We start from the raw sequence: 68544 nt of genomic DNA, 5'->3' as shown, positions 1-68544 counted from the left end.
CATACTCACCAGCAAACATCATTATGCTGCAACTGTTCTTCACTAAATGGTCCCAAATGAACTGTGTATGTGTTAGTTCCTGAACATGACGAGCCCAAGCTAATGGATGATATTGCTGTGAATGAGAGAAATGCTGATCCCTGCACCTCGTACGGCTGCCTCTGGCAGAAATACAGCGACGGCAAGATTTATGTGCCTTACGTCATCGCCAACCACTACTGTAAGTAACTAGCATTATGGTTTATGTTTTTACTTCTTACATTAAAAGGTAAGTAGGTAAAAATTTACTTACTTTGCTGAAGTAAGTACCTCGTGCATAGAATAGAGAATTTAATTAAAAGATTAACCTTTCCATAGCAAGCTCTGACCTTTGCCCTTTCATCCTCCCGTGAGCTGGAGATCATCAAGCGTGGTCTGGACTCTTTCTCTTACAGCACCTGCATCCACTTCTTCCCCCGCAGCAATGAGAGAGACTATATCAGCATTGAATCTCGCAGTGGGTACATAACGCAACCAAAAACTAAATCAGCCTCACAAACCAACACATATTTAGTTTCAAGACAATGGAAAAAATACCAAAGTTAACACATTTAAAAAATGAAATCAGAATGAAAGCTACATTCCAGATGTAACTTGTGATTAAAAGTTCATCTAGATAATGAAGAAATAAATATATCTAGAGATGGGTCAAAAATATGTATTTAAAATATCTGTCTTACAGATGCTACTCATACGTTGGTCGTCAGGGTTATGCCCAGACCGTGTCCCTGGACCGTAATGGTTGCGTTTACCACAACATTGTGCAGCATGAGCTTCTCCACGCTCTTGGTTTCAACCATGAACAGACCCGTAGCGACCGAGACAATCACATCCAAGTCGTCTGGGAGAACATCATCGATGGTACAGTGCATGTTAAATGAAGCATACGTAGTTATGTTAGGTCAGCTGATTTAGTTTGTAAGTGCAAAAATAGATATCTGCAATCACCAGTAAATGTTTTATTTGTTTATCAGACATGAAGTACAACTTCAACAAAATCGACACTCTAAACCAGGGAACTCCTTATGACTACAGCTCTGTGATGCAGTATGAGAGGTGAGTGAGCTTACGCTGTAAGCATCTCTTATACTGTAAGTCTTACGGTACAAAGAGATGCTGTTTCTCTGATGTAACGCTGTCATCTAACTGCATCTGTTACTCTGTCAGATATGCTTTCTCCAAGAATGGCCTTCCTACTATGATTCCCATTCCTGACAATAATGCTGCGCTGGGAACATCCACTGAGATGAGCCAGAATGACATCATCAGAATCAACAGGCTCTACCAGTGCTGTGAGTGTAGCATTTGATGTACGTTTGTTGAACATTTAGCACACTGAAACATTATAACAGTTTTCTCATTCATAGGAACAACAGAACATCAACAACTTCAACACCCAGACATATGTCTAAACTACAGGGAAAGTTGAGTCAAGTATCATGGTGTTCTATGCTTACTTGAATTGCCAATAAAAGTGAACATCCAAACCTTTTGTCAGTTGATTTTTCTCTGGCCTGACCAATTGACTTTTTCCTCAGAGAAAATGAATTATTCACACTGAATTTATACTATACATTTATAGTAATAGTCATCTTTTACTGAATTGAGGTGGGAACAAATAGTTTCCAAAAGTTAAGTAGGCCTACTATATATACCCTGAATCTAAAACACTGAATTACACTGTAGAGATGTTGGGTCAGATTTGTTAAGAAATGTCTTACATCATGTCTTACATCATGTCTGTAAACGCAGAAAGCGGTTAGTGTTGGTGTGTAAAATTAAAAAAACAAACTCTTCTCATTCTCAAACGTTCCTGCCATCTGTGCAATCACCCACCGTCAAAACTAAGAAACTTCAAACTAATGCTGTTGCACCAAACATCTTGCTTTCATATTCACACAACATGAATATACATATTCATACAATATTTTGAATACAACAGCTCAACAAACAATAAATTCATATTGAGTAATTAACTCCATTTCAAGTGCTCTTAAAAAATGAAAGCCAGTTGTAATTCTTGTAAAAGCAGTTGTACAAATATTATAGCTGTGAACAGAGATGAGGATTTGGGATAAATTGTGCTTACAAATGTCTTTTTTTCTATTTTAACCACATATTTAACTAAACATGTATGCTGCAACAGCCAAAGCAAATCTGTTAGTCATGGCATTTTATCTTCTGATGTTTAAGAAATGAATGAAGTATTTGCACAGTACTCAGTTCATCGTGAAGGACATACATTTATTTGTTGCACTGTGATTACATTTGGAACGTTGTGGTTCAATATAAACATAAAATAAAAAATATGAGGAACATTTTAGTGAAATAAACCTGAAATCTGGTAGTACTGTTGATGAAAACAAAACCTGTAATAGTAGACATGACTCAAGTCTTAATCTTATCACTTGAGATCTGACACTTCTTAAAAGCTAAGTGCAGAGATTGCTGAGAAAACACCTCAGTATGTCACTGTATGCTCTTATTCAGCACTCACAACAAGGAGTAGGCCAGACTCTGCTCTGTAGCTTGAGAGGGGCAGAACCTTCAGTTCGCTGCAAATATTTCTGTTGCAATTCATAGCCAGTGAGTAAAGCAATCATTAAATTCACAGCAACATCTGCCCTTTGCCCTTCCAGACTCCAATGAGCTGAACATTCTAGTGTTTAGATTCTTAAAAAAACAGCTCCTGCATCCATTTGGTAAGATGATTATAACTGCATCCAGTCCTGCGGTTTTCCACAGAACCTACAGCACATGAAAATCAGCAAGAATCACAACATAAATATTGGTTGAAATAATGGCAGATTAGATTTATGAAGAAAAAAGAAAAAGAAAACCTCCATAATAAATTATAAATGAAAGTTTTAATACAAAGGACAAACTGATATCTGGAATTAAGTTTCAATATATTTATTAACTTGCAGAATAACATTTATAGAAAATGATAATATTATATAATTCTGCACCAAGTGTTTACATGTTCATGCAAATAAAACTGATATGTTGCAGATATAACTCATAATGAAAGTAGCCTAACTTATGGGTGTTGTTGGGTGGTCCCTGCCGTTTAGTTGTTTATATCAAACACAGTGAAAATGTTCTGTGTGCCGTGTTCCTATGTGAAGCAACAAATAAGGGAATTCCACACCTGTTCTCTTTCAAACTATGTGTCAGCATGTTTGCTGCACTTCTGGCCAAAGGTATAAAACCCTCTTGTGGTCGTAGTGTTGCACTGGCTTTGGACATCTGCGGTAAGAGAACTGGCATGCTTCCTTCTCTCTGTTCAAAGAAATGTGTATTTTAACCAATCTGTAACATTGCTTAAGCATTAAAGGAAGAAAGGCATGTTTATAATAATGATTAACATTTGATTATAAAGTAGATCAAAATTGTATTGTATCCCGTTTTGTGTCCTGTATTATTGTAAACATACAAAATTCATTAAACTTCTTTGTTATGGTGACAAATTTAAAAATGAGCCCTTTGATGAACTGGTCACGTCTAAAGGGTATTTTCCTACCTTTGTCTAGTGACCATATACAGGGTACAAAATGGGTGATGTTATGATATTAGATGAAATATTAAGAAAAGAGCTGAAGTTGACCTTCATTTGAGGCATTCTGCCGAAACAGCTGTGCCCTTGTTCTTTCTGTAGGTCTTTGGACATCATGTTTGTGACCAAGGTGACTTTTGGCCTGTTGGCCCTGCTCCTTGTCTTCTCTGTTAGAGCTGAGGAGATGGTAAGACACACACACACTTATATCAGTAGGCTGTAAATAATGCATGCAAAACATTGCATTATGAATTATGCATGCACCTCTCTGATACTAATAATTGTTATAATTAAGAATGTAAATTTATGAGTTTGACTTGAGGTAATGTTTCTCATCCATGTGCATTTCGTGTGTGCTGTTCTGGCATAACTCACATTCAGCCCGGTAAGTCAAATACTCCAGCAGCCTGACAGTTTCTACATGATGAACTGATTGAAGTATTGGTTCATTAGTGAACATGTCGATGTGTTTTTATAATAGCTGTTGAGGACAAGTCTGCTCAGCTGTCTGTGTCTGAACTGCTGCACAGAGCCAACAGAGGCATCAGTATGTACTCGCCACATACTCACCAGCAAACATCATTATGCTGCAACTGTTCTTCACTAAATGGTCCCAAATGAACTGTGTATGTGTTAGTTCCTGAACATGACGAGCCCAAGCTAATGGATGATATTGCTGTGAATGAGAGAAATGCTGATCCCTGCACCTCCTACGGCTGCCTCTGGCAGAAATACAGCGACGGCAAGATTTATGTGCCTTACGTCATCGCCAACCACTACTGTAAGTAACTAGCATTATGACTTATGTTTTAATTCAAAGCCCAAAGAGTAGACAAAATAGGACAGACTCTCTACTGTTCCTGGTTTTAGGGTAGAGCCTAACAAAACAAAAAAAAAAAGTACAAATTTAAATAGCAAGCTCTGACCTTTGCCCTTTCAGCCTCTCGTGAGCTGGAGATCATCAAGCGTGGCCTGGACTCTTTCTCTTACAGCACCTGCATCCGCTTCTTCCCCCGCAGCAATGAGAGAGACTATATCAGCATTGAATCTCGCAGTGGGTATGTAACAGAAACATACTAGAGTAGATTATAGAGGATGTCAGAATTAACATTTCCCATCATTGTCAAGATAAGAATGACAGGTAAAAGCCTCACGATAAGCATTACACTTAAATTTTAAAATGATGACAATGAAAAGAATGCGTATCTGTGATAAAGAGATGGATTTTTTTGTCTTACAGATGCTACTCATACGTTGGTCGTCAGGGTTATGCCCAGACCGTGTCTCTGGCCCGTAATGGCTGCCTTTACCACAGCACTGTGCAGCATGAGCTTCTCCACGCTCTTGGTTTCAACCATGAACAGACCCGTAGCGACCGAGACAATCACATCCAAGTCGTCTGGGAGAACATCATCGATGGTACATTGTTAATAACAAACTCAATCTTGAAGAATACATACTACGATCAGTTCACTGCCGTAGTGCACATCTACAGACTAAATGTTTTATTTGTTTACCAGACATGAAGTACAACTTCAACAAAATTAACACTCTAAACCAGGGAACCCCTTATGACTACAGCTCTGTGATGCAGTACGGGAGGTGAGTGAGCTTACACTGTAAAAAGATGCAGTTTCTCTGATGTAACGCTGTCATCTAACTGCATCTATCACTTGCTGTCAGAACTGCTTTCTCGAAGAATGGCCTTCCTACTATGATTCCCATTCCCAACAATAATGCCGCCCTGGGCACATCCACCGAGATGAGCCAGAATGACATCATCAGAATCAACAGGCTCTACCAGTGCTGTGAGTGACAAACTACTATCTAGAAACTGAAACACCACTATTTAGTGCTGGATCTGGATGTATACGTGATTGATTGCATACATTCTCACTGCATTGCCTAGCACATCTGATACATCACACAAACATATGTGTAATGCGCACATTAACTTCACGAGTATTTATGAATGCCTTTTTACTTTACAAAAACAAGTAAGGGAACTTTTAAATTGACCTTTTGTGATTTCTCTATCCTTTAGGAGCATTCAGTTTCAAGACGTGCAGCGCAGAGGAAAAACTAAGGTCTAAAATGTCTTTTGGATGTTGTTGACTGCTGTGCTCCGATGTGTAAAGCAAAATAATACACAAATACATTTTTAAATCAAAAGAATTTGAGTGAGTTTCTGTGAAGAAATGCATCATTCATGCTGTTTTTTTTTTAAGTAAAAGTATATAATAATAAATGTAATCACCTAAATCAAATATAATTTTTTTTAATAATAACAAAAGAATTACATTTACACAAAAAGCATAATACCACACGGCATACATGCTATTTGGGTAACTGTTCCTGACCCAAGACCAGTGACTATAATGTTTAATAATTGATTTGGTATGAGATGTTTGCTTACAGAATGCATGATTTTACAGCAGAGACAATTTCATCGATCATTTCAATCAATCATTTTTATTTATATAGCACGTTTAACAACACAGGTTGCATCAAAGCACTGTACAGTATAAAGCAGAAAAATACAATGACACGAAGTAGTTAAAAAATATTATACTACTAATGCTTGAATCTGATTGGCTGACCAGCCAAAGTGTGCAATTATTTTCAGGGAGCCACACAGCAAACAGTACAGTTCCACATTACTCCACCAAATTATTGCTATTATTTCAAAGCACTTACAGCAAAATAACTAAAAACCACTGGCGAATAAATAAATATTTTAATCAATATAACGACAGCTCATTTCCATGTTTTGCTACAAAATTACGTATGGACAGGCACATACTCTATGTCTCTCCCGCTCTCTCTCCCTCAGAGAGGCACACACATTAAAATACTCGGTAAATCACATGCTCTCTGGCTCACTCACTGGCTCACACACACACACACACACACACACACACACACACACACACACACACACACACACACACACACACACACACAAATTAATTATTAACTGCATCATGGGCAGTTCATATATCGCGCCTAAAAGCGCGAGGAAAACGCTAGGGGCTTTGGCTCCTTTTCCCCCAAAGCGCTCGTGCGCTTGCTCTCAGAAAGCGTCTGGCGTTGCTAAGCAACAATGACCCGCGCTTTCCATGAAGACTCGGATGTTTCATCAAAGGATAAATGGATTTCCAGCACTAAAAAATCGCGTGCAGTACCTCTGCTAGTAAATTTACTTTAAAATGGATATCCCTGTACAGCTTTGACGAGCTATATTGCTTTATTTTGGCTGAACTTTCAACGTTGTTACGGAAAATGAAAAAGCTGATTGGATGATTCCTGTCACATGACCTGCGGTGAGCCTCTAAAATGTTGAAATGTTTTTATCAATGTTTTGACACCCTATGCATGAAATAATATTTTATGGCCATAAATAATACTAGAGGAAGTGTTCTATGAAGTTGATAGCAAAAAATATAATTTTATTCAAATATATTTAATTTACAATTTATTACAGTAAAACATCACTAATAAATTTGCACTGCAGTGAAATTAAATGATCAGTTGGATTTATATGTAATATTTTTTTTATTTATCACAACTAATGGTGTAATGACCCAACTATTCCATAAATGTAGCAGAAAAAAAACTGTAAAATGTAGGCTACATCTCAAAATGGGGATCCAGCATACCTAATATTTTATATGTAAGCAATAGAGGCCGTCACCAGAATATACTTCATACTGCCACGTGCTGTATCATGAATAAATCATGGCTGCAACCCCTTCAGATACAGCTTTGCCTCGAGTACATTATTGCTTCTATACCACACGCTAAAAATATTAAAAATATATTTATTGCGATGTAACTTTTTTTGAAGCAAGATCGTTAAATGCAGTCCTTCCGCTAAAATTGTCCCAGCAGTAAACGGCAAGAGAATGTTCTGAACATGCCTCTCATCTAAATGGAGCTTAAATAAAAACAGAGAATAGCTAATCACCCGCTGCATCATTTATTTTTTAACACCATATATGATGTTTTCTCACACACCTACATCTGCTTAGCATTACTCAGTTTTACGTCTTTTAGTTTTAAAACACAATGATTTTCGAGATCGCAAGCGTCCTCACAGTGTAAGCTGATGGACGTAAGGACCTATATAATCATACCTGAAACAAAAAATGAATAGCATGCACATCTCCGCATGAGAAGCTTTTATTAGACTGGAAGGGCGTGATCTCAAGATTAAAGATGAGATGAATGAATGTTGCTCAGTGATACTCAGGACCGTTGATTGAATTAAGCGGTTATAGCCGTGCTGTAGCGTGATTAAAACCAAGACTATAGAATACCTTAAAAAGACTAAATATATTTGATTTTACATTAGATGAATGTATAACTAAAATAAGAATTTTCACCATACATCGTCATCTAGTAAGAAACAAGTCAGTCACATTTTCTGATTACCTGAAGAAAAAGTACCATAAATCATGAAAACAATGGTGATTTATTTATTATTATTAGTGTTGTGCTTTAATGTTAACATCATTACGTGACTATGAGTATAGTCAAAGTCTCTTTAAGACAAGTCATGTCACTCGGTGGCCATATTTGAAGCGCCTCTCAGGCGTCCAAATGCAGCTCCTATCTCTTTGTATTTCTCCCAAAGCGATTGTGTTCACTAAGCGATTCAATTTGATAACAAATATGCAATAATTGTTGTTTCCTTTGCTCAAATAGTGTTATAAAAAGCTTATTTCAGAGATGCTCTGTCCTGGGCTCAGTTTCTATAGCAACTTGAACTTCTAAATGCAGATGAGGTGATGCGCTGACTTCACAGTGATTGGCTATTTTTTTAGAAGGCGGGGCTTCTGTGATTGATCGGCCATTTTAAGCGTTGCATTTTTCCCCATTCAAAACTATATGAGTGACAGGTCTTGGGTAATCTATAGTCTTCAGTATAGTGTAACATAGATTTAAATTTCTGTAGCCTAATCCAATTAGCATTCGAATTTCATATTAACAACTTCTTTTAGCGAATGATATTCCCTTCGAACCTGTTTTCTTTCAAATGCATAAACCAGATAAGACCAGAATATAATTTTATTCATTCACATTTGTTTCATGAACACATAATAAAAGCTGAAAACTATGCGCTCATGTGCCACAGTTGTCGAAAAGTTTTTGTAATGATGTCATTTTGCGAAATTCTCGCAAAAACAACAGTTTTTATAACACAAATTACTCAACTTATTGTTTCTTTTTATATATATTGGGGTTTGTACAATAGTAGTATATTTCACTAGGCAAGCATTTCTAATGCATTGTTTCATTTCGTGAACTTAAATTATTTTTATATATTCAGACAAGACAAGTAAATTTAACAATTGTGGTATTATGTGAAAATTGAAAGTAGGTGAGATATCTGGATTTGCTCTTTCCATCAGAGAGCATTTGACATTTATTCACCATTATTACATCCATTTTCTTGTGTTTACAAAAAAAAAACCCTTACTGACACTGATGCCTGTCCTTTTGATGACACCCTGTGGATTGGTTTGCCATTTTCCCAGCAAGATCATCTTAGTTTGATCTGACAGCTTTTTCATGTAGTCAACAAAAATATGCTCCAATACACAGCTTTCATATTCAAAATAATGAGCGATCCTGACACTACTTAGAAAGCTTGTGGAAAAAAAATGCAAAAAAAAAGATAAATATGCTTAAATTCACCATAGTATTTTGAGACATGTTTTGTTAATATTCACACACTATCTGACACAGGGTTCTGTGTTTAGATTGTGTTTGAGTGGTGTTTCATCTAATGAACAGACCCGTGTTTTACACTGTGTGTAAATTGGCTTAGTTATGAGGAAATGGAAGAAAATTACATTTCTAAATTATATGGAGGTCACTTAAGGGTCACCATGGACTGCTGAATAAAGCCCCTGTATCACAGTGTCTTAAGCAGAACCACTTAACGAGTAAACGTGGAGATAACAAATAAATATATAATGTAATTCAGATATTACATAAATGATTTTTTTCTTATTGTTTTGAAATTGGAGAATGAATTCAGCCTTTCCGAATTCATGCATGTAAGAGAATGTTTATATGTGAGAAATGAGAGCGGCATGATTTGACTGTAAGATGAGGTTCCGTGTGTGGTGCGAAAAGAAGGTACAGTTCCCTCTCTCCTGGCAGAGGGTGTGAAACAAACGCACGCGGGGGATGCATGAGGTGGTATGTGGCAGACTGCTGGTCTCTTAGCAACAGCACACGTACAGGAGAGATGAGAGATGAATTCTCTCTTCAAAGTGATATATCTTACATATACCGATGTGATGATATCATCTTTAAAAGGAGACATAATTCCGATAGTAAAGAGGGATTTCCTCGTCTAAACTCAGATCACTCGCATGTGCTAAACAGGTGACCTAACCTAACCCCAATATCATGAACAGCGACTGTGAAATTTTAATCAAAGACAAAAGATACTCCACATTTGAGTGATATTGTGGCACTGAACTTTCCTGATCCCCGTGTAGTGATGTTGTAAGAAGTGCAGTTCACACAAAAATGAAAATCCTGTCATCATTAGCTTGCCCTCATGTCGTTGCGGCCCTGTGTTACTTTTCTTTCATCTGTGAAACATAAAAGAAGTTATTTTGAAGAATAACTGTTTTGGTTACCACCGACTTCACTCTATGAAGACATCTCTCAAAATATCATCAATTATGTTCCACAGAAGAAAAGAAGTCGTACAGGTTTGGAATGGCATGATGAGTAAAACGATAACAAGACTTTTATTTTTGTGTGAGCTGAAGAGTGAAAGGAAGACGATGGAATCATCCACTAGGCTGAATTGCTATTCTACACATTTCATTTCATAATGACAGAATAATTATTCTTCCTATTAATCAGCGTGGTGAGACACTGAGAAACAGGATAATGTAGTTTTGATTTAATGCTTTGATTTTGCAAATGAGTAATGAACAAATTACCCACAAAAATAGGTCAGACGATAAAATGTGCGCGCGCAAAATTTCATGACCTATTTACTCTCACCTCCAGACAATTAAAGAACACTCTCTCTCTCTCTCACACACACACACACACACACACACACACATACACCACACATTTTTACATACAGAGAGCACATTCTTTCTTTTTCATTAGCTTCTCCTTAAATAGAGCAAATATCACAGAATGTCATTCGTGGTTCTCAATTATCCTCTGCAGTGTCTTCAGCAGCTCCTCCTAGACATTAGTGTGTTCCAGTTCATCCAATACTGTCCCTCTTCCTCCCCCATCTGCTCCTCAGGAGGTGAGAATGGGTTTGAGAAGTCCCCCTGGGGACTGGATAAGCTACCTCCCTCTCTCTCTGATCTTTTGCGCTCACTCGCTCTCCCTCTGTCTCTCACTTTGTGGCAGATGGCTGTTTATCAGTCAGAGCACCAGATCAAGACTCAAACAAATGCTCATAACAATCATCAGTCCCCCAAGTCTCCTTCTCTATTCATTCCATTTGGCTAGGAAGCTGTTGATTCAAATTTTTTGGAGGGCCTCCTTTTTTTAGTACTCCCCACGAACACATCAATGCAATTTCCTGGCCTAGTGGGAGGTGTGTCTTTGCTCTGATCTCTAACATCAGTAGTTGTGATTGTGAGATGTTAAGGATACACATTTTTGTGAGCAATTTAAATCACAATAAGCATAATGCAAATAATCTGTGTACCCAATTGTCTATTTTGAAAATTTAAGCAAAAAAAAATATTTTTTTTTTTACAAAGTTCTGAACATAATATATGAATATGTTTAACAGTAAGGGATAGTTCACCCAAAATTAAAGGTAATGTCATAATTTTCTAATTGACATGTTTTTTCTGACCTGTATCAGTTTAAGACTTCTTATGACTTATGAATATTTTGAAGAATGTTTGTGGACAAAAAACTATGGAAATATCTTCAGCACAAGAAAGAAACTCATCCAGATTTGAAACAACTTGATGGTTAGTAAATTATGAGAAAATGTTTTGTGCTTTGGTGTGAATTATCCGTTTAAGCAACAAATATTTTACCTTGTTACTGAACTTTATGATTTATTCCACTTTTAGCTTTACAACCCTATCAGTAGCATATACATATATTTGCTTTGGTTATTTCTAAAGGTGTATAAATATTGTGTAAAGATTAATATGAAATAATTATACTTTGTTATTAAAAAGAAAAGCTTTGCTTTATTAAATTGTGTATTATTAATATATTTTCTATATTGCCTATTTCTATTTTTTATATTCTGCAGCCTGCAATGTGCATAGTTTATTTGCAATTCATTTGGTTAAAGATGTAAAAATATCCATAAATTACCAAAAATAAATAAATCACAAAAACAACATTCCTCCTGAGTCCGGACAGACCAGGGATATTTCACAGAAACCATCCAACGAGACACAAACACTCAATAAGACACACAATCACCCTGCTTGAAGTGACAAACTGATGAGGTGAGAAAGAAAGAAAGAGGGATAAAGATTGCGTGAGGTGAGAGATTTGGTGGTCTGTAGATTAAGCCTGAGAATGTACATCTATTTATTCTATTGCTTTTTTGCTTGCTATCTCTGACGTTCCCTCTGTCTTTGAAGGAGTTATTTTGAGGAGATGGAGAGAAAATGAGCAGTGTCAGAGAGAGGATGGTGGGAAACTGGAGCTCAGGAAATTTGTTCCATCTAATCCCCGTAACTGGAGAGATCTGTCAAGGAAAATTCCCTCTCTGTCACTCACTCCCTTCTTGATACACACACACACAAACGCACAGACACATTTCTTGTCACGGATTGCTGCCATGAGGCATGAGGTTTGGCACCTCTCGTTCCAGAGCAGCTTGTCATGGTCTGAGCGTGAAATTGAAGGGATGTATTACTGATTTCATGTTGCTCAGTTAACTTCTTCTGGCTGCCATGCTCATGTAGCGCTGCTAGCAATGCTAATAAGCTAAACAACAGTTTGTGTTTGCCTTCTGACTAAACAGATTACAACTTGCTCTAGTAGTCACCCCATGACTCAAAAGGTATTTCAGAGCTCATTGTGAAGTTTTTTCCACTGAGAAATAGGAAGTTATAATATTTGTTTTTTTTTTACAAGTTTCAGCCTTAGCTCTATTATATGTATTTTAGAATTTAACAATATACTATTTAAAAAATTTTTATAGTGCATAATAATACAGTTCACCCAAAAATGTAGAAAGAAGAGAAAGAAAGAAAATAATTGAAATGAATTGTGTTTTGTGTTTTTGGGTGAACTGTCCCTTTAATTTGCAAATTATATTTATTAATAAATGTGAGCGTTTTTTATTTAGTTTATGCATTAGTCCCATGTGATAAAATTATATTATTAAATAATATATCTTAAATAGTATATTATTTTACTATTGCAATTTATTTTCTTAAAAGGATTCAAATGAAAATGCTCTTATCATTTACTCACCCTCATGCTGTCATGTATATGCATTTGACCAACCTATGAATTTGACCAAACGATTTTTACTGATATATGGTAATATGATGATTCATTATGACAGTCATAACATTATTGTCAGTGTAGTTCACATATCAAAATGGATCCGGGTGAATGAACTCTGAGTTTAACAGCTAGAATGATATCGCTGTATAAACACCTGCTCCAGTGGAATGGCTCAATTAAAAGCTCAGACCAGGCAGCCTCGATGTCTGAGGAGCTTTAAAGTGGCTGCGACTGAAGTTGAGAAAGGAGTCTTTCATCATAATAGCATTTCAGTCACCATGAGTTTAGTCTTCACGGCTGAGTCTGCTTGAGGAGGGGTTTGAGCAACCTGTTTTCTTCAGATGCTCATTTCAAGCAGCACTGAGTCACAGGAGGAGAGAGAGAAAGCTTGTCTCTCCACATGACCCATGTGAAAGTCATAGAGCAGCCTTTCGCACTTTAAAAGGGGCGATTCAATTTCACATCTGAACGAACACCTTCAAATCAATTACGCAAGAAGACCCAACTGTATAATAACTAAATATAGCTATTATTGTCCCAAATTCTCATCTTCCAGAGACTAGATACAGGCATTCATCGTGGCAAACAATGAGAGAGGGCCAGAATGAATGTTATGGAAACAGATTAAACCGCTCAGTGCCAGAATGATCGGGATGGGGTGGGGGGAACTGCTGGGAACAGGAAGATAGACCCAGTCCATATGGTGCCTGCAGAGAGAGAGCAAGATAGAGCGAGTTATACAGATACACAGCGGAACAGTATGGTCATTTGTGCTTAAAAGCAAATATTTACACCGCAAACAATGTAAAGTGTTACAGCTAACAAAATCAGTCTCTTACTCTGTGTAAAACGTCTCTCCTCTGGGATCCTGAGTAATGACTATGATTATGCGCAGAGGTGTGAAATTACCACAATTGTTGTGGCAAAACTAAAGCCTGTGTGTATTACAGCCTGCCATTGCACTTGGGTCTTGTGAGAAAATACACTAGTATATGTAAGATTAATGCATCTAGCTTTTTTCATATTGAATAAGTGCGTGCAAACACGTGCATATTAAGAAAATAAGATAATAAGAGATCATCATGTCCAGTTTGGCTTGGTCTGAACCAGATGTTTGTTCATGTACAAACAGGCAACACCCCCTGGAGTCTCTCTATTGATAGTCCTTCTATAGTGGCTGTTCATTCGTCTGCTCCAGAGCCCCCCAATCAGCTTGCAGCACCCCGATTGCTCTTAAATCCTCCAATGACTGTATTGGAGAGTGTGTGTGTGTGTGTGTTTGTGTGTGTGTGTGAGTGTGAGTGAGAGTGTGCGCGCATGAATGTGTGGGTGTGTGCTGCACCAGACATCAGCAGCAGGTTGAGAGCCGACACACAGAGGAAGCAAGAGAGAGAAGAAAAGAATAAGGGGGGAGAAAGAAAAAGAGAAAGAGGCACTCCTTCATTCAGTCCTCTGAGAGAACTTCAAGACAGCCTCCTGCAGCTCTGACCGCACAGGTAAGGACATCAGCATGAGGATGTGGTTTCTCTTTATCCCTCTCTATCTTGTGATGCAGTGGCGATCGCACCCCACTGCTTTGTATTCGTCTTTATCTGATCGCCGTAAACACTCCATCAGTGGTGCAAACTTGTATGGTCGGTCTTGCACCTCTGTGTGCTGCAGTTGTCAGTGTCATTTTATGACTGTATGAGATGTGGGGAATTGATCTACTTTTGTGATGATGCTCTCCGCTTCTCTCGGATGCTGACGTTGCTACTGTTGAACGTAGCAGAGAGCAGAGCTGCAACAGAGGTAAACCTTTGGCTGAACGCTTTGAAAACAGCACACGTGGGGTTGATACTGACAAAGCCAGGTCAGACGCTCTCCACGCTCATATCTACATCACCTCGGGACAGCGTGAGCAGGGGAGAGAGACAGAGAGGGGCTCTTTGTTGCTGATAGTGATCTGATACGGATCTGCACTGCCAGGGAGATTTCCCCGAAGACACTAAAAACCCATTCAGCTTGCGCATATGTGTGCGTGTGGAATCAGAAACTGCCTGCTGTCCGGTCAAAGTGAATATTTGCACAGATAAACTCATTAAATTTGCATGAAATGACTATCGGTTTGCCTATTTATAGATCTTAGCATGTAGGTTAAGGTAGAGGAAGGGTTTTGCACGTTTCCATGGCAAAATTCAAACACTAAAGCACACGCGCTTCTATTCACACCGTCAAGTCAAAGACGCTTTATTGTGCAAGAATCACTGTAAATGAAAACACTAATTAGCTTTGATTCACATCCACAGCATGTTTAATTGGATGTGTGGGGAGTGAATGCATGCAGTCTATTGTAAGGACACACAACACTGATTTTATTTTGCAATTCTTGATGCATACAAAGAAAAACAGCATACATATTTATAGGCTAGTTTCAGACTAGTATCTTCGATTTATCTTATTTGTTTGAGGACGTGTTATTAAAGACAATTGAGGACTTGTTTGTTTTTTGCTCGTGGCATAGGGATGCATATTCATGCGATAGTTAGAGGTATTAGTATTTATGTTTATTTTCACGATAGGCTGTGCATGACGTATCTCGCTGTAGTCTAACAGAAGAGGTGTTGTTGTGTTTTATTGGGAGCAGGTTTTTCGTACGCTGGGTCATTACCCATGTCACAGATGACAGATTACGCACACATATAGGGCAGCAGGCGAATCGTGCCGTTACCAGGCTTTATTCAATTTGACTGCTACAGATTACACAGTGAAATATTGAAGCATGAAAAATATTCAAATTGATACTAGTTCAATTTACAACCACTTAGTAGTCTAATGGAATGCTGTAACTGCGGAGAATGACTGATTCTGTCTGTCGCTGGGAGTTTCGGGAGATGCCAGCTGTCGGGTTCAAGCCCTCATTACGCTCACAGAGTTGTGACTGTCATCGTCCCAATATTTAAATGGCCCCTTACTTGTTTTTCATCTTCTTCCTGTTTTATTTCTTTATTGACTCATAAAACATATACCTTTCTTTCTCCTTCTTATCTCCAGCACCTATATCCTTCCCATCTGTAACGACTGCTGTATTTTGTCAGTTTGTGTTTGAGATTTACACCGTGCCGCCAGAATAGAGGGTGTGTGTATGTGTGTGTGTGTGTGTGTGGGGCGCTTTGGCTGAATGGTTCAGTGAAAGTGGCAGTATCAGAGTGTGGTACCAAAGGCTGTTAGTGAAAGAGAGAGAGAAAGAGAGGCGATAACTGGGCCCTGGAGCACACGCTCACAGGCGCTGCACTCTTCAGTGTATGCTGATACTCCACAGACTCTCATTAAACAACACAGCTGTGTCACACACACTGCCCCTCACGCACTGAGTGGAATTTCACAAGCAAACTGAGGCCAAGTGTGTCCACTCTTCTTTACCTGCATTCATATTTCGCTTGAAATCACTTTAGTGCTCCTGATTATGGGCGTTATTGTTTAATGTGATAAAAGCAATTGTACCCACAGGCTGGAGTATCAATAATGTATCGGGCTTCGAAAGCTTTGTGAATGATACAGGCCTCCTAGTATCAGTCCATAGGAAAGCGTCCATTGATGACAAATTAGTGCTATAGAGCAAACTCTGTGATGTACACTTAACATGTTTTATGTAGCTTAAATGTACATGAAGTACCAATTCTAGTCACATATTCTGTGACGTACATATGAGTAAAGCACCTCGTTCAATTAGAAATAATGTAAGGTGGGACATTTTTTGCATGATCTGGAAAGGATTGGATCGATTATTGTCATTCACTAATTGCTGTGATTTCATGCAAGTAACAGGTTGGAGGGGAGGGATCATTAACATTTTTGATAAATATAGCAAGGCCATGTGAATTAAAAAAGTAATGATATGCACAGCTAAACTGTTTAGAATAAATATGCTCACTTTAAAACAGCTGAAAACAGCTTTCGGATCATGAAAAGACCAAGTATTAAGATGCATACAAAATGCAATTCAGACAACTGTGAAACTTCTTGTTCAGTTATTGTATGTTAAGTTCACCCCTCACAAAAGGCCTGTCTACACCAACACAAACGTTCGGTTTAAATGAAATTATAGCCACCTGTGAGAAGTGGCCGTGTCAAAAAGAAGTCAAATTAAACTATACAAATAGTAACGTGCATAATCAAACTCATTTTAGACCCCTTGGAACTCATGTTATGAACATGTTATGTTTTTGCTTCACTGAGCTGAAGGGTTTACTCTGTGTGTTCTCAGAGGACGTTGCAGTTCAACATTCTGTGAGGAAAAAGGTGTAGCTGAAAACACAAGAAAGGCATTGACAAATATTGATGTCTCCCTCCCCAGTGTTCAGATTGTTAGGGAATGAAAGTATCGCTCAGCTAAAAATAGAGATCAAACGACAGGAGGAAAACGTTATTTTGTTGTTGTTATTTAACCCGCCAGCACATTTTAATATCCTGCAAACACTAAGTCAAATATTAAATCTTAAACAAGTATGCAATCAGTAGTAAACTCTCCCAGGATATTACATTACATGATACTAAGCCATTTAGGATACGGATCAGAATCATACAAAGTAAAATATTTTCTAAATAAAACACACTTCCTATAGGCTATAATTGTTTTTAGGTCAGCTAAGACAATATTTTTGGAAAATCCTAACATAACCACCTACACATGCTGATTTGCTCAGGCGTTTCACATGAATATTCGTAAATCGTTCAAATACCAAACAGAAAGCGGGCACTCTATTTTTAGCGTGGCTTAGCTCAGTGTTTCATCCCTGAAACAGAAGTCCAACTTCTCTGGCATCTCAAGAGATCTCATTAAGAGCAAAAACCTCTTTGCATTTATTCTCTTTTCGTTTTTATTCATATTTCAATGTGGCAGAGGCTTGATGAGCTTCATCCATCATTAAATCAAACGGAAGCTGCTGATTTAAGGTTTAATATCTCAATTCATGCAGGAGGCACCGTCAACAGTATAATCTCTATTTTGTGGATGTTTAAGTCTATTAAGAAGAAGGAAATGTGGAATCATACAGTAGCATTGTAGATTGCGTGGGATGTTTTTTTTCTCCAGTGGTGTGGGTGATGCTATAGTAAAAAAGGGAAAGAGGCAGTATCGCTCCATTATGGATCTCTGAATTTGTTGATCTGGTTTTAAAGAAACATTATGAAGGATATTTAACAGCATTGTATAAATACTATAGGTACCAGGTGTCCTGCCAGTATCCCATATACACTGCTCTCCCCACAGGTATACGCTCCTATGGGGCGTAGATCAGAGGATGGAGGGCTGGAGATATCTGCGTCACAAAAAGAGGTGCTGAATGCAGCCTAAGCTCATTTGTAGTCTATGTGCAAATCTATAACAATCCCTTTCCACCCCTTTTAATATGAATCATTTGATGAATCGTAAGAAATAGGGTCACTTCACAGCAGCTTTAATAAAAATGCACCAGAAAGACATTTTAATACCTATGTTTTTATACTGTTATCATTGATATCAGATACACTACAAAATAGGTTGAAAATTTGCAGTGGGATTTGGGGATGGGACCCCCCAAAAAGCTGCGTAGAACTGATCTGAAATTTCAGCCTCAGTGTGCTGTCACCCCTAGTGTTGTGCTGTGATGTGCTGATCCAGTGTGTGTCCTATTACCGCTTATCTCAGGGGAAAAGAGAGGGTCTGATAATACAGCTCTCATCCTGCTGTATCTACTAAAGGCACTGATCTGCTCTGTTTTGATCGCACCTCCCGCTGGCACTTGTAGGCATAATGATTGCTCTTTTTTTGGACCTGATGTTTTGGTAACGAGCAGCAGCTATCATTTTCAAGCTTAACATCAGTTAAATGAGAGTGTTAAAGAGTTTTTGTTTATGTTAACGGCTACATTGAAGATAAGTAACCAAGTTGTTTTATTGTTTCTTTATTTCCTCTGTAGTTAAAATGCTGCCTGGTACCAGGCCCCTGCTGCTGTGTGTGCTGTGTCATGTGACCACCGCATGGGCATTCGCCCGCATGTCTGACGCCCTGGAGCTGCGGTCTGCGTTCTCTGTGGCGCGAACCAGCAGCATGGAGGGAGGGCCCAAGATGGTCGTCACCTTCGACAAGGTGTATGTCAACATCGGTGGCGATTTCGATCCAAAGGCTGGCTTATTCCGCTGCAGGATTCCCGGTGCGTACTATTTCTCCTTCACGGTGGGGAAGTTCCCGCGGCGAGACCTGTCGGTCATGCTAATGAAGAACCGCAATGAGGTTCAGGCGATTGTCTACGACGAGAACGCCGGAGAAGAGCGGAAAGTGCAGAGCCAGAGTGCGATGCTACAGCTTGATTTCGGAGACACTGTCTGGCTTCGTCTTCACGGAGACCCTCGCTACGCTATCTACAGCAACACGGGTCATTACACCACCTTTAACGGTTACCTGATCTACCCTGATGTGTACGGCTACCAAGAGCCCACACACAAAGTTCATGAAAGCGACCATCAACCACCGAAAACTAGCGATCACTCACTGACTGAGCATGAAAATACAATTACCAAAGACACTAGTGTGAGTCTGAAAGAAGAGAGATGGGATGAAGAGATAAAAGAGGAGGACGGAAGAGATGGAGAGGAGGAAGATGACGACCAGCGGTCAGCATTCTCTGTGGGCCGCACTCAGAGTATTGTGGGAGTGGATCAAGGATACCCTGAGCACCAGCCCATCATTTTTGACACAGAGTTTGTCAACATCGGCAACGACTTCAACTTGAGCTCTGGTATATTCAAATGCAGAGTGGCAGGAGCCTATTACTTCTCCTTTAATGCTGGCAAGCTGCCCCATAAGACCCTTTCAGTGAAGCTGATGAAGAACCATTTGGAAGTGCAGACCATGATCTACGATGACAGCGACACTGAGAAGGCCCTGCAGAGCCAGAGTCTGATGTTGTCACTGCAGGCTGGAGATACTGTCTGGCTCTACAGCCACCAGAGGGATGGATTTGGTGCTTACAGTAATCACGCCAAATATATCACTTTCACTGGCTTCCTGGTGTATCCCGAGCTCCACCGAAGCCTTCCTCAGCAGCAGAAACCGGATAAGACACTGTAGGCCAGCCAAGGAGCCAGTCAGTCTGGGTCTTTAGGAAGGTAAGAGTTTGGAGCAACGCTTGTGTGGAAAAAAATGTGAGTTCCCTTCACGCAGTCTTCTACACTCTAGGAACTCTGTGTCACTCATCACTCTTGTGGTTTGCTTCTTCAGATTCCATATTAGAAAACTCCTTAGCTGTTGTTTTTACCCTGTTTGATCTAGTCTTAGGAAGAAATTACTAAGTCAAGCCAGCAGCACCTGTAACATTTGGTTAAACTCAGCATCCCAAGTCACCATGAAACGGAAATTGCAATTATCCTTTCCTCCCTATAGTGACAACTTCTTGAATAAGAAAAAATATGAGTGACAGATTGCTGGGTTATTGCCCAGCCGGAGCGTACAGAGAGATGTTATAGGGAGGGGACATTCATATTTATTTTAAACAATTACTAAAGCACTTAACATTTTTAAGCATTATGTGCATGGATGAATCATTTACAACAAATACTTCAGCATTCCATAAAAAATAAGAATTGTCCATTTTGATTTCATGGTGACTTTAAGGCCGAATCCCATTTCTATTTTATATCCCTACCCCACTGTCTACCCCTTTCCCTTGTCCATTGAAACAGAGTGTTAAGGGAAAGGAGTGAAAAGATTCCCTTAAGAATTGGGACACCACTACTATATTGTCACACGTCATCTTAAATAGTCTAGCTTCTACAATACACACACCTGCTGGTGTACATTAGAGCCTTACCGTTCTATATTAATATTGCTTTAATAATGCACTGCTTACTGATACACACATCGGAGATTGCGCAGCTCCCACATTCAGGTACAAAGAAACTCGTCAATGCTGCCAAACTTTATTAATAACAGTTTAAAACTAAATTATTACATTATATTTTATAGCAACAAGGGGATAAAATATTTTTAAAGTAAACTGTTTTTGCAGTAAAGTCACTCATTGTAAAGAGAAACGCTCTCTCTCACGTATTGGCAGTATTTGAGAATAGGGTTTAATGGGTTTTAAAGGTTAAATTTGTTTGCTAACCATAATTTGAACACCTGATTGAATATAACTTAATAAAACGCATTTGTGTTAAAGTGAGCAGTGCTTACATTTATATGTCTTTTTGTTCATTCAGGCAGCCATGTGGTCGCTGTAGCCAGGTTATGCTGAGAAAATTCATACCCTTTCATTTGAAGTGAGGTCCTGAAAAGTCTTCATTTGAAGGGCTATTTGGCCCTTCCCCTTACCTCTTCCCCTTTAAACAAAAGAGAATCGAGACACCCCTGAATGTGCCAAATGGCGGGGTAGGGGAAAGGGATGGGCTAAGGGTTAGAAATGGGAATGGGCCTAAGCCCTTGGATGCTGAGTCCTCACATTGGTATAATGAGAAAATATATACAGGTCACTTTTAAATATAAATGTAAAATATTAAATAAATTATTTTTAAAAAATGTGATTAAAAAGGGTAATAAAAGTCAATATCAAAAAAAATACACAGCTTGACTGAGCAATGTGATGTTCTTAGCACTAAAGCACCTATCTCCACAGAGGCAGTTCATTAAACAGCTCCAACTCAAAACTGTGTTCCGATACAATAATTAAGTGCATGCATGTTTCAAATAAGAAATTTTGTTGTCTTTGAAGCTTTTGCATGAAAGATTTGCACGAGAGATCTATTATTTCCAGTGTTAAATCTGTTTTAAGGCACAAAAAACAGCGAGGATTTATGTAGTCATTCATGTAGTCAAATTCATGTAGTCAGTCAATTATCAGTCTGGTTTTGGAACAGCACTACACATTTACAATGAAGACCGCTTCTGTAAATTTATTGTTTGGCCAGAAACTTGCTAGATGTAGCGCAAGCTGACAGCTTCCAAAGGAACAACGATTTCATTCACTGCCAAACACATACTGTACACTAACTGATGCTAATGATTTTGGAAAAATGGTTCAACAAATATTAATGTTTATATTTTGGGAAGAAAATCTATCAAAAATATTGATCCGTTTATATAATTCATCTGGTTTATGCTGTGTATACAGGCATAAAGATTTATTTAGTTGATGAAGCATTATGTAATATGAAGTGCACAATTCCAAAATGTAAATACTTCTGTGTTTTTTATCCATTTCTATATAAGTAAACGTTTGCATTTATAATTCTGTGCCTGGTCTTATGTACTTTTCTGTATGGGTTTAATTCGATAAATAAACTTTGTGAACGAGTGCTGGATAAGCTTTTCAATGTTTGTGCAGTATGAGCTACTTTGTTAAGTACCGTACAAGTGGTTTCAGTGTACGCTGGGTTCTTATTGTGGAAGAAGCCAGTCCTCAGAAGCAAGCCAAATAAAAACTCTGAATGTAAACTTTTTCTTTTGCCTTGTATTTTTTCATTGGTGTAAATACATCTACAGTGCCGTCATTCCAACCAATTATATTTTAACCTGTGGAAGGATTTTCGATGAATGAATGAAATGCAAATATCTGGATCATGTAAATATTTAAAAATCCTCGCTGAAGTGATTGCATCATGAACGTGTCAGCCTTTGTGAGGTAAAAACAGCAGATCAGATTAGTATTCCGACATAATAAGTGTGTTCGACTTGAAGGGGCGCTGCATCCATCGAACGGTGTGTGACATCAAAGTACCGCGAGAGCGTAGATACGAGCATATGGAACAATCAGCTGTCTCGCGGTACTTTGATGTCATACACCGATCGTTAACTCGAACACATCTAAAGTCTAATGAGAGGCCTGGGGTATTTTAACATGAATTTGTTTGTCTGAGAATAAAGCATTGTGGGACAGAAGGTTTGTCTTTTTAAATGACTATCAGGGACCAGACTTCGGTGTGAATAAAGAAAAAAAAACGTTAAAATTTGAACGAAAATTAATTAAATAAAAGTAAATAAAAAAAACTGTACAAACCTCCAAAATGTATGGCAAATAAGTCTTTCATCCTAGAGAACTGAATTTCCTTGAAAATCTAAAAAATATTTATTTATAAATGTCTGGAAACGGTCTTCTTGGAACACTGAACAAATGGCAGTGAACACTTCACTACACTACACTTTATTCAATGAAGACTAATGTTATTAATAGTCATCATTAGTAAAAGATGTAAAATATGAAATTAGAAAATATATGCCAGAACGAACGACTGCAGATGAGCTCTGCTCATGAAGGGATGAGAAAACAGGGTAACAGCAGGCAGCTGATATGCTATCAAGAGCTAATTTATGTGCTCTTACTAAGTAGCTGACTTGCCACAAACTGTAATGAGATTGGTAAATGGAAAAGCCACAGTTAATTATGGAGGAGAAATTATTCTACCTGTAATTTTGCTGCGTGCAATGGCATTCCTGAATAGCAATTAAATCATTTTTGGGTAAAACCCATAATTGTATAGATAAAGATCTTTTTGGAAATAACCTGTCGATATATCTTTTTTAGTGGCAAATGGAAAAAAGCTTGAAGGCATTTGGCTACATGCACCATTACCTGCCAAATCACAGAAAAATCTGGTATCATCAAACATAAATGTATTTAACAGGAATTTGACTTGAAGCATTATTCAAACACAAATTCTTTTACAGGTTTAGATTTTATTAGAATACCAACTTTCTATATCAGTTGTATATTTTCCTAACACTACTCAGTTACAAGTGTTACCACAAAAATATTTATTATGAATATAATGTGCTATATGTTTAAATCTATTAAAACTATAGAGATAGTAAGTAAATGCATAATCCTAATAATCCTGAATTTCTGGGTGACTCTGCCTTCTTGTACACACAGGAACATCCATCAACAGTTTGTAACAAGTGTCCAGTGGTGGACATGTTTGCAAAAATGTATAAAACAGAAATGATACGCTGAAAAAGGAGAGAGTTTTCATTGTTTTATTTAGGTGTAGCATAGGGTCTTATTTACATAAATATGTTCTGAGGATTTATCTCAGGGTACGAGCACAACTCTCAAGGGTCACAGCACAGAAGGGGGTTACTTGGCTGGTTTATCCCCAGACTCCAGCTTGGGTGCGTCTTTAGGTTCGCGGTATGCAGGGAATGCTTCCCATGGACTGTTCAAATCAAACTTGCGGAACTCCTGGGTGAGCTCAACAGGTTCAGCTACAACCCGCTTCACTTCATCATCGTAACGTACCTGATAAAGAAGAAAAAAAAAACAAAAAAAACAATCATTAATGAATCCATACCTAGCAGTGTTTCAAATGGTGCACTTATTTTTTTTCCAACAGCCGAGAGACAGCATTCAGTAAACAATATTCTGTGCATTTACCTCAACATATCCAGACAGAGGAAAGTCTTTTCTTAATGGATGACCTTCAAATCCGTAATCTGTCAAGATGCGTCTCAGATCTGGATGATTGGCGAAGAAAACTCCAAACATGTCCCAGATCTGTAATGACATATCATTTCATAAATGAAGCAACGCTACCTCTAAAATCTGATAAAACTGACATAGCATCTGCATGCAACTACAGCTATGCCGCATGACCTCATGGACCACTGACTAGACATTTAAAGTCATTTGCAGTCTGCAGAGTGTCATAGAAGGAGGGAAGTAGCTCGGGGGCTCCACTGCATGAGCACTGCAGCTTGTGTCGGAATATATTGCAGACTAAACAGGCATATATTTTTGTAATCTGTAATACACAAAGCTCAGAAGTTGTTCATGAAACCATGAAAGCGGATTACAAGAAGACGCACACCTCTCTCTCATTCCAGTTAGCTGCCTGGTGCACAGGCACAGAGGAGTCGAGGGGAGTCAGCTCATCAGTGTAGGTCTTCACTCGGATACGAGCGTTATAGCGCAGGGACAACAGAAGGTACACAATCTGAAAGGAAATATTGGATCATCAATCACTTGCAGAACAGTTTGAAAAATGTTTCCCAAGCTAATCGCTTCCTCAATACGCTTCCTCACCTCAAAGCGGTACTGCCTTGTAGGGACATCCATGGCTGTCAGGTCAATCATGTTTCTGAACTGAGAGTTTGTGTGATCCCTCAAGAAGGTGAGAACAGGTATAATCCCTTCTGGGTGGATCATTACCTCCAGCTCATTAAAGCAGGTCACCTAGAAGGATGCACGTAAGAGAACCACTGAGGAACTGCAGAGTGCATTTTCAATATACGTCACTAATCGGTCATCTAAAATGATATATATGAGAATAACTGACCTGAACCTGCTGCACATATTTGGGGAGAATCTCTGCAATGTATTCTCCAAACTCTGAGAGCTGAGTGTGTGTGACTGAATCCTTAGGCATCACAGTAGCTAATGCAGAAAGGCATTTGAACGTGAAACATTAACAACTCCACCCGTTAAACGATGACAAAAACCCAACTTTACTCACGTCTGGTTTCAGATGTCGTTGTTCTCGTCTGGACAACAGCAGCGGTCCGTCTAGCAACTATGAGAGGGATTGAGAGAAAGTAACGCATAACAATATTGTGCTAATACTATGGCAGTTTCAAAGGAAGACATTAAACTATTAGCTTGTGCCCTACTAAATTTAAATAATATTAACGTTTCTGCAAAAACAACGCAAATATTATTATCCCTGGTAACGTGAAGTGCATAAAAGAAGCTTTACTGGCATTATAAAGATTAAAACTGTAAATGAGTCGACGCTGTCATTAGCGTTCAGTGTATTTGTACTGCCTGCTAGAGCAAGAGGAAAGGTCAACGGCGAAGAAAAGCACAAACACAGAAGAGCGGGTTGTGGGTCCTGCACAGTGACAATAATAGCGATTACGTAAATAATCCATCACGAAGAGGTGAGTGCTGCACTTATTATTTCTTACCATTTAGGCTTCTTCCAAAACCGCCGCGGACAAATCTAACCAAGGAGGCCGCCATCTTTGCTCCCACACCGCGTCGTTCCTCGCGCGATCCGCTGACGCTGACGCTGACGGCACGCGCGCATTTCTCAGTGCGCTGCTGCCACCTACCGAGCTTGACTTGTGTAATAATAGTCGGATTTAAAAAAATAAATCGTTCAATTGACCTCAATACAAAATCTGAAACAATATCAGTTTGCATAAGTGTTTTATGCTTTGTTTTACATTTGATATATTTTAGTATTTATAGTATATCGTTTTTATAGTTCACTGAACAAGATAAAGTGAGAATTTAGAGCTCACAAAAATTCACTTTATTTCAGAAACCTTAACTGAGCAAAAACAGGCCATTTGGAACAGTTAAGTAAAACAAAACGTCTGCTTGTAGTGTAAATCAATGAGATTTTGACTTAAATAATGCTTACCTACTAAAAATGCATTAACTATCAATCAGAAAAAGAATATAACAGATTAGGATGTATACAGTAGGTATTTGAGAAACTTTCCATCATGTTGATAATTTAGAGGCATTTTTATATCAATTATGGTACAGTACACATAGGGTTAAAAACACTGACTCTGTATTTCAGTTAAAAAAAAAAAAAGACCACCCAATACCAATGTTTTTCATCGTATTTATTAAAATCTGTTGCAAATGGTTTCTCTCCGTTTCATCATAGCAATCATAAAAAATGAATTAAATGCTTTGGGTCTGTAGGATTTGCTTCAAACCTACTGTTTACGATTAGACAATATCGCAACCTTATAGATAGCATGCACAGAGAAACAAAAGACCAACTACCAGATGCTGTTTTTAACAACTCCTAATACAAAGAAGTCAGTCAGAAACTCTTTAAAAACATTATATCACTAACTCAAGCAAAAATAAATATTTGTAAATTCACTGTCTAAGTTATCTGAGGTAATGACAACAATATTGTTTTATTCACAGTGAAATTGTTGATACAGGTGGATGGTATTATAGCTTTAACCTTAGCTTTTATGTACAGTACACAAATTCATAAAATAATGTATATAAAAATATGCACTCCAACATGGAAAAAAACTATGCATTACAGCTGCACAGTATATCAGATGTAGCATTATTGTCAGCGATTCTGCACTGTATATCTTTTAGCTGGACTCTGAACCGCACACTTGTTTGTAGTACTCCTGCAGCATCTCCAACTGGGCTGAGCGGATCAGCACATGAGGCCGGACTGAGGCCAGCACCTTACAGGCCTCCTCTGGACTCCAACAGTGCAGCTGTGAAAGAAAAATACCACCATTTAATCATCAGATAGGGACAAATTGCCCCCTTCCCCCTCAATATTTGATATTCGTCTGCTGCTTTGCTGCATCTTTTTACGCACAGATCTCTTTGTTGTCACAATGAAAAAAGTTTGAAGTTACCTTTCAGTAATCTAACAGCAATTACTAAAGTTTTAATGGCAAAAGAGTGCGAGATTAAATATAAGTATACATAAGTAAACATAATATTACAGTTTTACAATAAAAATGTACCCGACTTAATCATTCAATTCCTTTAAAAAAGGACATTGCCTACGCTGTGAAAAAGGAACAAATTCGTATACTAAAATATACCGTACGAAATTGTGCACGGTTTATTCGTTAAAAACAGGAAGTGAATTTAAGGTATAAAGGTGCCTTTGAACTCTGCTTATGTGGGTTTTATTTAGAGAAGTGATCAGCATCACTTCAGTTGAGCTATCAGTTTTTCTCTCCAAAATTTTCCCCCCAAAAAATTAAGAAACTAATCTAAATGCTGCATTAAAAAGGCACCAAACAAATAAGCAACCGCACAATGACAAATACTGTTCACATAGGTGACCTGTGACATAGAGCTTTGGTGTATATGTATACATATATATATTGTTCTGGTGTACGTATGCAGACTCATACCCACCCTGATGAGGTATGCGGCTGCAATAGTTGCACTTCGTGAGCGGCCGGCCTTACAGTGAATATAGACACTGGTGCCCTGCTCTCGATGTTTCAAGGCAAAATCCACGCCCTTGTGAATGTGCTCTAGGCTGGGAACACCTGTCAGGTCCACTGTGCTGAGTCTGATCTGCTCCACGCCAACATCTCGCCACTCCTGTTACATAACCAACAGGAAAGGAGCATCCTTAGATGCACATTGACACATGTGCTTACGGTTGGTCATGAGATACTTACCTCAGCTGAATTGCAGAAATATTTAGTCTCGTATTCTTCATTCATAGTAATAACTCCTCTGACCTTCTCTTTTTGGACCAGCTAAAACCAAACCAAACGAGACGAGAAGCATTAGGGGAGGCCCCAAACAGTGCGTGAATCTGATAATGTGTTATTTTATAAACACAGATAGGATTCTTCGTCACACATACAGTAAATGGTTAACCTTACCTCCTCTGTCATCGACCTGAACGGAAGAGCACCTAGAATCACAGTAGGGTCCACGCGATTATACCAATGCCTGGAACTGATCTTTTCCATGAAAACATTGTAAGCGAGTGTGGGATAAAATAAAGTCCTCGCCAGAACGCTCGACATCGTTCCTCACGCACACGAACGACACGTACAACTTCAAACGTGTCACAAGGGTTTCATTCTCGCTACTCCTACATAACTATCATACATGAAAGAGAGCAGGTTTTCTTCGTCGCCTGTCGCTATTTCTCGACATTGCCATCTTCTGTTGCGGAGGTTGATTTCCTCAACACAGACTGGGAAAGGGATAAATTCACGGAATCAAGAGCGTCTTCAGTTAGCCATTCAATCCGATGCCCATACGTTGAAGAAGCAGATGTAGTTTGACGGGAATTCAACTTAAAGTCACGGCCTGCGTTTGAAGGAGTCTCGTGTCATTTTGCGGTTGGTTTGTTGATGAACATCAGTGAATGCATTTCGTTACAACGTATACTTATTCATAATGCTACAGTACAGCGCAAAAGAGGCAGTAATGATGAACAATGGCAATATTTTCTAAACGAAAAACAAATCTTGGTTTATTTGAAATACTCTTGTCACACTTGTATATCCCAGTAGAATGCAATGCAAGGTTACACTTTATTTTAAGGTGCCCTAGTTACAGAATAATTACCTGTTTAAATACTGTTTTTTTTATTTTATTTTATTAACTATTACCTACATGTATTTACTTCACGGTTAGGGTCAGAATTAGGGTCACTTGCAATACGGCATCATTATTTGTTATTATGATAGTAAGTACATGTAACGTGTAAAAATGACACCTTAAAATAAAGTGTTACCAAACGCAAACATCTTGTAAGAATACAATTTTATGCAGGTAAACGTGATGCATGTCCCCATTGTGTGCCATATGAACGTTTAGCATTGTGAATAAACGCATTACACAGTAAATTTTACTATTAAACCCGTAATGATATCAGCGCAGACGTTAAAAGCACACTTCATATTAACCAGTCTGTCAGTTATACACGCTTGATGTTTATCTCCACACCACACACGCAGACCTCTTGGGCTTTTATTGACTTGAGCGACCACGTGAGAGAAACGCACATCTGTGTCTTTAAGAAGGGGGGGACGAATTCTAACCAATTGCTCTTAACTGCTGTTTTAATTGTTCATATGCGAATGTACATAAAACACAAACAGAAGTTGTTAAGATAACAGCGTCTGTCAACGCTTTGACACCAGAACCGCACGTTTATCCAATGCATTTTGACAAAGGCTCCACCCCACTCCCCTTTTAATAAATGTGATGGTGCATGCAGGAAAGACAGCCATTTTGCACCGTCCCTCTTCCACCCAGAAAGTAGGTTGTCGTGGGAAGACGTAATTAGAGAAAACTACTAACTCACAAATCCCACTACACAATCATTCCCCCGTGTCAGCACACCATACCTACTCAGTTTCCTCCGTTTGCAAAAGGGGGCATCGAGGGTAAGTGTTGATTGTTCATGGTTGTAGCCGCGCGAGCTAACTGGTGGTTGTTTACGGTCGTTAGCACGCGCTAACATGCGTCATTATGTAAGAGCAGATTGACCAACGCGCTTCGTCGTGTCGCTTATAACGTTACATACTGCTGGATCAATAGTGCATGCACGGTTGCGTCGAGAGTTACCTGGACTTGTGTAACTTCGGCGCGCTCCTCGAGCTGTTCTGCTAAGTTTAGCACCGTTGAGAAGTGTAACGATGCAAAGCGATTAAAAAGATGCAGGTGACGGGCAGGGTTCGGACAGGTCGCTCGCTGTGTTGCACACGCGGTCTTTGCATCGCGTGCATTTCCATTGCGATCGCTCTGGGAATGAGCAAGCTAGAGGTCCTGTTGGAAAACGCATGGTCACTCCCTGGCTAAATGAACGCACCAAGTGTGTTAGTGGTGTTACGTTTTTAGCGCAGGGGCCCTGTCATATGTTTGCCCTCTTGTAAAAAAAGGTCCTTCTGAAAGTAAAAGGCAACTTTGTGGCTCGATCTCGTATTGATCAAACGGAGGTATCGATCTCAGCAAAAGTTAGTCTCGCGACTCCCTGAGCCCTAGCTGCGAGTAGAAACGTCTCTACGCTTTCCAGAGCTTTTGCTTTCTTTTTTCAAGGCCAACGTGCTAATAAAATCTAAATACACCACACGTAACTGCTTCTGGGGTCATCACACTCACTGACAGTGTTTGTATAGCTATGCGCTCAAATATCTGCTAGCCTCCACCAGGTCTGTCAGTAAAATGGCTAAGGTTGGGTGAAGTAAGAATTGTAAGTGTGGCCTTCTGCTTTGAGGCCTGTTGAACTGAAAGCTGCTGCTGTTCAGGACTGTCACGTGAACTATCGCTATCATTTGATAAGAGCTACACAATGGGCGATTGTGCACTTACTCGCGAGCCAAAACCTTTGTCTAGTTATGATGCATAAAGCTCTCTGTGAATGACTTGAGGAATCCATAAAGTCGCATTATAGGGACTATTGCAGGAGTAGTCAGTGCTTAATGCAAGGGAAATCTAATGTGGACTGTGTTCTGTTGGGAATGCTTTATCATGTTAAACGTGTTGCGACCTTCAATTGTGGTTCGGCATAGCAGAAATGAGTTATGTATAGAATGGGAGCCTTGTAGGTGGTAAAAGCTTTTCAGGGAAAGGCAACATAAGCTGATAACATGCTATTGAATAAGACCACTGCTGTTTGGAGCTAGAGGGTCTGTGATTGCTTGTAATAGGCTCTTTGAGGTATTTGTGTAGTTGTGCTCTGTTTGATCGTTTAATGGTGAGGTTAATGGGATATTTTAGCAATACTGCTTTATGTAACTAATACACACTTCAAGCATACGGATAACCAGTTACACTAACAATTTGTCAGCATAAAGTGCACAGTAAACTTAAGGTTTAGCTATATCATCTTAATGTATATAGAAGGGCAGTACGTGCCTATATTGCGCTTCTGCATTAGGTTTCGTTAGATAAAGCCAGTTGTAACTGACCTGTTCAGGCCTTATCAGACATTGGAAAGATGTGCATCATCGACTTTCTTGTAAGATCTGTTTGTCTCTGTGGCTTGATTGTAAAGGGAAAAACCCAACTCTAATACAGCCAGTATAAATAATACACGAAGTCACAAATTAGCCCCTGTGTCTTTCTCAGCGTGGTAAAGGACAGCAAGTCCACAAATACTGGGAATCAGCACAGATGTTCATTGACAAAATGCCGGACTAACCATACGGCTGTTCTTTCTACAGATTGACGGGAGCAACATTTCAGAAAAGCAAGGCCACTGAGAGGGTAAGTGCTTCTCACTTTTGTGTTAGGATGCGTTACAACGGACTGTTTAAGCAAGACATCACAATGTCATGCGTGAATATGGGAAAGGTAGGTATTATTCATATTCCAAATGAATGGCGCTCAGAACATGATTTGACTAGAATCATCAGACAGCTTCACACAAGGCCGACAGATTTGATTTTTAGTCCCCATGAAGCCTGGCAACATGCCTGATCAGAAAAAAAACACTATACTGGTTCATGAACTAAAGTTTCTATTCTCGTCTGTCATAGAAATGAGCATCTGTGGCCTGTGCTCCTCAGACTGTTCAGATGTTCGGTGCTTGTAGTTCCTAGAGTATTGAACTTTTAATGAGAGCCACTTGTGTCATATCTGGAGACTCTTATACTACAGTGCTGCTAGCGTTTGGATAATTAGTGTCAGTTTATGTCAGCTTGTAATAAAGCATTGTCACACATGTGGAGGTCCTGTGTCGTTTAGGATTTTGCACCTCCATTTCTGTCAATTTATGTTGTGGTATTAGAGAGCTGCATGAAGCAAAATTGCATGAAATGAACTCTCTGTTCCTTGGTGTTTAGTGCTCAGAATTGAAGACAAACGGTTTCCTTGGTTACTTGCTAGTGCACACACACACACACACACACACATACTCTTGTGTGTTGATGCTGCTACGGTGGGCCATTTTTTGCTGTTGGATTTTTTTGGTTCTTGCATGGCAACACCTCCATTATCAGCAAAAGCGGGCTGGCAGTTCCAGCAGACTCTGTACTCTCATATTTGTGTGTATTTACATAAATACTGAGGGATTTCAGAAGAGTGTTGGACTGGAGAGTCTGGAGTGCCGTCGTAGGTGCGAGTTTGCGCTTAGTGCGACGTCAAGGGGGTTTATGTCTCCATTACAGGGGGAAGGGATGTGTGTCAGAGTGCAGGCTCTTTAAAGGAGCCATCAATCATCTGCAGCTTCACCTTTAAGAGACTCACGAGGAGACTAAAATACTTGCACAGAGCTACTGAAAGTCTTCAGTTTCGTTTTGTGCTTACCATACTAATGTTTTAAGGCAAAACGCTTTTTGGCTTTGACTTCTGTCAGATTTCGCTGTAGTAAGTTCATGTCTGACAGTTGCTGCACCACGGCAGCTGTTAAATCATGACAACGCTCTCCAGGAGGGAGTTACCACATGGAGGTTAGTAGCACCTGTCGGGAACATTCCTGTTTGTGCTCCTGCTAATGTGGCTAATGAATGCCATTAAATACCCAAGTAAATATTCCTATACATGTAAACATCTCCAAGATATGACACTATTGGGGTTTTTTTTCTTTTGTAAGGAACTATCTTGTAGTCTGGTTTCACTGTTTGTGGTGCACAAGCATAAGTGGGTAATGTATGAGTAATTGTCTGTGCGGTTATGATACACATTTCAGTATCCTTAGAGCTTGACTTTCAGTTTGAGGTGATTTTGCACAGGCATTGATTGAGGAAGGGTTGCTGGTGGGCAGATGTTGGTTTTGGCTGAGATTACATGGGTGATTTTTGCAGGAGGCTGGATGAGTCTCACTGTAACAGTTCAATAAGGAAACAGGAAATGGCCACTAAATCCTTTCTTCTGCCATATGGTAGTGTCTTTAAAGTCCACGTCATAAAAATCTATACATTTATTTATTTTGTTTTTTTTTATAAAATAAAGAACTCAAATCCCTTCCCAATCCCGACAAGACCGTTTTGGTGAGACACATCTGTCTTGCATACGTTTGAGATGTCCCTAGGATGCACGCGTTAAAAGGGATAATTTATTTGAAAATGATTTCCTCATTCTCATGTTCGTCCAACCCATAAGACTATTGTTCATTGTTGGAAAACTGATCAACATATGTCTACTATTCTCTCATCACTTTTGTCCACGCTTTGAAAGTCTATACAATTAAAACGACGCTTGTAAAGATACTGTTAAAGTAAGCTATACGAATTGAGTGGTTTAATACAAGTCTTTTGAAGAAACTTGCTTCATATGATGAAGAGGGTAAATGTAGGTCTTTATTCACATATTGATCTGCCCACATAGAGAGTCTAATAGGGTCAACAACAGATGCCCCACTAGAAAGTTGCTCTTTGGTTGTGACCGAAATAGTTTTGAAAGGGTGAGATTATTGACCAAAACTATAGGGATGAACCAGGATGAAAATTCTGGATGTTTTTGGCCAAAAAACAAATCCAAAACTAAAAATGGTTCGTACTGATTATTGTATGTATGCATATAAAGTGTTAACTCCGATTATAATGATACTGAATTTAAAAAATAACACAATAAAATTGGACAGAATTTATATTAATGTTGGTATCGATTCACAATAAGGATCATTAGGTAACGTAAGTTAACTACTCCTAACATAAACTAAAATGTGCTATACTTTAGCATTTATTAGTCTTAGTTACTGTAAATGTTTAACATTTTTACTAATGCACTTAAAATCAAATGTTTGATTTTGTTATTGTTAGATTACATTATTTCAGAGTGCATTAACTTAACAACTGCATTCTCAATTAATTAACATTTAAAAGAGATTAATAAATGCTACAGTAAATGTAGGCTTTTCATGTTTAATACATTAAATAACTAGAACTGGGCGATATGGCCAAAAAACTATTCAACTTAAATGTAACTACAAAAAGAATAAAGTTCCTTTTTTTTTAATGTAAAAAGTGCACTAAAAATGAAAATTGTAAGCATGATGTTAAACCAATGACTTGTTTGCTGAAAAGATGCAGGAACTGCGACTTGTACAAACTTGTCTTACATCTTGTGTGTTCAGAAATGATACGAAGATAATGCTTTAAAAACGTTGCCAAAAGTCAAATTCAAGTCGCTAATTCAAATAAAAAATAACTGAAGGTATAACAGCAGTAGACTATTATTAGCTGTAAATGTGTAAAAACAATGAATAGCCTGTCACCATGATGCAAACATGAAATATCAGATACACGGTACTGGTTCCTTACAGACTTTTTATTTAGTTGCACTGCTTTTGTGTTGTTTCAATGTAAACATTTTATCTCTTGCTGTGCCTCATGCATTACTACTGCAGACTACGCATTGCTGGTATAGGGAAAGTTAATAGTACAGTAGAGAGACCCTATAGACTGAGAGCTTGTGTTCTTCCTCACCTTTCTAAACCTGAACAAGTCTATACAGAACAGTCGGCTCGTTCTTAGCTTGATGTTTGGGATAATATGAGCTAAAAACTACTTACAAATACTAACATGCATTTGCAAGTAAAACTTAGGGACAGAGTTTTTTCAGATACTCCACTTTGTTGTTTACGTAGGCCTAATGGTAAAAATTGAGCTTGTGAAACATCCAGTATGCGAGTATGCTTTTCAGAACAACAGACTTAATGGAGGGTTAATGCATTTTTATACCATTGATTCCTCTAAGCTGCTCTGGATCTTGGCAAAGATGCTGTATTTTGAAATGTTTCTGTGGCATGTAATGCCCCGCACATCACAGAAATCAAATATGCACTCACAAGCAGTGAAGTGAACCAGCACTTGATTAACAACCCCATTCCATTCACATTATTTACACCGTTTGCTACACTACAAATTTTAGTTCCAGTAGAACTGTAGCAGTTTTAATTTCTGCCATGAAGTTAACCTTCTATTTTGGACAGTGAGTAGTAGGTTGCCAGTTTATGACCCTTTGCATTCTGAACCACTGGCACGACGTGACGCTCTGATCAGGATGTAGTAGAATGAATTGTTGGTTTTGTTGGGATGGAGGTGACTCTTAATGACTGATAGGTGGTTTGTAAATGTCCACCTATGCCCCCCTCTTTGATCAGTCAGCTGTGTGTGTTGTATTCTCAGCTGCTAGGTTGTTCCAGATGCTTCAGTTTAACTCCATTTGTCCACAGTGCTGTCTGTCTGTGCCAGTGTTCGAGAGCGAGTTTGTTGTTAGATGAACTGTGCTGACCATATGCTCTGCCCCACCACCCCCACCCTAAAGGCCTATAACACTGCCTTACATAGACAGTCCATGAATAAGCCACACAGTCACTCAGCAGTCATTAAAACATGGCATGGCCTATGGTCTTCTCGGAGCATACTAACTATGCTTCCAAGGTCAGAAGACAGATCACAGCTGCATCAAAGAGATGATAAATCATTGATTTGCACAGCACTGGGGAGTAGCTAACCAAAAGTTGCAGTGAAACTAGTAATAGTTTGTAGATTAGGTGCCTTGCCGTAGTTTAGAAGTAGTGCAGCTTTTTATTTGTAAAAATGTGAAAATTTAAGGTTGTATTTAAGGCTGGCTGTTTTACATCTAGTTAAGTGCTTCTCATCCCTTTCTGTGATTAGTGTCTGTTCTAGTTTGTGTATTTAAAGAAAATTTCTGTTCAAGTGTCATTCTGTCGCTCATATTTTATGTCTTTTTTTTTTACTTTATGGCACAAAAACATGGCTAGGGTTAAATTAACAGATTATATAATTGATTACATATTTACAAAGTTATTTTAAGTAGCTAAAATGAATCCCCAAACAGTCCCTCAGGTTCCTTTTGTCTCTTTTGTAACCAGTTCATATTTTGGGCCCAAATGGTCCTGTGTGCTTATTTATATTTTGATAAGTTGTACAGAATGTGAGTACTCAACACCAATATTAGGTTACTACTGTATCAATTATAGTTGCTTACCACAGATCTGATATTTGAAGCTTTTTACTGAGCTGTCTGCTGAGTATGGGTATTTTACACAGCGTGCACCTGTGATACACCCTCTGTTCAGTAGCTCTCTTTTATTTTTATGTTTTAAGTTAAAACTACTAGGTGCTTAAAGTGCTTGAAGTACTTGAATTTGACACTTTCACAGCCGTATTTTTGAAATAGTACTTGAGTTTTTAAATGTTCAAAATATGAGATTAGTACAAATTTTTGTTTTCCATAAAAATATTTTCTTGCAAAATGATTCAGAGCCATTTCACCCAGCTGGTGGGAGAGCCCCAAATCTCTGAATATTATGGTGAAAAGTGGACTCAGAATATCAGTAAAAACAGAAGTTTTTGTGGTAAACATTTGATGGGCATTGCATTATATATATATATTACATTTATATTTATTTTTGACTGCATGTGCAGTTGTTTGGGTTTTATTTAAACTTCACCAGGCCGTTGGTACCCTGTGCCGGTATTTATGCAAGTAGTTTGTGTTCTTTGTGTATAAACATGTTACATTGATGTAGCCTATTTTAAGTGTTGTAAAACCATGTGGTTACATGGTTTTAAATCTTTATTTGAACCAATTGACCGTTCGCAAAGAGCTTGATTTTGTGAAATAGTTATAGTTCCAATTTACTTAATGACAGTACTGAGACCTTTCATAATATCAGAAGTAACCATATTTGTCTTCTGTTGGTGTGTTGTCAGCTTTCTTTTTACACTGTGTTGTATTTTTTTCACTGTGTGAGAACGTGTACAGTGGGAAAGCTGCATTGTTTGTCGGTCTTGGCAACAGTAACTAAGGAGTGCGGGTCTTTGCAAATGGTCAATTATTGTTTCATCGTTGGTTTCATATTTAGAAATGTAGTCACTATAAAGCCTGTAGTCTGTTTTTATTGCCAAGTAATATCAGATTACTCCTTTGTCACAATCAGTATTTCTTAACCAAGATAATTATTAGTTACTAGATTAGTTAAATGTTTCAAAATACAACACTGATAGATGTTTTGTCATGTGAAAAATTTCTTTAAAATATTATTAATATATTTTGGCTCATCCCATGTCTAATCCTCAAACCAAAAAATATTGTGCAATTTCATTTTGGATTTTCTGTATGAACCCTGTTAATAGAAATTATCCTTAAATATATGGTAAACCCAGTGTTTAACAAGTTCCTAGCTGGTGTGATCTGTTTAAATGCATAGGTCAGGGTTTTTCCCCTACTTTCAATTTGAGAAACCTTTGTGTTTGAGCCTCTACGAACTGAAAGGGAGAACCGCTTCATCTAAATTATGTTCAGATCATCCTGAAAATGCCACCTTATCCTTCAGTGTTTTATGTGTCCATGCAGTTTGCATGCTGTCTATTCTGTCGGAAAACGTCTCTTATTCATTCTTTTTCCCTTTCAGTATGCGTTTTACCTGTGTGTATGTGTCTGATGTGTGTGTCCTGTAATGTTTGGTGTGTTTCTGTAGCATTTGACAAAGGCACTGGATGGATAGCATCGACGCTGAAGCCCTCTACCTGACCACAGCGCAGCACGGGCAACCTCAATGCGAGCTTTCCCTACCTGCTGTGGAAGTACCTGCCCTTGGCGGGTAAGAACACATACACTTCATGTCTTTTCACCCTGGGTATGAGGTTACCCTCCACCTGCAGGTTTTCCCTCAGTGGGAAACAAATCTTTCAAGCAGCTTCTTTTTGAAGCTGGTATGAGAAGGAAAAAAAGTAACTTGCTCTTTCTTTGCCATTGCTCCTTTTTTCTAAGTAGTTACTGTGCCTGCAGTGTGCAGCCCACCAGATGTCACTGCATGGCTAGCGATGATGTCATGGCCTGATTGAATGTCTGACAGGCCGTCGAGGAAGAAATAAAATGATTACATTCTGATTAATTGCTGAGATGTAAATTCTCTCTTTGAGAGGGGTATTCTATTATAAATTTCTCTATCTTTCGAATTCTATACGTGTGTGTGTGTGTGTGTATATCTATATATATGTGTGTGTGTGAGATTTATGTGCATTTCATTCTGAATGAATCGGCGTATTATCTAATTTCGATTATTTATTTTTTTTGGAATTACCGAATGTGCTGTTAGAAAGTTTTTTTGTTCCATAAGTCTATTGCTGTTTTTGCGCTAAACAAAGCCAAACAGTGGACCTCAGCCGGCCTGTGGCTTGTTTTGTTTGTCGCCTTTGACTGCGAGCTTATAACACGACCCTTGTCGCATGACCCTGAGCTGCCTGCTCCTCCCTCCCTTCCGCCACCCCTCCGTGCTGGAATAGTGTACAGCCCGTGGCCCGCTGCTCGAACCCGATTGTGTCCTGGGGGCGCTTCAGCTCAGGGATTACCAGAGAGCTGCCCGTCCCCATTCATTCCTGCCGCTCACTCACGCTTATCAGCATCAATCTGACACTTTATTTATCTGACACTGCACTCAGTTCTGCTTTGCTAAGAGAAAAACTCACAAAAAAGTCCTCCTCCATCAGCACTTTCTTTTGTGGGAGCAGGGGTGCAGCTTTTAGTGGCCTGTTTGGCCCATCCTAATCCTCAGTCCCAGCCCAGAGCTACGGCCTGTGTTTGTCATCCAGCACAGTGCCGAGCCTCATCGTTGTCTCTCTCTGCTCCATGTCGATTTGAGTTTTGTGGGGTCTGATCACCCCCCGTGAGGTGTACTCTACCCTTTCTTACCCAGCTGGTCCCATGTCACTTATTACTGAACCTTGAGAGACGTACTTGACGGATAGTCGCTGTGGCTGACTGTTGTAGTGTTTAAGTGCGAGAGAGTGTGTTTTTGTGGATTCTGTTAGCGTTCATTTGACACTTTCTGACTAGTGAAGTGCTGAAGAAAATGGCTTCCTTTAAGCTGGATTTTCTGCCAGAGATGATGGTGGACCATTGCAGTTTGAGTTCCAGCTCAGTGTGAGTACAGACTTGCCTTTAGCTTGGCGTAACTTGATTTGGGTTACGTGCTAATTCTCTTTTTGATGGTCACTGTATTAGGGTTGAATGTTAATTTTTTTTTTTTTTAATGTTCATTAGTTAATTTTATCAGTCTGTGTGGTTTGCCAGATCTCATGAGTGATTAAATTGGTTTGTTTTCTTATCATGTGGAGCTGAGAGTACAGCGATTTTTAAATGTCAGTAAGTATTTTGTGTGAATGTAAGTTTGATTCAGGAGATGTTCTTTCAGGAGATGAAAGTTAATAACCATTTAGAGGCCTGCAGTGAGGGCTGTTAGTTCTTGTTTACAGCATAATCTTGCTGTAAACATGTTGTTTTTCACATGTTCATTCACCAGATCAGTCTTACATAAAGGCCAAATCTTGTAGAATAAAGAATGAAATGATTTGGCCATATTATAATTGTTGCACTGCTGCCTAGGATAACATGGAAAGTTAATTTTCTAAAAATGTGGTTAATAAGGTTGTAACTGCTTGTTGGTGTGGTCTTGTTCGCAAGACCACTAGTTTAAAAGGGAAACCCTAGTTTTCATTTCTTGCTAGAGCATGTTGAGTGGCTATACACTGTCCATTATAGGATGGACTCTGTTGCATATGAAATTCAAGGGTTTATTCTCTTTGCTTTTTTTTAGGATTCTTCAGTAATGTGTTTGTGTTTTAACTTAAAGTCATAAGACTTGTTTGTGTGAGGTTTTACAACCTCAAAGGGAGCAATTTAACCAAGAACAGTGCAAGAAACTGCTGGCTCAGCCATGGTAAATTGTCTTCTCTGTTCTGCTTATATGCTGTTTGCTGTGTAAGGAATGCAGAAAAGAAATCATTGTTACTGTTATATAGACCTATATATATTTAAGGCAGCATTCATATGGTATTTGTGTTAGTCTGGGGTGATGGGAAAGGGCTGGGTATCTTGTAAAATTTTATGCTGGTTCTCGAACAATACTACTTTTTTTCAATACCAATTTTATGAAATCAAGATTACATTACCTCAAAAAAAAAGTTTTGTTTGTTGAAGTTTTTATGGATTCTGGCTTTGCGCTAAAAAACAAAAACAAAAAAGCACAATGAAACTAAATGGAACCCAATGTGTCAGTGCAAATGTTTCAATGCAAAATGAACAGTTTCAAGTATCACACTTGGATATTTAAAATATTCAAATTACTCTTCAAGAAAATTAGCATGTCTGCTTTTTTCGGAAGACAGACAAGCATTGGTGAAAAGAAATTGTCCGCAGTCTATTCTGTACATAAGAAACCCAGAAAAACATTAAGCTATTAAACACGCATTTCTGACCGATGTGACTTGTGAGATTCTGCCCATTTTCAGTGCGTTTACATGAGAAATGCTATGCTAAAGTCTCATCTCTGGTTGTAACCGGCATAAACTCGTGTTTTTCCTTGATGCCTCACCACAGCCAATCACCAGCACTTGATTTAGCACATCAAGCATGCTGCATGCTTATTGGCTGATTAAGACTAGATTAACCCCTTAGTTATTGAAAATTGGTACTGAACGACAAGATATTTTTTTGATACCCAATGGCATCAAGGCAATTTGGTTGGTGCCTTAAAAGTAACTCTACCCAGCCCTACAATCTTGATTTTTTTTTTTTTTTTTTTCTCCATCTCTTCATAAATATTAGATTATTCAATTTCTGTTATAGCAGTTTTTGTTGAATTGAGTCTTCTGTAACATTGTGTTCTGATGTGCTGTGACCGTAGTCAGTAAGTGGTCAGTTCTTTAAGAAACAGTGTTTACAATCCTAAAATGGTTTTGTCCCAGTGAACACCCAGATCTTCTGTCCCTGATTGGATGATCTCCTGGAGAATGTGTTATCTGCTTGTCTGAACAAGCTCTGGTTGCTGGAAAATCGACAGGGTAGAAGGTTTTATTAGCTCTGCTGTCCTTGGATCGATAAACGCCATTAATCTGGCTTTTAGCTGCTGGCTAATGCTGCTCTTTGTCAGCAGCACAATGCTGTGTTTATCTTAAAGTGGTCTGTCACTCTACTGATCAGCAGCTGCTAAAGAGAGTGATGAAGCAGTGCTTCAGGCCTGTCAGTGACGTCACATGCTCCACTTTGTCAGGCAGCACTGTGAAGATGATTTTGTAATTCCTTCTCATTACAGACTTTGTAGATGTCTGATTTTCTTATTTGTAATGTTTTTTTAATTTTTGATTAAAGTTAAAATTAAATTTACCCCATTTATTTTCTAAATGCATCATAGATCAGAGTGTTTTTTTAATAATCTTTTGCATTAAAAAGCGATTTGTTTCATCAGTTTTTAAATTCAGTTAGCTGAAAGCGGATATGTAAGTTTATGAACTTTTTTTTTTTTTTCCTCACCTCATAAAATCTGAGAAAACCATTTATGACTTTATGAATGTTCGAGTAGGGATTTTACTCTGTTTGATCTTTACATGACGCTGAAGAATTTATAATGCAGTGAATGCTTTAGTACCCTGTGTTTTTCTAGCTTGCATTCATAACTAATTTACAATTTAATTTTTAATGTTTTTTTTTTGCATTCTAGCCATTTGTAAATTGAATGTCTGTGACTTCCGATGTCATTGGCTTCCAGTTAAACTGTGAAACAGCTTGTAATGCTGCTTGATTATTATTTTAATGTATTGTTGTAATTCTAACTTGATTGTAGTGCTGATAGTTTAGTTTTCTGCTGTTATTTTTAATTAATAGACCTTTTGTGGCTAATGAATCAGAGATCTCTCACATTCACAGAAAATAGCTTAGTTCTATATTGCAATATTAGCTGAGTAAAAAAGTGTTTTTGCTTTGTTTTTTTTAATTGCAAAAAGGATGTACTCCGTTATTTAAATGAATACTTAGTTTATCCATATAAAACATAATCCAGTTAATCAACTTGAGCAATGTACTGTAGTACAGACACTGGTACACTGTTAGTAAATAAAAGCTGGGTATATTTTTTGTGTTTTCATTATTGGTAATCAAATGAGATTGTTGTGTGCATCCTTTCATTTGCAGCGTTTAAGTTTTATATGTCAGGGAGACTGGAGACATTGAGTGGTGGTCATGTCCTTAAGACTCGTTAAACAGGCATTTATGTATATTTTTTTGTAGAACCAAGAAGATGAATGGGTCTCTGGACCACCCAGACCAGCCCGACATTGATGCTATAAAGATGTTTGTGGGTCAGATCCCCCGGACGTGGTCAGAGGATCAGCTGCGTGAGCTGTTTGAGCCCTATGGTGCAGTTTATGAAATCAATGTTCTTCGGGACAGGAGTCAGAACCCCCCACAGAGTAAAGGTACTTGACAGTCGGTGCACTGCAGATTGAGATATTTTCTGTGTCAGTCACTCTCAAAGCTTATAGTCTGTATTCTAAAACCTAGTGAGCACGTTTCACTCTTACACACACACATGCAGTGTTGCATAAAAGCAAGTTTTCTTAGATGGCATCCTAATTAAGTAGCCTACTTTTTGGAACGCTCCTTACATTAGAAACGTGCCAACGATTCCTTAAAATGCTGCTCACTAGGATTTGGAACAAAGTATTAGAAATTGGTCTCAGTGGAAATGTCAACTTTGACTTGGTTCACAGACCATTTATTGCATTTGCAGGTTGTTGTTTTGTCACATATTACACCCGTAAATCTGCATTAGAAGCACAAAATGCCCTTCACAACATGAAGATTCTTCCAGGGGTGAGAAAAGGATCTACTTTTTATTTTATTGTATAAATAATGCATTAATCCTCATGCGTGTTATCAGATGAGCTGGCCTTTTACTATTTATTGCTCTTAAAAATGCATCAAATATACACACGCATTGACATGCTTTTATAAAAGCTTTTTCAGTACACCCAGTGGAGCTGTTAAAGCTTTTCAAACAGCTGATTTCTAATGGTGGCTGGGAAATGTCAGTGTTGATAAATCGCATGAGATTTTTATTTATTTAATTTTTTTTTCCTACAGATGCATCATCCCATACAGATGAAGCCTGCAGATAGTGAGAAAAACAATGGTGAGTGACTTGAATGTACAAGAATGACAGACATTCATATATGCTAATGTTCAATAATTTAGGGTCCTTTTTTTATTTATGTTTATAAGATAAAGTTAAATGGTAATGGTACAAATATTTTTAAAATCCCTGTTTCTACAAAAAAAAATGCATTGATAAGTATTCATTTACTCTGACTTGAACATATTGGACTGATTTCTGCAGAATCACGTGAATCTGAAAACGTAGAATTATCATCACATTATTAAACTGCATTTTAAAATATATTAAAATAGAAAAGTTACTAATCATTCAAATCGCACGGCAGTGTTTCTGCTTTTTTGATCAAATAAATTCAGCATTTTTGTTTAAAAACATACAAAATCTTACGGAACCCAAACCTTTGAACATTAGCGTATCTCTTGAAGAAATTTCCACAGTGACTGTCAAACAGCTGCGTAGAGGCTGTGCTGCCATAACAAGCTTTTCTTGTATTTCAGCGGTAGAAGACAGAAAGCTGTTTGTTGGAATGATTTCAAAGAAGTGCAATGAGAATGACATAAGGCTCATGTTTTCTCCATACGGCCAAATTGAGGAGTGCCGCATTCTGAGAGGTCCTGACGGACTGAGCCGTGGTGAGAGCACAAACGCATGTGTATCATCACTACCGCCATCCAAAACAAATTACACGCACATGATGAGATGCTATACACACAAATACGGGAATGAAGGCAGTGCTGTGAATGTTTGGACTAGCACATGCAAGGATTGAGCTTCAGGAGCTTCTAGCTTTTCCCCTCAGGGCTCTAGTAGCGCACTTCATGTTTATTAGTACATCTTCGCCAGTCACTCTGCTCGCTCTCATTTAAGTTATTTCGAGAAGGCAGTGTTTCACGTAACTAATAGTTGCAGACACAACCCATCAGAGAAAAATGAGACTCAATTGGCTCCCTTTGGCCCGAATGAAAATGATTTCATTTATCCCAGACTCAACATGGCAACTGATATCGGAGGTTATATAACTCTGACTGCATGTAACAAATTGATATTAAGGCAACTGTGCATGTATTCATTCATTTGGGAACATTATTCTCCTAGTTTCTAGCTGTCGTTTACCTGTGGTGTAGAGAATCACTGTGGTTTAATTTAACCAAAGTGTAACCAAGGGAACATAACGCACATTGAGGCCCACGCTATTTATTTTAGAATTGGCTTGAGTGAACTTGCTGTCCATCACCATGGGAACTGCTTAAGTGATAGGCATGACCCATATTGACTCAGCAGCCCTCAAACCCATCCGCTTTCAAAGAGACCGGGCCTGAACCCTGTTTTGATTGAGGTTGTGTTTCTGTGTGGTAGTTCATTAGTACTTCTAGTTTATGCTGGCATGGTTTAATCACAGAGGTTGGTGTCCTTTTGTGATCTACTTTCATACTTGTCCGCAGGCTGTGCCTTCGTCACTTTCACAGCGAGACAGATGGCTCAGTCTGCCATCAAATCCATGCATCAGTCACAGACCATGGAGGTAAACGCACACATACATGCATACCATTTCTGCATTTAAGCTTGATGTTTTTGGGCTTAAAAAATGATAAATGTCTTGCAGTACTTGCTGTATACTATGCAGCTATGTATACTATATAGTATCATTTAAGATTGTTTTCTTTAAATCTCATGTTCACCAAAGCTGTATTTACTTGGTCAAAAATATTCTGTAAGGATGCATTGAATTGATCAGAAGTGTGTGTGTAAATAAATAAACAAACATACTTTCTCGGAGTTTATGAATGGTAGTGTATTTTGAAAGCCTAAAGCACTGCGGTAACATGTTAGTATTGGCGAAAATCTTTATTTTCTTGATCTTTATTGATATTTTCTTGGCTCCTTGCATTCATTATTTAAAAATAAATACTATGCTACATTTAATTTCTGTTTGCACGTGTCCTGTAGGGCTGTTCTTCTCCCATTGTGGTAAAGTTTGCAGACACGCAGAAGGATAAAGAACAGAAACGTATCGCCCAACAGCTGCAGCAACAGATGCAACAGCTCAATGCTGCCTCCATGTGGGGGAATCTTACAGGACTGAACTCACTAGGGCCACAGTATCTTGCAGTGAGTACACAGGACAGATCGCCTTGCATCTGAGGTCTTTGCACGTAGAAACCATGCCGATATTGAGGACCATTTAAAACATGCGAACTCCACTACGTAAACTGCATATTGCACTTCCTGGATGAAAGCATTGGTTTAGTACATCTAGGGCTGTTGCGAAACTCGAAATTGAATTATTTTAGGGCCAAAAGAATTCACAGTAACTTATTATTATTATTATTATTATTATTATTATTATCTGCAGTATTAACAAATTGTTTGCGTTTTCTTTCTTTTGGCCAATGAATGTCATGTAGGGAGGTGAAGAGAGGTTTTTAACCATAACTTTGGCCTGTAATCTCCTCCCATCATGATTCGCACAGCATTAGTAGCGTTGTGATCTTTTTGATCTTTTTGGTTTTATGACTGGTTGAAGCCAGTATGCTATACATCAAGCAGATACTGACACTGGATTATTTACAAGATATAATATGAGAAAAAATATAAAAATATTAGAAATAAAATGAAGATATAAAACTTTTTTTTTCATGTGTTATCAGCGTATTATGTAGATTCCAGTGGAGCCTTTTAATCAGTCTTAATTCGCCTTTTAAAATGTTGCTGTGTTTTTTCTGCTGTGTTTGAGCACATGGGCTACAGGTCTGTGTTTGGCCGTTATTTAGCTGCATTTAATTTGGCTTCTCGAAATCCTCCTTGGTCATTTATGATTGGCTACTCCTAAAACTCAGCTTTTGTTTACTGGTTTTCCTCACAAGGGCCAGCACAGATGTGTAGTCCTGTTTGAATGTGTTAGTGCTGCTCCATGGGTGTGCTGTGAAAACTATTTCTATCTTCATCTTTCTCCCTTCTAATTCTTCTCAGTCCCATTCTAATCTTTAGATACCCCTCGAATGTCCACGTTTCGCTCCTCCTTGTTTCTGTCTCCACATGAGCTCCTGCTTGTCTTTATTTTGCCTTGTTGCCTGATTTATCCTCCTCTTCCTCTCCTCTCCCTCTCCTCTTCCTCTCCTCTTCTCTTCCTCTCCTCTACCTCTCCTCTTCCTCTCCTCTCCATCACAGTCCTGGATGCAGTCCTGACTCTCTCTGTTCTCTGTTTTGATGTAATGTCTAGCTTTATTTGCAGCTTCTACAACAGTCTGCGTCCTCTGGAAATGCGCTCAACAATCTCCATCCAATGTCAGGTGAGAGTCTGACGCGCTCTGATCCACTCAGACCGTTAGAGAGGATGGCCGCTGATATATTGCATGCCTATAAAATAATTTGAGACTGCCTGTGAAAGGAGGTTTTGTGTGAATGTTGCCGTTAATGATGGCTTTTTGATGTGGGTGGTCTGCTGTCTGCCGCAGGTCTGAATGCCATGCAGAATCTGGCTGCATTGGCGGCGGCAGCAAGTGCTACACAGGCCACCCCCACAGGTAGCAGTGCTCTGACCACCTCCAGCTCCCCTCTCAGCGTCCTCACCAGCTCAGGTACGCCCTCCGGACAGCCCGCTCAATCTGCCTGGGACGCCTACAAGGGTTGGTCCCGCTTTTTAATCTCCTCCTGTCCTTAACTTTGCTTCTTATCAGTCTGTGAAATAGAATTGTTCTTTGTAAGGTTTTTGGTTGATGACAAATGTTACAAGTTCAATCGTTGGCTTTAATTAATGCATAAGATGTCATGAACTAACAATTAACTTCATTAAATGGCAATTACTGAGGCTACAACGTGCATTTTCTAAATTTTATAAAAAAATGTGTTCATAATTCATAAAGAAAGGTCACAGGCCAGATTCACTAAACATTCTCAAGACTAAAAAAACCTAACAAAAAGCACTTTTCTCCAAAAAAAAAAAAAAAAACATTTTTTAAAATCATTAAAACTGTACTCACATATGTGGAAAGTGTAACTGTTTATTGAAAAATGCTATGTTTTGTTCATCAGTTAATCTCAAAGTATTTGTTCACTTTCAGAATAAAAATTCTCCTGATAATTTACTCAGTCATGTCATCTAAAATGTTCATGTCTGTCTGTCTTCAGTCGAGAAGAAATATAAGGTTTTTTTGAGGAAAACAATTCAGGATTTTTCTCTATGTAGTGGACTATATTGGTTGGACCCAACAAATTGTAGGTCCAAATTGCAGTTTCAATTTAGCTTCAGCGTGAAAAGCACATGTTTATTCTGGAAGTGAAATAATCCTTTTTACAATAAAATAAAATTTGTTAATGTTGTCAATTTCTCCAAACCTAAACAACTGTGTAATGTAGATTTTTTTATTTAACTCTCTTGCTCCTCATGCATCACTCTACATACCTTTATTCTTGATACTTCCCATCACTTGCTTCAAAACGCTGTCTCAATTTGATCACTGACATTGATGTATGCTGTTTTTCAGTCTCTGTCTGTGTAAATGAGAGCATGTGAAATTTGAATTGGCAAGATGTCTGATGGCTTAGTAATGTGTCAAAGCTGGTTCTTGTTTTCTTTCCTCTGCACAGCGGGTTCCTCTCCCACCTCCAGTACTAGTTCTTCTGTGAACCCCATGGCGTCTTTAGGTGCTCTTCAGTCTCTTGCTGCGGGCGCTGGAGCAGGTCTCAACATGAGCTCCCTAGCAAGTGAGAAAAATATATTTTCTATGTCAGATGGTTTCTAAAGTCCCTGTTTACACCAGTGTTAATTTTGTTGGTGAATAATTTGTCAACATGGGTTTTTTTTCACCAACAAAAATGAGACAAAAAAACAAACTACAATAAAATGTATTGACATTTTTCATTAATGAATTAAAAACTAGACAAATGTTGATGGACTATAGCATGAACAGAATTACAGTCAGAATGATGTTGAATTATCTGTTGTGATTAGTATTTACTAGGGGCAATATTGTATGTGTATCAGTACATTGCTTCTGTTCATTTAATTTAAAAGGGACAGCAGCCTGTTTAAGTTGCTAATTTGTTGATTGAGCGGTACAAGATGGGAAAATCACTCATAGCTCTTGACTAATCAGTTCAGTAGCCTTAATAAAAATGTATCTAAATTCATGTATAAAGTCTGAAGAATATGACAAGCAGATTGTTATAAAGAATGCATAATTGGCCTATATAGCCATTGGCATTTCATTGTAAAGACCATGTTCTTGTTTATGAGAAGTTAATTTTTAAATAAAGGCATGTTGTGTATTTAAATTGGTATATATCGTGATAAAACGTATAATCATTTTGTAGATTGGAGAAACACTTAATCATGTATAACATTGTAACTAAATGCATACAATTTTATCTGACTTACTGTAGTCTTGGTTGACTAAACCAATTCAGATGATTAAGTTAAAGGGCTATGATAAAAATCAGTTGGCTTTCAAAGTGGTAAGATGAGACACGTTATCAAAAAAAGGTAGCATTTAAATATAGAATTTTTTATTTATTTTATCCATTGCATCACAGAACCAGTATAATGTGATCGTATGCATTCTGAAGCACCTCTAAATTTGTTTTAGACCCCATTCACACCAATGTACTGACCATTGGTGTTCAGAGTGCTTGAAATGGATGTTAAATGTGATTTATGCATCATTCCTTTTGTGTTTAACTTGCCTTGTTTGTGTTTCTGCTCTGTCTCTGAACATGCTTTCTCTGTATCTATCAGTAGTTTTGTGTGTCTGAATGCTGAACTGTGTTTCTGTGTGCACAGGCATGGCTGCTCTGAACGGTGGTCTGGGCAGCGGAGGTCTCTCAAATGGTTCGGGCAGTGCTATGGAGGCTCTGACTCAGGCAGCCTATTCTGGGATCCAGCAATATGCCGCTGCCGCTCTGCCCAGCCTCTACAGTCAGAGTTTACTGTCCCAGCAGAACGTTAGTGCGGCTGGAAGCCAGAAGGAAGGTGAGCACATGAAAGGTTTCTTGAGCTTTGAGCAGCTTTTTGGGTTGGGAGATTTGCCAGCCTCTGTGTAAAATAAAACTGCTAGTTCATGCTACCAGGGTCAGTTCTTGGGGCATGTATTGGCCCATGATGCTTTTCAGTGTGTGTGTGTGTGTGTGTGGATGTGGCTCTTGTGATCACCATTTTAAGGATTCATTCTTGTTTTAAATATGCTGCAACAGCAAGTCCCAATCAGAGCGCGGGTAAGAGATAATTATCACTGTCCACAATGCCCATTTTATACATTTTTGTTTGTTTAAAAGTAAATGGAGATCCATACCAGCAGCTCTATGCCAATGAATTCCTTGAGCATTCTGTGATAAATACAATTCAGGCCTGCTGGAAGATGCTTCCATGCTGCTACTTTCACAAAATTTTTGAATGGTAGTGTAATTAATTTGTTTTTGACCAAAAAAATAAATCATGATGTTGGTCTTCATCCTGAAGTCTTATTTCCAGATTTCACCCACTTTTCAGGAAGGACACATTTCATCTTTTTTTTTCTTTTTTTTTATCTGCATGTGTGTATGTATGTTAATACACTTGTGTTCAAAATAATAGCACTCCAACATCACTAACCAGATCACTATTCAGTCACAGTCACTATTTTTGGTAGAAATTATTTAAATATTTTACTAGTAGGTGTAGTAGAGCATGCTGCTAATTCTGTGTAATTTAATCTTTAATTGAAAAGAGTGTGTTAAAAAAATAATAGCAGTGTGGAGGTCAATTAGAGATTTTCAATTAATTCTGTAAAAAATGGTGTCAAACAAGTGACACTTATTTAAGGACAGGGCAGCAAATGTTGTACTGTAAAATGGCTTGTGCCAGACATTGTTCAGAAGAATTGATTATAAAAAAATGTATTGGAGAGAAAAAAGCCCAATCTTCAGACCTTTACCCTATAGAAAACTTGTGGGGTGACATCAAATGCTGTTCCTCTGATTTTTCTTGGTTTTGCCTGAGAAATTGTGTTCTGTAGTTCAGTTGTCCTGGGATGGAATACCTGTTCACTGGTGCCAGAAGTTGGTCGACTCCATGCAACACCGATGTGAAGCAGTTCTCCGAAACCATGGCTATACAACTAAATATTAGTTATTTACAAGAAAGCTAAATGTTCAAGCATGTTTAATTTTGAACAGCCTAACACTCCTTTTTCTTAAAGTAATAACAAATTTGGTACCTTTTTTTCCTTTGATTTAGAGTAGAATGTGCGGTGTCCCCAATGCATTTGTGTGTATTGAAATGAAAGTTCTAAGCATTTTGAGCTCTATTCACTTTCTTTTTAAACACACTGCTATTATTTTGAACACATCTCTCTGTCTCTCTATCTCATATATATGAAGCAAAATAATGTAGCTTTACAAATCAGGCAACAAACATGATTTTAAATTCAGTTCAAAACTCATGCCTGCATGAGTTTTATAAACCTGGGGGCGTCTTTATTATTTCCTTTGGTGATCAGCAGCATGCTTAAATGATATTTAACACAGAATGTTCATTTATCTAGGCAAGGAGAATATGTGCTAAAGCTTCTTAGAAAATAAAAAGGTTGCTCCAGGCTTTAAGAGTCAAAAGTTGTCTTTGTTTCTGTCTGTTTTCTCTGTCTTTCTGAAGGCCCCGAAGGAGCAAACTTGTTCATCTACCATCTGCCACAAGAATTTGGTGATCAAGATTTGCTGCAGATGTTTATGCCTTTCGGCAATGTTATCTCTGCCAAGGTCTTTATTGACAAACAGACCAACCTTAGCAAGTGTTTTGGTAAGTCGAGCCTCCCAGAAACCATTGTGCCTGTTTTGCGTTCAGAAGCAAGCTTTAGATGTGGGTGACTAGCGTCTGGCTCTTCTGTTTCAGGCTTTGTTAGTTACGACAATCCAGTTTCATCCCAGGCGGCCATTCAGTCAATGAACGGTTTTCAGATTGGAATGAAGCGGCTGAAGGTGCAACTTAAACGATCCAAAAATGACAGCAAGCCATACTGAGTGATTTTGCTCTCAAATGGACTTGGTTTGAAAATGTTTTTCTGGTAAGTGGAGTGTGACGTTGGAAAGTTAGAATGACCCCACCCACCCTTAACACCCGCCTTTCCTAATCCTTCTTTTACTTCTCTGGCCTTTCCCACATATCTTCTCTCTTAATGCAAATTAAGAATTTGTTCCAAGGAGTAAAGAGTTCAGTTTTGTTTTCCACATTTATATATCTAATTGTTTTGTTGATCTCTTTTTTTTTTGTTTTCCCTCGGGTCTTTTATTTTTATTTATTAATTTCTCTTTTTGTTTTTGGTGCCATATTACAAGTTTGCTGTGTATAAATCTTGCGTCAAAGGATGTTGCACAATGAAAGCCAGCCTGTGTGACTGCTTTCAGTCCCTTAGACTGTTGATCACCACGGTCTGGCCCCTGTAGATGTTCTCCTGTGTTTACACTAGACTCTTGTAGTACATTCGGACAGTGTAATGCTGATGCCTCCTACAATGCTGCCTTTCTAGAGAAAAAATGAAGGAGGCTTGCTGCATCGGTGCAAAAGATAATCAGTCAGTCACCTGAATATTGTTTTGAGCATCTGGAAGGTCAGGCTGCACTCCACTAGACTCAGTTTTCATGGATGCCTTTTTATTTAATTCATGTATTTATTTCACTAATTTATTTATTTATTTTTAATGTATCTGTGTCTTCACAATGAGGGTGATGTAACATTGCTTCAAAGTGTGTTTTATGTATTCTGTCGGAGGGCTCAGCTAAAAACGGTAATGTTGATGCTTTCTTTTTTCTTTTTAATTCACATTCATATTTTTACATTCTGAGACAAACACTACAGCAAGGGTATTATATCCCATGTTGGTTCATAGATGGTGGTTAATCATTCAGTATTGGTAGTTTGCAGGAGATGCTACACTTACTCTCAGGACATTCTCACCATTCTGTCAGACCAAAACTTCTCGCCCATTATTTTACTCGCCTGGTACGTGAATATACCTAAAGAATATGTATGAAAGAAGTGACGGAGTGCTTCATTTCAGTTCATCAATATTTTTCTTAAAGCCTCAAACAAAAACGAACCTTTTTTTGACCCAAGATTTTTTTGCCGAAGAATCGCACGGTAGCACATATGGTTTTAAAATGGCATTTGTATAGATTTTTTTTTTTCTTTTTTTAATCAAAGACACAATCCACAACATGCTTTTTGTTTCGATGGTCATTTGATACATTATCCTACGCCTCAATTCAGGAGGTTGGCGTTGAAGCTTTTAGCAATATTTGCATTCTGGAGAAGAGCGAGAGACGATACTGCCAAGAACCGGAAGAAGGAAGTTTACAATTGCCGAATTCATGGCCGCTTAATTATCAGCATAATTTGAACTGAAATTTCCTAACTTTCGTGGCAAGTGTTCAATAAGTATTTTATCTCTGTGCTTGCAGGTGGTCTCTTGTACCCTGGTGTATGGAGACTCGTCCTGCAAGCCTATTCTAGTTTGTATTTAGAAGTTACTCCATGCAACTTGCTTCAGTTGGTCATGGCAGTAAATAAGTGTTCGAATCGTAATCAAAAGGTTAATGCCAATCTGAGTCCTGCAGGGTCGTGTGGTAAGATTGTTTTTATGGAAACTGAGAAGAAAACATTATCCAGATAGTGTATATTACTTAACTATTATGCCTTTTCTATTTTTATAGAGGTTTTATAATATTGCCTAAATAATTTCTCTGAATTAAAACGGTTGTTTAAAAAAAAAAATCAACTCAAAAGATTCAACAGTGTTTTTGTAGAATCCTAATGTGAAGTTTTGTGGATACATTCACCGATTGTTTAAACAACGGATGTGTGGCCCTTTTCACTAGTTGTAGTGTTGTCCGTTTAGTCCAAAAAAAAAATTAGTACCGACATTTTTTTTTTTTTCTTCTTCCCCTGAAGCAAATCCACGGTTCAGTCTAAAGTTTATACTCGGTGTAATATCTTTAAACTAAGTACATATGTGGTGACGAATGCTGAAATGTTCTATTATCAGAATTAATTTGTTTCATTTCCTCACAACATAACTTGAGCTCGGAGTGTCGGTTAGTAAAAATTGTATATTGTAGACTATTCTTTTGTTTTGACATTTACCTCACTACTGTCGTCACTGTTCGACGCGCTTGTTGTATTTATTACCGGTGCATTTTATTTTCATTGATTCATTGCAAATAAGCCAATTCTTGTTAACCTCACTATCTATCTACTCAGAGTACAGACGCTCATCTCAGCCCGGGTGAGGAAACGAGTGCGCCGCTATCTGGCAGCTCGTATAGAGATGGCGGTCCGTGCACCTATCAGTTTGTTTCATACGTTAGAGACGCTTTAGACTGAACCCGCGTGTGAAGCCCCTCTTGAAGCGCTTAGATGCTTAGATGCTAGTGCAGGGAACGTCCACTCCCTGATCTGTGCCTCACACATGATTTACATGCATTACGAAACCATTAAGTGGAAGAAAAATGGGAGTGCAACACAAATCACCATTTTGAACAATCCAAAGATTCTTGTGAACTTGTTCTAGGCAGGGATTTTTTTGTTTGTTAGGCAAAATTTTTTTCCTCATAGTTTTTGTTTATTTTTATCCGGAGCAGATTGACTGGCGTTTGTGCAAAGGTGTCCGCAGGACTTGTGCGCCTTTTAAAACCGCTCACAAGCGCAGAGTAGTTCCACTGATGTGCCAAACACATTGAGTCTTAAGTTTTCTGTACACGTTTTAATGATGATGCTCTGTGTCCCATCATGTTGTTGTCCTTCACGGAGTTCAATGTAGCTAAATTGTATCCATTTGTGTTACCCGTGACGGGTGTTTTGTGAATAAGAACCAATATGAGCAGCTCCAAATATGCATTATTCCACAGTCCCTCACAATTCAAAATTGAAGCACAAAATAAAAGGACTTTCACTGAAAGAGCTGAAACGTTGAAGCACAATTTTTCTTTTTGTTTCTCTCTCTCTCTCTCTTTCCCTTGGTCTAAAATCGAAATGCGGTTGTGAGAAATGGAACATTTTTTCATTTGAAACGTTGCTGTCGAGGACAGTGTTGTCGTAGCTGTAGTAGGCAGGTTGTGTTGTCTCTCGGTGTTGTTGTTGTTGTTGTTGTTGATGTTTAATGTTATTCCCTTCGTTCACTATTGGCATGGTGCTTATCTCTCCCTCCTCCTTCCCCACTTTTCTTCACCGTTTCCTGTGTTGCATTCAATGTTTTGTGTTTAGATGATGTGTGCACCTTTTTGAAAGCCCCCTCTCATGCGAACATAATCATTCATGATTTTTCTTTTTCATCCCCTCTCCTTTTTCCGTTGTGCTTTAACCTAGGTTTGTTATTCGTTATTTTTTGTTTTGTTTTTGTTCTAGATATCTTCGTGCCCGTTTGTCATCGTTTGCCTAGCATGTCGATGTGACGTCAAAAGTTCATCGTCCAGTCCGTTGTCCTCTTCGCTTCTCTGACGCTTGAAATTTCACACTTGACCTTTTTGTTAACTTTTGACGCTTATTGATTACTTATTTTGTTTGTTTCTTTGTGTGATGTTCATTTGTCATTTGTGCTGCCAATAGGGAGCGTTAGAAAGACTGCTCAAAGTGTAAAAAGTTTCATGAAAATTGTTCTGAGCAAAGAGTCTATTTTTCTAGAACGTATCTACAAACATAACCACTAGATTTTTGCAGAAGCTTTTAATTTTAATTTTTCCGATTTTGTTCTTTAATGATTTTTTTATTGTTTTCCAGCAGTCTTCCTAGCGCTTCTAATTGTACTCCTTTTTTGATTTTTGTTTCTCTTCTCAAAGCAGCCATTCAGTTTATAGAATCACTTTTGTGTGTTCAAGTGTGGGTGTGTTTCCCTCTTTCTCTCACTTGTTAGGTCTAAACCTTTTAGAGGATGTTTTCGTCACATTTTGCTGAAATCGAGGATAAACTTTGTAATTTTGTGTTAGGTTAGTTGGCATGATGTAATTTTGGGAGTGACATTACAATAGACACTTGAATTGCCTTTTTTTCTTCTTTGTGTGTCGAGCCAACAAAGGCACATGTTTTTCATTTCCTTATTGTGTGAAAATCAGGATTAGTCTGAAATAATGCATAGAATGAGCAGAGTTGAATTTCTTGTCACAGGTAAATATTAAGCATGCATGTTTTTTGTAAGTGCACTGAAATCCTCAGCAAAATGTGATCTAGTTCTGTTTCAAAGTCAAGATGAATAAAGTGGTGCCAAACGTTTTGCATGTTGCTGTTGGTTACATTTACAGTATGTTTCACATCATGCTTATGGCCCCCGCTGCAATGACATGTGGTCTCATTTTGATGGTTTAAGATTTTAAAAAAACAATACAGTGTGTGTTTTTAAGCTTCTAGGTTAAAGTGAGTTAACATTTGTATTGTTCTAAAAATTGAAGTAGGTTTCAAATGAGTCCTTCGAGATCAATTGTGCCTACAACAGCAAAAACACATGCTCTTCTTGATGTTGTTCAGTTAATGAAAATGTGTTACAACCTTATAGTTGGTCTGTTTTACATAGCTTGCGAGCTTTTTTTTTTTTTTTGCCATTCTGACATCTGTATAAGTTGTGAAGTTCTGGACTGATTGGTAGAGCTCAACTGCAGCTTTGCCCCCCTTAGCCTTTAGTTTAAAGGCATATCTCCACAAATGAAGAGCTACATTTGGAAGTTTTTTTTTTTTTTTTTTTTTAAAGATGTATTCTGACAGACTAATCTATTTGGGGGTTAAGGTAGTTGTTTTCTATTTAGATTTTAAGCTGCTGTTTTGTGAGTTTAAATGTACTGAGAAAATTTCCTGTGGGATGTTTGTCATTACTGGTACAGAGTGATTGTATTTAACATTTAAGATTTGTACAGATTGCCTTTTCTACTTCATAAGTTGTTTCACAATGTAAATCCCAGTAAGTAGAAGCATGTAGACCGTAACACCATGACCAAACATCAACCTGTACAAAGTAACCAAAATGCAAACAAAAATCAACTCCACAAAACAGCCTTTAATTGAATTAAGATGTTTGTTTTTTTTTGTTTTTTTTTTTTAAGTTTTGTCATTTAAGTTGTGTGGTTTTCATTGGAAGTGTAGAGAGTGCAGAATTTATTAAATGTCTGAAACAAATGTATATGGTTGGTTAAGGATTTCACGCTACTGTCTCTACAGAAATATAACAAAATGAACACCCACAAAGCAGTCATCTGGTAGTTTATCTTTAGTTTATGTATGATTAAACTGTTTGAAAACATTCACACACATTGTCTGAATTCATTTTTTTTCTGAATTTAAAGATGCCAGAAATGCACATTCATCCACGCGTGACTTCACAATATTTCAATGACTTGCTATTGCACTGCACCATTGTACTTCACTTAAGATTAAAATTATCCCAGCCAGTACTACAAATAAATATGCGATTAATTGCTGCTACGGTCAGATTTGTCGGAATGGTTTAGGACGAGCATATAAATGAACCAAACGCAATTTTTGTACTACACGGTTGTTCATGTTTGTAGAGTCCTGTATTCAGCAAACTCGAAGTATGAAAAAGTTGAGCTTTTAACAAATGAAAACAATTCAAAGTGCCATAGCCTTTATTGCCTCGTTAAGAACTGTGACGGTTCAAACTTCACAAACTTTTGTTTTATGCCTTTAAAAAAGAGAACTTTTAAAGTTGAACGAAAAAAGCAGCAGTCGTCACATCAACAAGGTAGGTATATGACAGAAGTCAGGGAGGCCACGTGTTATAGTTTAACTCAAGTAGAAATGAAAATGGTAGCGTCCATCAATCCTGCACCTGTTTGGCAGGTAAGTGTCAGAGTTTGCTAGAGTTTTTGGAGAGCTTGTCCACATCTGTACCACTGAGAGGAGACAGGTGGCTATACTTGGGTGTGATGTTCATTTGGACAGTTATTGAATATGGATCCCGACCAACGATTCGATGCAGGTTTACACTGTCCCGCTGGAGCTCTTCAAGACTTCTCTCAGTTTTCACCACACCGCCGCTCTCTCCAGTAGAGTCTACTTTTTCCGGGTAAAGAGCGTCCCCTATGCATTAACGAGAAACCTCGTGTTGAAAAAGCAGCGATACTTAGCGGAAATGTTTATTGATTTATTACTTGGCATAATTACCTGGTAAAATGCTTGCAAAGCAGTCAGGTGCCACCATGTGAATTGGCAGCCACTGTTCGCAACCCTCCAAAGACCTCTGCCAGGCAAAGCGATGGAGATCTCTGAGAGATGGGAACCGGCACATTCGTCCAAGGTCATAGTACTGAGGAGGAGCGATCCAGATGTCTTTTGATTTATAGCTGTGTAGCACCTCAGACGGACTGGACCACTACGGAACAAGGCAATGAGTATTTCTCAACTTACAATTCTGTCGTCATTTGCTCACCCTCGGGTTGCTTCAAACCAGTATGAATTTGTTCTGCTGAACACAAAGGAAGATTATTTTGAAGGGTTTGTAAGCAGGCTGTTTTGGGTCACCGCTGCCTTCCATAGTACACAGTTGTACTATGGAAATCAATGATAACCAAAAAAAAAAAATTCCTTTTTGTTTGGCAGAACAAAAAAACTCAGGTTTGAAACTACTTGAGGGTGAGTGGTGAATTTTCATTTTTGGGACCATTTCTTTAAGCATCATTTGTACTAGTTGGAATAAGACTGAGTTACTTAAACTACTGTAAAATGTCACGTGACGTTGAGTCGCCTGGTTGGCCAATGAGCGCCCGCCTCATGAACTAATGAGCTCCGAGAAGCCAGCGCTAGCTGGACACAAATTGCTCGCGAATGCGTAAAATGCTCAAACGCCTTTAAGTAATGTGGTTTTATAACTCCACATAAGACTGTCCAACGTGCTGATAACTGTTCAAAACGCACCTTAAAATGAACTATTTCCTTCTCGTCGTGAAGCGTGTGTGGCGTGTCGCGCAGACAGCAGATGTAAAAGGCGGTGTCGTAGCGCCTCTGTTTGCCGTATAAGCCTACGGGGGTCAGCCAGTTACCCCACTCGTGTAGAGCCCAGATGTTGGGCAGACACTGCAGCTCCTTGCACATCTTAATAAAATTGGCCGAGTCCCCGATAACCAGAGACCTCCACTTTGACAGCACGTCTCTGTCCCACGGTCCGCTCAGTGTAGTCAGGGTTGGCTCGGGGTCACCGTCCCGAGCATCGTCCGTACGCACCCGAATCCCGCTTTCCTCGTGTTTGGGGACCGCCAGGAGCACACCGGACTCCTCAAACGTCTCTCTCACCGCACAAATCCTGAAAGCCACGTCTCCGGGGATCGGTGATCCCAGTCGCGCTCTGTTTGTGGCAAAAATGGGCGGCCTGGCCTCGGCCGGCTGCCTCACGACCCCGACGCCGTAGTTGGGCGCTTTCGTGAAGGACTGAAAGACTTCCTGCCACTCGCTGGAGAAGTCGGACGCGTCTGCCAGCCCCCCGGGAAACACATAGGCATTGGGCATGAAGCCGCTCCTGCCGCTCCGTTTCAAAAGCAACACTTGATAATCAAAGACGGATCTGTGCGCCTGGTCAGAAACTTTCTCCAGACCTGTTCTGAGAGGGTCCGCGCTCTGAGCGCGTCTCAGGCCGGCCGCCAGGATCACCGTCGCCGCCTCCCTCCAGTGTTTCAGCGCTGTGTTCATCTTGTCCCTCTCTCACATGCTCACAGTTACTCCAGCGCCCTGCCTTTAACTTTCGACTTCGGTCAACTAATCGTGACACTGCGTGAAGGACTGCGCGGAGAAAACAATAGCGAGTTTGGTGATTGGCGCCATCTACGGCAAGGGATGAACGCTTGTTTTTCATAGCTTTGCCGCATAAAATTTGTCTCCTTGAAGAAATGTATGCTAAAATAATTGAAATGTATATGCAGTGGTCACAAACAAAGCAAGTCTATCCCAATAAGCACTGAGAAAAGTAAAAGGTCATATATCACATGAGAAGTCTGGCAGTTAAAAACGACCAGTCCAACTTTAATAGCCATTGATTGAAATGAAAATGCATATTAAAGAGCTGAAATATGTAATTTATTATTTATGCATCTAAGCATTTCTAAGGTAAAGGGTGTTAGAGGTAGAGGTGAAAGAGTAATAATTCTCCCATATAGAGAAAATAAATAGATTTTTAATCCCAGAACCCCATTGTTGCACTACAAGTTTAATAGGTCACTTAAAGATACTTACATTACTACAATTCTTAATCTGCTGTGTATTTATGAGTCTATTCATACACTGGATCGTCCTAAAGTCATTGTTTGAAAACACCTGTTTAGCATTCAAGGAAAAATCATTTTACTTTGGATCATTTCTTTACAATTCATAAATGTCGGTTCAATGAACTTGAAAAAATAACCTTGCTATTCTGTACAACAATCTTGCTTATAACAACACACAATTATAAGTTAGATAAACTGGAAGTGTATGAAATTACAGACGTTCGTGGAAGTGTTGTGTCATTCTTTAAAATAAAAACGTATCCGTGTGAACCAGGAAAAATGGCTGGTCAGGCATAAAAAAAATAATAAAATAACAAATAAAAAAATCTGTCCATGTTCCCTTTAAGGATCCATTATCCACGTTTCCATGGATCAGTCTGTGGTCCACGCTGGTTATTATATCTGTGAGATCTGTCACTCAGTCTTTTCGGGTGGAACGACTTCCAGCAGCAGCTGAAGGTGCATGGTGATTGGCCCTGGAAAAGTTAAGGTTCGGCTTTAAGGATTTGGTGTCGTACGTAGGAAGAGATGCTTATTAAGAGAACCTCACTTAGTTTATTTGTCTGAATAACAGATTCTATCTTTGAAAATGATCAATTTATTAGAAACATACATTTTGCTCAGTGGAATAAATCCAAATGTGTAATTTCCAGCTACTTACTCATGATGCGGCGAATCCAGTTGAATTTGTAGTAAATGAAGGGTACGTATAAGAGAAGACCACCGACTATGAACACTGTGCAGTACAGGTATTCCCACTCAGGCTTGTCTATGATGGGAGCAAGGACCAGGTAACAGGACACAATCACCACCAGAACAGGGATGATTATCGGCACCTGAGGGAGACAAAAACAAACATTTTTACGCCAGGGAGCCATTTTACAACAAATGACCTGCTATTAAACTTGATTTATTACTTGACTTATTCAAAAAAAATCTATTCTTTTAAAGATGCATTTTTATTGTAGCTTCTTCTTGAAAGTTGCCTTTTGCACCACCGGAATATTATTGAGTCGCTTCATGAATAGCTTTTAACGTTCGTAATTTTGAACATTTGGAGCAAAGCATCTGCCAAACGATTACATATAAATGCCAACGCTGTGCGAAATGCACGATATTTTTAATTCATCCACATGATGAGGTGTCACTCTAACCTTGACAGGTCTCTGAAGCTCCTTTCTAGTGAATCGCATAACAATGAGCGCAAGACATGTGAGCCCATAGAAAACCCACTGAGCAAAACTGAAGTAATTGATCAGAGTGTTTATATCTGCAGGCATGATGTAGATGATCGACAGGATACCCTGCAAATCACATGCAAGAATAAATAAACATTCACGAAGCTTAAAAATTGTGGCATACATTTGATGTAATGGTGTTAAGAGTGTATTATTACGTGAGACTTACATTAAACATTAGAGCTGGAGAAGGCGTGTAGCGTCTCACACTAATGTATGACATGATCCTAACCATATGGCCTTCTCGTCCTGCCACGAATGTCAACCTAACATATAAAAACAGACACAACAAACGGTGAGAGTCCACTTTCAGCAATTTTCCTGTGTGCAAATGACTATAAAACAGCTGAACGCCCTAACCTGCCTGCAGTGAAACAGCTCCCGTTGGCTGCACCAAAAGTGGAAAACACCACAAACAAAGGCACAATCCATGATAACGGGTACAGCACTCTGTCTCCAAAGGTCTGCAAAGTAACCAATGGTTTAGTAAAATACAACTCAAGCATCATATTACATAAAAAAGTGAACTGATAACTAATAACTGAAAACATAAACTGACAACCAATGAATTTTCAAAATGACAGTTGTTTATGATTAGTATAAAGGTTTCAAAAATACATTTTTAGAAACTGCGCTTGCAAAATAAATTATTTGCCTTTTTGCTATGTACAAAACAATTCAATGTATTTTTAATGTATTGAAGTATGCACAGCTAGGAATATATATATATATATATATATATATATATATATATATATATATATATATATATATATATATAATTTTTAGGTTTTTTTTGGTTGCGTGAACTAGTAATATTTACATTTGAAAGAGTGCTTTGTGAAGCTTTGAAACCTTTATGAATTATTTGTTTAGAACTAGTGATTTGGGCAGAGTATCAAAATGCCAGTCATGTGATTTCAGTAGCAGAGGCTGTTTCATAACCTTTTGAAATTTCAATGGTTCCCTGCTAAGGGTCCATGAAACAGTGTCTGTATGGTTTTGACCTGATCCCAGACCAACTTCATACATTTCATACATTTTTAGACGTTATTATGATACATTTGTATAATGGGAAAAGTCGCTGTTATTAATCTCTTATTGGCCTGATTAATCAAGAGCTCCAAAAACAACACAGTTAGAACAAATTAATTATTTCATACATGACATTATTAATAATACATTTGAAACCTGTTTGTAACAGGTCTTTTGCATGTACGATCTAACTTTCCAGTGCGTTCACAAGGTTCTGACCAGCAGGTGTCCCCAGAATGTGGCATTTGGAGCATTTCAAGCATTTCTAAACAGTGAATAATTATGAGAGGCAATGGCATCATTTGATTCAAAACTTCAAAAAGCTTTGTTTCTCTCATTAATAACCATGACAGTGACTGCATTCAAAATGTCACACTTTGCTAATATACATGCTAGTGAAAAATAAATATACTTAAATGTATTTGAAACATTTATTTCATGCTAAGCGTACAAATATATTGTAATATATATGTACTTAATAATATGTCCTGCAAATGTACTTTTAGTTTGCTAAACTGGTACACTTACAGTCTAAATCGGATGAACTAGTTTTGTGCTTAATGCACTTTAGTTTAGGGACAATTACAGTTGTGCTTATTCAAAAGAAATAATCAGAGCATGATTATAATGCACACTCACCACAGCAACAGCAGGAGACTGCAGCAGTTCAGTAGGGGTCATGACACTGAAATATGCAATGTTGACAAATATATAGCACACAGTTACCAGAGGAATCCCAATCATTATTGCCAGGGGAAGATTTCTGTTCAAAAAAAGAGAGAGAACAATACAATAAGGCTTCTTGGATAACACTAAAGCACATAAGGGAAACTTACACGCACATGTACAGATTTAGAAAAATAGAATTAAAATTCCAAGTTTAATTTCACTCTGACCTGTACGGATTTTTCAGCTCTTCTGTTATGAAGTTAAGCTGATTCCTATGAAAACGACAAAAGGACTTTTTAAATGAATTGCCATAGTTGACTGAAGCTGACTTCTGGTCTTGTGCAGGCTTCTCTCAGAACATTAAAGCCCTGGATTGAGAATGATCTGGTGAAAGTCCAGGCAACTAAAAAAAGATTCTACTGTACTGAGGTTTCGAAAAACATTCAATTCCTTTTTTCCCCCCATTTTAGCACATATCTCACATGTGCTGCAAATCCACTCTGATCAGATGTCGCTTTAACATGGAAATCATCAGATTGTGTTAATGATTGCCTGGGCTAAAAAGCACACTCGGAAGAAATGGTATGTGTATTAAACGTTTCAAAATGATGAACACCACTGCTTAACGTTATATGATTTCATCAATAATTTACCATCCATCATAAGCCCATAGTCCGTTGTAAAATGCAAGGCCAATTGCTCCAAATGATGTTGTTGCGCCTGCAAATGGGTCTCTGAGATTCTGTGTATTGCCTAAAAAACAATTATAACAATAAAAAGATACATTTTATTGATCTTTCATTGAACATTTACCGAGGTCACCTTATCTAAACACATCTACGGTAATCGCTGGCCATAGTCTACGATGAGTCACGGCGTAATAAAAAAAAATCTTTATCTGTATCAAAATGTATTTGACCTCAGTCCGTTTAAATGAATAATACAATGCTAATGTTTGTTTTAGTGTCAGGTGTCAATAAAAATTAATATCACATAAGAGTCACAAAGACACAAGAGATAACAGATCACTGAGATAGCTAGAAGAGGTACCTTGAGCCAGCAGAACGATGCCTGAAACCACGATGATGACAATAATCAAGAGTTTGGCCGCTGTGAAGAAGTTCTGGACTCTGTAGGCCAGCTTCACACTCAGGCAGTTGACGACTGTAATTATTACTGATGGAGAGAACAGACAACAGTTGAGTCCAGAATAAAGTCATTTGGAAATAAAAAGAGCTTAGACCTGTACATACCGATACAAGCTGCAGCCAGGCACTTGGTGACCACTTGAGGAGGAGTGCACCCTGGGTAAAAAGGTGTTGAGGCGTATTCGGCACAACTCAGGGCAATGATGGCAAATGACGAAGGCTTTAACACGATGATCGTGGTCCAGGAATATAGGTATGCAAACACCGGCCCAAACCCCTCCATCAGGTACGGATACTCTCCACCAGACTTCATGATCATTGTACCTAGTTCGGCATAGCAGAGGGCCCCTGCACACGCATGCACATGCAAACCTCTTAGTTTCTCAGCGTTCAAGTTGAGGTCAATGAGTGCGTTACCAAAAGGTCTTCTGCAGGCAGAGTCAGTATTAATCTAAAGAGGATTTCGGTGTCTTGTGAATTTTCCTGAACATTATGTGACTTAAAACGACCGACTGAGGGTTTCTGAGTGAGTGAACATATCTGATTAACCTCCTTGACTTTGACCAACTATAATCTCACCAGAAAGTGCAGGATAAAATTTAGATTTGGATTTGGAACGCATAATGCAGTAAAACAACAGCTGCGAGGATGGCGCAGAAAAAAGGTTCAGTGCACTACTATTGTTTAAAGCATCCGGCATAACGGTCTTGCTTAATTATAATTTTATAATATACTATTGAACAGAAGTGTATTTGAAAATGAACTTAAATACATGCTGTAAAAATACTGTTCATTGTTTCTGCTATCGAATCCACTAACTATTGTTAATTAAGTGAATATTATCGTAAAGTGTTAGCAATAAAATATGGCACCAATTAATAAAACAGCAACCTTTGGACATGACGTTATCCTGTATTAGAAAAGATCGCATTTTGATTTAAGAAACAGTGAATCTTATTGTTACACCATATGGTGAGATTATCAAACAGCCAAAACAAATATGACACAAAGCATGACTGCATGATTAATCGCCTCCATTTATCTTTGTTATGAGGGTATATCAGGCTTGTGTGCAACATTACAGATAATGTGCTGTGTGTATACTGACCCATGGTAGCCAGCACTCCACAGGCCGCCCACACACACAGACACGGACCCACTGCTCCAGTCCCCTCCAGAACCGCTTTGGGAGAAATGAAGATCCCCGAGCCGATCATTGTTCCCACTATCAGGCAGATGCCACTAAAAAGACCCACCTGAGATATTCAAGTTAAAGGGTACTGGTTTCAATGAAAACGTGCAGTAACTTCATTACTGTGATAATACAATTAGGGAGGTATGGCATATATCGATTTTATATTTTGATATTAATAACTGTATTATTTATAAAGCGAATTTAAGCATCCCCTGTTACACTCGCTATGAGGAATACAACAAGTGGAGTGATACAAAATGTTCAATATTATGTATGTATAAACAGAGGCAGCATCGTAAATATATATAGCAGTATATACCAAGAATTGAACTGGTTATCAACAATAACAAATATTAATACAACATATCAACAACACTGAAGCTGCCTGTTTTTTTCTGAATATAAGCTAATGCTATATGTAGTAATATGGCCTTCCATGTCCTTATACATGCAGGTTCACATATATATATAGTCAAACTTTTCATTAGTGGGAGTCTCAAAAGAACACAGAGGCAGACGGGTCAGGAAGGGGAGGGATTACACCGCAGTGATGGTGACAGGCACTGCCAGGTTGACCCACAGTTAAACCCTTCACACACGTATGCACCCTATCTGGATAGAAACCAGTGATAACGCTACATTCTTTCCATTCTTACGTGTGCTCACAATGAGTAAGTTACTCTTTTATACTCACATTTTTTTGCAGAACTGCTGCTTTTGGCCGATCGGCCTTTTTGGCATCCAAAACCCCTGAGACGCTCCCATTGTGAGGGTTCGTCTTTTTCAGATCTTCATCCATCGTTCACGGGATCAACAGTTCAGTCTTAATTTTATGCCGTCTGACTGAATAAACACAGACAAAAATATAGTACACTTTTTTTACTATAAACAGTATTACACGTATTGCAACCAACTGGGAAAAAAGTTAATAAATAAAAAAGGAGAAGAAAACAACCAAGCCTGAACCTGATCTAAAAGACAAGGAGAAACACTTTTATCCTTTGTTTTGATGTCTTTGGCTTGTGGAGCTCATCACGTCAGACTGCTTCAAGCTAACTAAAGGCCAAGTTAAAGGTTAAAGACATTATAGTGTTTTAGTCGTTGCTAATGCAGGTGAGGTGTTATGGGCTCTCTGACAGATATGTTTATTCATACACAATAGTATCTGCTTCACATGCACTCAATCAATTTGTCTCCTAGCAACTACAGCACAATAGCCAAAGGTTCAGTTTATACTACAGTCAAGAAGCGCTGAGTAGAATCCCCAAAATAATAAACAATAGAGAATATATAATATTACAATTATGCAATGCAAACTCAGTAAAAGAGCTCACATACATTTTTTGTTAATTAAGCTTAAAAATCAGTTTATTGTGCATCAGGTACGTTGCTAATCAAGTCATTTTATAGACTCTCTCATTTTACACAGATAGGAAACTATGAAACATGCTGAAAATAAAAAGCATGAATAAATTAAATAGGATTTGGCTATTGACATGGAGACAGATGCATTCATTCAGCCATTATCTTAATGGTCGATTACGTAGCCCTATAAATGCTCCTACATACCTTAAAGATTTACAGTATAAACAAACACAAATCAATACGTCAGTTAAAATGACCGTTTCCTTATTGTCAAACGTCCATCGTGCTTGTAAAGACAAGTTTCACAACATACAAGAACTATCACATTATCAGCAACTTCGCTACAGTATTTCAGGTACTGAATATTTTGTAAATGCGTTTTTTTCAGGTGCAGTTAGCAAGACAAACTATAGGTTTACTCAAGCTTACTTTCAGTGCCACCAGTTCCACCGTCACATGACAATCTTGTTTAACTTGAGGCATGAGGCGAAAGACAAACCTGCAATGCAATCAGTTTTTCCAGCAGATATCCCAAGTTTTGATCCATTTCCAAATTCACGTGTTTAATAACCAGCAAAAGTGGGTGGGACTTTCGATGTTCAGTCATTCTCCAGGCTGACCGTGATTGAAGCAAACACGTGATAAGAAGGAGGAGAGGGACCAGGATTGGCTAGAGGTGAGCAGGCTCTGACCAACACAATACTCCTTTGAAAGAGACACTTGATATGGTTTGCTTGGAAAGAGGGGGTGACAGCATAAAGCCAAGGACAGAACAGAACAGAACTTCTCAGATCAAAGACTCCCAAGCCAGTGCTCAAATACGTGCTTGCCTGCAAATGATTAAAGCAGTGCGAGCCTCGTGATCTCCAGGAGCTTCTCTGACTGATGTATTCATCTCTGCCGGCTCTTCATTTTATTTCTAGAGTTCAAAAACTGGCCACACAGAGCTCCAAAGAAAACCAGGCATTAAATAGCTTGCTGGTGAATTACTGTTATACATAAAAATACTTGATATGAACTTAAAAAAGTACTTTCTGATCTCACTTTTGCTGGCGCTTTTCAGCATTTATTAATCAAGCTTAATGTATTATTGATCATTGTTCATTCATATTTGTTGGTACTACATTTTGCAAATTGAATTCCTAATGTTTTTGTATATGTAGAAATGAACATAAATTATAAATATGGTACTGTTGTTTACTGTTCATAACAGCTAATACATAACATATTACCACACATGTTTACGTATTGTTGCATGCACAGTAATTACAACGCAGCTCTAACTTGCTGTTACTATGTAACTATTCCAGCTTTTACTATATTGTTATTAACACATTACAACCAGAAACAGTCATTTTCACTCACCATTCCTTATACACTTTGCACTTTAACTATTTATAATACCAGAGAGAGACCGACAAGTGAGGTTCAGAAATGTTTCACTCAGATCTCTCCAAAATATTCAAAATTGAATTTCTCTTTCCATAGCTGTCATTTGGCTTCATCTGAGACTGAAACAAACAGCACCGCCGCTTTCATTACCATTCTGTTAAACATGAAATATCCTTAACATACATTTGCCTGAACAGAGGTTTATAATAGATATTAAGCAAAGTGAAATTGTCAGTGGCTGAAAGCACCATTGTGCTCATACTTCTATTTGGTTTTTTGGAATAGTTATTCATCGAGGACCTTTGCAAGTCATGCAAGGCTGTCGTATTCACCACAGCATATATATAAAACTACATGATTCCTTACCTTTAGATGAGCTTCACTTCTTATCCCAAACTCAGATCTGAATCTCCAAGCGATAACAGCAGAGATTACAAACACGCACACACACACACACACACACACACACACACACACACACACACACACTCTAGTTGGCATCTGAACAGCTAACAATTAACCCAACTTTGTCACAGATTGCTTGCTGTACACATCCCTCTTTCCCTCACAACACAGAGGAACATCTCAGAGGGTCTCCATTTACAGAGACAATAATTAACATTAAACGTTTTTACTTGCCAAACTATTCCACGTTTTCAATAAATGTAAGCATTTGAGCTACATTAAAGCATTTGGTTTAAAATGTATATTCTGCAAATGTTTATTGTTTTCATCAAGTGACCCACGCCCATGTTTTATTTAGTTTCAGAACGTGGTTCAAGTTAAAATTGCCGGAAAGATTTTACAAAAATTAATGGATGACAAATGTGGTTT

General features: G+C 38.4%; 8 protein-coding genes across 23 annotated transcripts in view; 4 read left to right on the top strand and 4 right to left on the bottom strand.

Annotated features, from left to right (window-relative positions):
• The window catches only part of LOC122349697 (low choriolytic enzyme-like), a 2191-nt gene extending 665 nt beyond the window's left edge, over window positions 1-1526 (top strand). Inside the window, exons 5-10 of one of the 2 annotated variants that reach the window (XM_043245840.1) lie at window positions 77-220; window positions 362-500; window positions 722-900; window positions 1014-1095; window positions 1207-1331; window positions 1407-1526. In XM_043245840.1, coding sequence (XP_043101775.1) covers window positions 77-220; window positions 362-500; window positions 722-900; window positions 1014-1095; window positions 1207-1331; window positions 1407-1408 — 671 coding nt within the window. In that variant the 3' untranslated portion in view covers window positions 1409-1526. The remainder of the gene's footprint in view (window positions 1-76; window positions 221-361; window positions 501-721; window positions 901-1013; window positions 1096-1206; window positions 1332-1406) is intronic. The other variant, XM_043245841.1, reaches the window with a different exon arrangement.
• Window positions 1527-3654: 2128 nt separating this feature from the next.
• Window positions 3655-5767, top strand: LOC122349698 (low choriolytic enzyme-like). Of its 2 annotated transcripts, XM_043245843.1 has the most exons (9): window positions 3655-3782; window positions 3977-3980; window positions 4077-4142; window positions 4233-4376; window positions 4536-4653; window positions 4836-5014; window positions 5116-5197; window positions 5279-5403; window positions 5640-5767. In XM_043245843.1, coding segments are annotated over exons 1-9 (792 nt in total). In that variant the 5' UTR covers window positions 3655-3710; the 3' UTR covers window positions 5642-5767. The 2 variants fall into 2 exon arrangements, with proteins under 2 accessions (XP_043101778.1, XP_043101777.1); XM_043245842.1 differs by lacking the exon at window positions 5640-5767 and having other exon boundaries at window positions 5279-5411.
• Window positions 5768-14359: 8592 nt separating this feature from the next.
• Window positions 14360-22538, top strand: c1qtnf4 (C1q and TNF related 4). Its single transcript, XM_043245885.1, has 2 exons — window positions 14360-14583; window positions 19027-22538. The coding sequence occupies exon 2, from the start codon at window positions 19032-19034 to the stop codon at window positions 20175-20177; it is 1146 nt and encodes a 381-aa protein (XP_043101820.1). The 5' UTR covers window positions 14360-14583; window positions 19027-19031; the 3' UTR covers window positions 20178-22538.
• A 1525-nt stretch (window positions 22539-24063) lies between these two features.
• Window positions 24064-26136, bottom strand: ndufs3 (NADH:ubiquinone oxidoreductase core subunit S3). The gene is made up of 7 exons (XM_043243351.1): window positions 26004-26136; window positions 25553-25609; window positions 25376-25473; window positions 25123-25272; window positions 24908-25033; window positions 24475-24594; window positions 24064-24339 (listed from the first exon to the last, which is right to left on the bottom strand). Exons 1-7 carry the CDS (start codon window positions 26056-26058, stop codon window positions 24178-24180), a joined length of 768 nt encoding a protein of 255 aa, XP_043099286.1. The 5' UTR covers window positions 26059-26136; the 3' UTR covers window positions 24064-24177.
• Window positions 26137-26660: 524 nt separating this feature from the next.
• ptpmt1 (protein tyrosine phosphatase mitochondrial 1) lies at window positions 26661-29651 on the bottom strand. The gene is made up of 4 exons (XM_043245068.1): window positions 28449-29651; window positions 28239-28319; window positions 27967-28158; window positions 26661-27305 (listed from the first exon to the last, which is right to left on the bottom strand). The coding sequence occupies exons 1-4, from the start codon at window positions 28593-28595 to the stop codon at window positions 27174-27176; spliced, it is 552 nt and encodes a 183-aa protein (XP_043101003.1). The 5' UTR covers window positions 28596-29651; the 3' UTR covers window positions 26661-27173.
• Window positions 29652-29817: 166 nt separating this feature from the next.
• celf1 (cugbp, Elav-like family member 1) lies at window positions 29818-56698 on the top strand. 12 transcript variants are annotated; one of them, XM_043245052.1, is made up of 17 exons: window positions 29819-29969; window positions 31749-31791; window positions 37976-38098; window positions 42562-42749; window positions 43064-43146; window positions 43417-43465; window positions 43945-44079; window positions 44890-44969; window positions 45395-45556; window positions 46668-46737; window positions 46903-47073; window positions 48035-48151; window positions 49227-49415; window positions 49637-49657; window positions 51072-51215; window positions 51309-51480; window positions 54816-56698. In XM_043245052.1, exons 3-16 carry the CDS (start codon window positions 37995-37997, stop codon window positions 51434-51436), a joined length of 1641 nt encoding a protein of 546 aa, XP_043100987.1. In that variant the 5' UTR covers window positions 29819-29969; window positions 31749-31791; window positions 37976-37994; the 3' UTR covers window positions 51437-51480; window positions 54816-56698. The 12 variants fall into 12 exon arrangements, with proteins under 12 accessions (XP_043100997.1, XP_043100998.1, XP_043100987.1 ...); XM_043245056.1 differs by having other exon boundaries at window positions 46903-47025; window positions 51309-56698; XM_043245051.1 differs by having other exon boundaries at window positions 51309-56698.
• A 324-nt stretch (window positions 56699-57022) lies between these two features.
• On the bottom strand, window positions 57023-59186 carry nudt19 (nudix (nucleoside diphosphate linked moiety X)-type motif 19). Its single transcript, XM_043245067.1, has 3 exons — window positions 58329-59186; window positions 57579-57786; window positions 57023-57494 (listed from the first exon to the last, which is right to left on the bottom strand). Exons 1-3 carry the CDS (start codon window positions 59094-59096, stop codon window positions 57262-57264), a joined length of 1209 nt encoding a protein of 402 aa, XP_043101002.1. The 5' UTR covers window positions 59097-59186; the 3' UTR covers window positions 57023-57261.
• Window positions 59187-59557: 371 nt separating this feature from the next.
• Window positions 59558-68153, bottom strand: slc7a9 (solute carrier family 7 member 9). Of its 3 annotated transcripts, none has more exons than XM_043245066.1 (13): window positions 68077-68153; window positions 65648-65796; window positions 64867-65014; window positions 63864-64106; window positions 63661-63786; window positions 63264-63363; window positions 62838-62882; window positions 62581-62704; window positions 61267-61370; window positions 61076-61172; window positions 60823-60972; window positions 60330-60504; window positions 59558-60144 (listed from the first exon to the last, which is right to left on the bottom strand). In XM_043245066.1, exons 2-13 carry the CDS (start codon window positions 65750-65752, stop codon window positions 60083-60085), a joined length of 1479 nt encoding a protein of 492 aa, XP_043101001.1. In that variant the 5' UTR covers window positions 65753-65796; window positions 68077-68153; the 3' UTR covers window positions 59558-60082. The 3 variants fall into 3 exon arrangements, with proteins under 3 accessions (XP_043101001.1, XP_043101000.1, XP_043100999.1); XM_043245065.1 differs by lacking the exon at window positions 68077-68153 and adding an exon at window positions 66818-67980; XM_043245064.1 differs by lacking the exon at window positions 68077-68153 and adding an exon at window positions 66748-67978.
• Between the last annotated feature and the right edge of the window lie 391 nt (window positions 68154-68544).

This window comes from Puntigrus tetrazona, chromosome 7 (assembly GCF_018831695.1).
Source record: "Puntigrus tetrazona isolate hp1 chromosome 7, ASM1883169v1, whole genome shotgun sequence".
NCBI lineage: Eukaryota > Metazoa > Chordata > Actinopteri > Cypriniformes > Cyprinidae > Puntigrus > Puntigrus tetrazona.
Note: the sequence above shows the minus strand (reverse complement) of the source record. Positions and strands in the feature narration are given on the sequence as shown.

What these genes read in the sequence shown, in the direction of transcription:
- LOC122349698 (XM_043245842.1), top strand. Translation starts at nt 3,711, where the DNA reads ATGTTTGTGACCAAGGTGACTTTTGGCCTGTTGGCCCTGCTCCTTGTC. An exon ending in AGCATTGAATCTCGCAGTGG is followed by an intron (nt 4,654 to 4,835) that starts GTATGTAACAGA and finishes TTTGTCTTACAG; the next exon opens with ATGCTACTCATACGTTGGTC. An exon ending in TCTGTGATGCAGTACGGGAG is followed by an intron (nt 5,198 to 5,278) that starts GTGAGTGAGCTT and finishes ACTTGCTGTCAG; the next exon opens with AACTGCTTTCTCGAAGAATG.
- celf1 (XM_043245052.1), top strand. Translation starts at nt 37,995, where the DNA reads ATGGATAGCATCGACGCTGAAGCCCTCTACCTGACCACAGCGCAGCAC. An exon ending in AGATAGTGAGAAAAACAATG is followed by an intron (nt 43,466 to 43,944) that starts GTGAGTGACTTG and finishes CTTGTATTTCAG; the next exon opens with CGGTAGAAGACAGAAAGCTG. An exon ending in TAGGGCCACAGTATCTTGCA is followed by an intron (nt 45,557 to 46,667) that starts GTGAGTACACAG and finishes TGTAATGTCTAG; the next exon opens with CTTTATTTGCAGCTTCTACA.
- ptpmt1 (XM_043245068.1), bottom strand. Translation starts at nt 28,595, where the DNA reads ATGTCGAGCGTTCTGGCGAGGACTTTATTTTATCCCACACTCGCTTAC. An exon ending in ATTTCTGCAATTCAGCTGAG is followed by an intron (nt 28,159 to 28,238) that starts GTAAGTATCTCA and finishes GTTATGTAACAG; the next exon opens with GAGTGGCGAGATGTTGGCGT. An exon ending in CAGCCGCATACCTCATCAGG is followed by an intron (nt 27,306 to 27,966) that starts GTGGGTATGAGT and finishes TTTCTTTCACAG; the next exon opens with CTGCACTGTTGGAGTCCAGA.
- c1qtnf4 (XM_043245885.1), top strand. Translation starts at nt 19,032, where the DNA reads ATGCTGCCTGGTACCAGGCCCCTGCTGCTGTGTGTGCTGTGTCATGTG.
- slc7a9 (XM_043245066.1), bottom strand. Translation starts at nt 65,752, where the DNA reads ATGGATGAAGATCTGAAAAAGACGAACCCTCACAATGGGAGCGTCTCA. An exon ending in CTATGGGCTTATGATGGATG is followed by an intron (nt 62,883 to 63,263) that starts GTAAATTATTGA and finishes TCGTTTTCATAG; the next exon opens with GAATCAGCTTAACTTCATAA. An exon ending in GAGCTGAAAAATCCGTACAG is followed by an intron (nt 62,705 to 62,837) that starts GTCAGAGTGAAA and finishes TTTTTTGAACAG; the next exon opens with AAATCTTCCCCTGGCAATAA.
- ndufs3 (XM_043243351.1), bottom strand. Translation starts at nt 26,058, where the DNA reads ATGGCGGCCTCCTTGGTTAGATTTGTCCGCGGCGGTTTTGGAAGAAGC. An exon ending in TTTTGGAAGAAGCCTAAATG is followed by an intron (nt 25,610 to 26,003) that starts GTAAGAAATAAT and finishes TCCCTCTCATAG; the next exon opens with TTGCTAGACGGACCGCTGCT. An exon ending in CAAGGCAGTACCGCTTTGAG is followed by an intron (nt 25,034 to 25,122) that starts GTGAGGAAGCGT and finishes ATTTCCTTTCAG; the next exon opens with ATTGTGTACCTTCTGTTGTC.
- nudt19 (XM_043245067.1), bottom strand. Translation starts at nt 59,096, where the DNA reads ATGAACACAGCGCTGAAACACTGGAGGGAGGCGGCGACGGTGATCCTG. An exon ending in AGGAAATAGTTCATTTTAAG is followed by an intron (nt 57,787 to 58,328) that starts GTGCGTTTTGAA and finishes CTTGTTCCGTAG; the next exon opens with TGGTCCAGTCCGTCTGAGGT. An exon ending in CTTTGCAAGCATTTTACCAG is followed by an intron (nt 57,495 to 57,578) that starts GTAATTATGCCA and finishes GTTAATGCATAG; the next exon opens with GGGACGCTCTTTACCCGGAA.